General features: G+C 42.2%; 2 protein-coding genes across 2 annotated transcripts; one reads left to right on the top strand and one right to left on the bottom strand.

Annotated features, from left to right (window-relative positions):
- Window positions 1-7,093: 7,093 nt before the first annotated feature.
- On the bottom strand, window positions 7,094-11,457 carry nr4a2a (nuclear receptor subfamily 4, group A, member 2a; the record flags this gene model as incomplete). Its single annotated transcript, XM_080536061.1, has 7 exons — window positions 7,094-7,350; window positions 7,718-7,896; window positions 8,059-8,261; window positions 8,626-8,789; window positions 8,952-9,081; window positions 9,640-10,523; window positions 11,412-11,457. The coding sequence occupies 7 exons, from the start codon at window positions 11,455-11,457 to the stop codon at window positions 7,094-7,096; spliced, it is 1,863 nt and encodes a 620-aa protein (XP_080392187.1).
- A 5,281-nt stretch (window positions 11,458-16,738) lies between these two features.
- Window positions 16,739-39,293, top strand: LOC308162035 (glycerol-3-phosphate dehydrogenase, mitochondrial-like; the record flags this gene model as incomplete). Its single annotated transcript, XM_080536119.1, has 16 exons — window positions 16,739-16,837; window positions 18,091-18,262; window positions 20,065-20,189; window positions 21,207-21,304; window positions 22,075-22,238; window positions 25,660-25,824; window positions 26,978-27,122; window positions 28,005-28,198; window positions 31,617-31,751; window positions 31,978-32,153; window positions 33,329-33,460; window positions 33,906-34,064; window positions 35,427-35,539; window positions 35,879-35,957; window positions 37,216-37,314; window positions 39,168-39,293. 16 exons carry the CDS (start codon window positions 16,739-16,741, stop codon window positions 39,291-39,293), a joined length of 2,181 nt encoding a protein of 726 aa, XP_080392245.1.
- Window positions 39,294-62,378: the final 23,085 nt, after the last annotated feature.

Raw genomic sequence — 62,378 nt, 5'->3', positions numbered from 1 at the left:
CTATTTATATATTGCATTTGCAACACATTTATAGCACATATTTCAGCTGGGATTTTTTAAAATATGTGTTTGTTGTTTTTTAATTTGGATTTTTTTTTTTGGGGGGGGGGGATTTGGATTTCACTTTAATTTCAAGCCTAAAATCTAAAATACTTTCTTTTTTTTGCTTTTTTGTTTTGCTTATATTTTGCAGCCAGATTGAGGCATTTTTCACCACTTAGAAATAAATACATACTCCACATCCCATCCTTACCTCCTCCTTCGCATGTCCTCTTTTACCATCAGGCGTTTATGGCTGTTGTTTCTACTTCAGTCACCAGTGAGCATTGGATTCATTAAAAATAATTGAATTGGAAACATGTCTTGCCCCTAGGAAACATTAACTCTTTCCATGAAGGACATTTCCTATTGGATTTAGTCAATGAGGTCAGAGGACAGAGTTCATGTGTTCAATACTGCAGAATGTTGTGTGTGATAACTTTAAAATAGGGCTATTTTAAATGCAAATTCTGTCTATGATAGCTGTATGATATGTTCATTTGTTCAGTTTGGATGATACTCATATTCATAGCCACCTACAAAAGTACATGCGGAAATCACTTTCAGACAAAAGATTATATCAAATCTCATTACATGAAAATGTTCTTATGGCCAGCTCAATTGAACCCTATTCAAGTATCGCATCAATGCATTGTTTCTGTGCTGACCACACTTGAAATAACAATTTCACAGCAACATCCATCAGAAATCAATGTGCAATAACAGACTACCCCACAGCTGTTTAATACCAAGTAAATATTTATGAGTGATCTGACTGGGCATCAAGTCCAGTCAATCTTCTTTAAAAGGATCTTTGCAAATGATTAACCTCATTTCACTGGTCCTGTCCCCCGGTTGGTAATGACCATTAGAGCTGAGGAGGAGTGAGGGACTTTGATTTTTGGCTCCTCATCATTCACAGCTTGACGCTTCCCTTCATCCGCCATACATGGCTGCTGAATTGATTGTCTGTTTAGCCCTATGAATGATAAAGCTGGTGTGTGTCAGGAAGAATGAGGCCTTCCATTTGTTTCTGGGTAAGGTCTGTGTTGTCATGCCTCTCTCTGTTCTTTCCTTCCTGTTGAAGGGCGGGGGTATGTTTTTACATATCTTCCACATTATCTTTGATACAAACTTAAGTCCCTCACAAAAATGGATATTTAATCGCATACTATATAACTTCAGGTCCGAGATGACGGCACCATGCACATACGGTCTAACAACGAGGGTCTGCAGCTGAGCAGGGGCTTGTTTATCCTTCCAGCCCTGACAGCAGTGAGATGTTTATTCCATGGGGGGTCCTATCTGTGAGAAGTGGCTGGGACGAGTACCATCCACACTTGCTACATGGCATGCTTGCTAGAAAATAGATGTTTTTTGTTATCATTTTCAGGGAGTCTTTAGTTCCAAGGATCTATTATCTTGTCTGATCATCGCTTGCAGGTAGTAGGAGAGAGTTGTGTCCCTCACTGCCCTGTAAGCAAGCATCAATGCCTTGAATGTGTACCTGGAGCACGATATGTGGAGACTCGTGTAGAGAGGTGAAGGAGAAGGTGACATGAGAAATCATTAGAAGGCCAAACACCAGTAAAAACATTGTTGGAATATGACTAAATCGATGCCCTTGAAAATAGCAAGATGGTGATAAAAGGAGAACGATTTCAGCATGTATACCACACTGGCTTTTAATACAAAGCATGTTTACATGATTTATCTTTGGAATTATCTGGAAAAACCAACATAACACTTTATTAATTTACCCCAAAACCCACTATACTGCCAGATATTTTTTTACGGATGAGATGTTTTACGGAAGAAACAAAAAAACAATGCTTTGGTCAGTTTGTGCTCACATATTACTTTTCTCCATCTCACAAAGAAACGAGCAGACTGATTTTGTTTTTTTCTGTAACACAAGAGCTCTACAACTACTACTGAAGGAGAATATTAGGTAACACTTCAAATTACGTGTTACCTAAATCGTTAAACAATCTTCATGTATCTTCATCAATCTTTTATGCAATACATTTGGATTGAATATGACCTTTGTGGTCTTCTTTGCCATGGTTTAGAAATACAGTAGGTGCCCAAATTATACCAGTATCACAATATCTAAATCACCTAAAACATGGACATGTTCCAGTCAGGGACATTGTCTTTCCTTACTTGTATTGGAGATAACTAGTGGGCAGATTCCCTCTCAGAGTACACCAGTCTCCATTACAGTGTAAAGTGAGGCGTCATGTGTCCTTTCTCACCAGAGGGGGTCAGATGATGGGAAAGGACCCACCTGGTCTTGTTCTCCCAGCACAAGTCACTCCCAGTGAAATACAGACCTCCTGACCGACCAACTTCTTATAGGGTCAGTAAAGGTCAAGGGTCAACATGAGTCATGACAAGGGCTCTTTGGAATACAAGTGGAATTAAAATGTTGCCCAATTCAAATCACTTTCCTTTCGAGTGTTACAGCCTCCTCACGAAAAAAGAAGAAAAGTACACTAATCAATAATGCCTGATCCTAATCCACATTTAGTTGATATGGTTGTTCCTGTGCAGGAAGGATCTGTGTGACTAAACTGATTCTAAATACCAGAGGTCCATAAGCCAAGCAGAACATCATAACAACAAATGGCATCTATTCTACCAACCTCTAATGTTGACTCTTGGCAGTGAAGGCCTAATGCATCCTGGGAAGAAGAGATTATGTTTGATGATTTCATATTCAAAGTGAAGGCAAATGGAACGAGCCTGTCAATGTCTGTTCCAAATCTTATATCACAAAAATGTTAAACTTTCAAATATTAGGCTACAAAACATGGTAATATTCCATCAGTTGCATTACTGATCGTATAGCCATGGGGACTTTGTTCTGGAGTGATGGGATACAATAGTGGAAGAAAAAGACAGTATTTGACTTGAACTACCTCCCAGGTCTTCAAATTAATAGTAGCTCTGAACGAGCACTCTCCGTGGATGAGACCTTAGCCTTATAATTTGGAGGCTTTCTCGGTACCCGTGCAAGCACTTAGCAGCAGACTTCTGGGCTCTGTTCCATGTCTCTTAGAGACAGAAAGAGTGCTATTTCTACTTCTATGCTTCTTTATTTAGAAAAACCTGAGAGAGAACAAGAACAAAAAAGTATATTTTCTTTAGGCCCCCCAAAAAGTCGCTGTATCATTTCTAAGTAAATATAAAAATAAGTATTTTAGAAATGTAAAGCTATCCATTGATGTCAAGTATAGGGTAATTAAGATATTACATATAAATGACTCTTGACTCCAAATCCCCTAACATGCATACTCATGTACAAGCACTGTCAGAAGTATTTGCCACATATGTCGTCTTTCATTGTGCAGAGATAGACATATCCAAACAAAACTAGCTGTATTCGGAGTCAACAGAAATGAACTTGTGACACTGCAAGGCACCCTTTCAACAGATCTGCTAAATGTCAGCAAACCGGTTCTGAATGTAATCCTAATTTGTCTTGGAATTAGCACTTTGCAGTAAAGATCTAATTATTTAGACAATTTATAGCCTTTTGCAAAGAACTTTCAAGAGGAGAGCTGCCCTGCCAAGTCGATCATGTGATAGATATTGTATCATTGTAGAGAAGTCCCAGACATTGCCTCGGAGGCTCGCATCATTTCTCTTTTGGGAGAGAGTGACGTGAACAGCAAATGACAGTACTTAAAAAAACATAATGCATCCAACGCTTTTGCATGACAACTGTATGTCCTTGTGTCCATTCTTAACTGCATTGTAATGTATCGCCACGATAGAGTGGTGAACAGCTCTCTTCACAAAATATGAATATTGGCCGAACTACAGTGCTGTTGCTTATAGACCAATGTGAGTTTTTGAATATATACAGTACGTGTATTCATAGAGGTCCAGCATGAACATGTACGGCGAAACGTATGCAATTACAACACTAAATAAAAGAAGTCCTACATTATACAGTGGATCCTGTTGTCTAGGCGGCTATGAAGCACACTGAAGAGAACCATAGAAATTGCTGAACTAACAGTTGAATTCCCAGGGGGAATATAATTACATACAAAGAGAAATATTTCCTTGATGACAAACGCATTTTGTTCAGATATCTACCATCTGACATCATAAGATTTGCCATGGAAAATTGGAATATCCTCATTAAATGCATTAAACGTTAGACGACTACAATGACCATGTCCCTTTGCTTTGAGGAATTAAGTCTGCTGGCCTTTTCTGATATGGACATGTTTGTATGTTTGCATTATTGTAAGATAATCATAGTAAAATATGGTGGTGTTATATAAATAGGCTTACACCAAAAGCTATTCCTAAAATCTGTTTAAATCTTCCCTGTAGCGTACCACTTGAGCCACACAGCAAGACAGCCCAAACCAGCAGATAGACATTGTCTATGTATTTCTTCATAATAATGGCTGGTGTCAGACCGTGTCTGGTCCATGGTCTTAAAAAGTATTCACCTCAGCAGGTAATCTATTGTATTAACTTATTTTTAATTGCACCATGCACTTTCTCCAAAGTGTTTTTGTTTGTCCTGTAGTGCACGAAGTTATTTAGACTTCAAGATCAACTTTGATATTCTGCCAAGTATTCCGCGCTGTCATTTGACAAATAGCATCTATACATAGGCTACTGTATTTCAATAGAATACAAATCAGATAACCTACGCAATATTGCATCCAGTTGCTTACCATTTTAATGTCATATTACCCTGTATTCTTTAGGTATGAAGTGTTGTTTTATTTTAAATCTATTCAAAGCAATTAGACTGGTTACATTGAAATAATAGATTCCTTTTCATAATTCAAATACGCTGTTGTTACCCTAATATTAAAAACGTGTTTTAGTGTTCTTTGAATAACTCGTTTGTCAATTTCGTTTCAAAATGACGAAATGTGAATTATTGGTGATGTTGCTCAATTAGCTACATTTTGTCCATCAACAAAGACGAACAGACAAAGTCTGTGGAAAATGTGTGTTAAATGTTACAGAATGTGCTGGGCTTATTCAACGCGGGTTGGACCTTTTTCGATTGACACATTAGGCTATCTAATAATAATCGACAGCAATTTGACCACACGACTTAAGAGGAGGAACGCAAGTTAATGTATTCGAAGTCCTTCCTTATTTCAAATATTTGATCTACCTCAAAAGCATGTGTCACTTGTAACAAAACCATCGGCATGATAATTGACTTCCCCCAAATTAACCTGTTGCAGTTTAGGCCTATTGTTATAGAACAGTATAGATAGGCTACTGCAACTCACCATCAGCCTAGTGTGTAGATATGCAGTCACATGTACTCTTGTGTGAGAAACTTCCATGAAACTGTAGGCTTAAATCAAATACATCACGTGATCTTAGAATTATAAGGTTCTATCTCCGTTTAGGGTAGTTCAGAGATATTGAGCGTCAAAGTTTTGACATTCCATTATGTTTTGTGAGATGGAACCTTTGTATTTTATGAATTACTAACTCAAAAATGTCAACATTTTTAAAATAACACCACACAGGCATTAATAAACACCTAATGGATCAGATTATGTAAAAAACTCAATTTTGACAAAAATGGAGATAGAACCTTATAATTCTAACGTCACGATCACCTACTACGTATCTCAACGAAACACTACACAGTAGTTTTGTGCAATTTGATAATTATTTGGAAGAAGGCATTTTTGATTAACGAATCAGGACTAATTGTTGCTGTTTAGTCTAACAATAGAAGCAATGGGGGAGAAAAAACAATACTTAACATGTTTTGCGGATGCATTTCGCCAAAATGTCAAACTTTACAGAACACTATAGGCTAATATTTCGCACAGTTAATTTGGAATTAAATAATTCATAGATGAATCTGGTATATTTGCAAAAAAATAATAATCACTTAACAGAAGTTGTTTCGCAAGAAAAATGATTTATACGTTTTATTTGTAAACATTAAATATCTCTTTCTCTCTAAACTTTTAGAATTCGGCACCAAATGCATTCAATAGCCTATTCAAATACACCATAGAGGCAAATGATGTACCGTTGATGAATCTTTTATATAGGACGAAATTGTCATTTTCAAATGTGTTAAATGATAGAAGTGTAACTACCCAGACGTCTATAAGACATACAACATAGACAACGTGCTCAGCATGAATTAGGATGGTTGGAAATCATTTAAATTGCACCATGCTTAATGTAGCTTTTGGCAATAGAAATAATAAATATAGAAACGTTTATATTCAACAGCAACAATACTTACAACACATACAAACAAGGAATGTCTGACAGTTTTACAAACACCATGGGTCCCTCATAATCTATACAAGATGGAGATACTTTTTCACATAATATGCGTCATACATAAAAGGTGTGCCAGTACTACGAATATTTATAAAATCTAGCAGACTACATAGTGTCCGGAATATAATGCATAATATAGACAGCATCACCTCGACAGCAAGTGCCTATAAAAACCTACAACATGCGTTGTCTTTTCGGCTTTCAAACCTCTGGGATCCTGACAGGAACACATAATAGGCACAAGTCATAAAAGAAAAATGAAATCATTATTTGTCAATAACGAACTTTTTACACGTGTTATAAATTGACGCATTGGACGCATCACATAATCTATCATATATATATAAATGGAATATATTACATCTGAGTATGCCTTATTTAATGGAGCAGATGTTTAGTCAACAATAAGGAATATGAGTTGCAACAAAGTTTTAACTGTGTCGAGAATTGTCCATATCAAGTCAAGTAAAGCCTGCAGAGTTTCCCCGCAGAAGAGTCGTTCATTTAGGCTACAAATTATGTCAGGGGGATTACATGAAAAATTAGACAAGGGGCTAAAATCAAATGCCTCTCTTTCGCTCCTCTTCGTATCTATTTCATGGATCCATAATCAGAATGTTGACATTAGATCTAATACAGAGCTTGCAAATATTCAGAGATCATAAAATCTTAAAAATCTGTCAGGCTGACTCAAACAGAGTCTGTGGAAGTTCTTTGAGGTCTCGTCAAAAAGTCACGTGTCAATTTAAAAAGGTAGCGTATCGAGGAAAAGTTTGTCAATGATTGCCGGCGGGGGGACCAGGTCTTCCAGTTTTAAGTAGAAAATGCGCTGCAGACCTTGGGTACACAGCGTGCGGAGCTCAGGGAGCTTCCCCAAAAGTTTTGACAGGTAGTTCGGACGATTCAAGCCTCCGCCATTGAATGTCACTTGGTCTTTTAGGCAATTCACTATCTTGTTTTGAAGTTCTTCCACTCTCTTCGGTTCTTTCAGCCCATGCCTCTCTGTAATGTGAACGGAGTCAAAATATAAATACCAAAATGTAAGTAACAAATACATTAAAACAAAAATAACTGTGGAGTGATATAACCTATCGTGAGCTTATACGGTTAGGTTAGGATAAGATTCTATCTCCGTTTAGGGTTGTTCAGAGATATTGAGCGTCAAAGTTTTTACATTCCATTATGTTCTGTGAGATGGAACCTTTGTATTTTATGAATTACTAACTCAAAAATGTCAACATTTTAAAAATAACACCACACCGGCATTAATACACACCTAATGGATCAGATTATGTTATGTAAAAAAAACAATTTTGACAAAAATGGAGATAGAACCTTATAATTCTAACGTCACCCTGTGTTTACGCACCTGTTACCATGGCCAGAGCGGCGATGCAGGAGAACGCAGAGATGTCTATGTTCATGCTCTGCAGGTTGGAGGAGAACTCTGCGATCGAGTCGATCCATTCCCCAAACCCGCGGACGCACTGCAGCCTGTGCAAGACCACCCCGTTGCAGAAAATGAGTTTGCCTTCTACTGGGTTGGACCTGCAATTAATAACAAAGTGTCATTAATTACCTTGAGCAATAAATGGGGGATTTAAGAGGTTCCTAATTATTGGGTAGCTAATAAAACTCAAAGCAGTGGAGCTTGAAGGGGGGCTGATCTTTATTATAGTCGAGGTTTATTTCATAATTAACGCAGCTTACCTGTACGCGAGCCGCAGAACAAAAAGTTCCAGGAAGGCTGACTCGAAGAGGAGGTCTTGGTCCTGCTTCGGGAGGTCACAGAACCCAGGGATCTTCTCCGCCCAGCCTCGGATGATCTCCATGGAGCCCGTCAGGAGGTCATAGAACTGCTGGATGTGCTGAGTGTCGTCTCCAGTCATTTGGTAGTCAGGGTTAGCCTGAAACTGGAATTTAATTTAAACAGGGGCTTAATGAGGTCCTTTAAAATATATAACCCGTGAAATTGCAAAGCCTATTTCTAGGAGGGGGGAGTCCTTTTGTACTATTAAATTCATGTCTTCCTTTTTATTGAGTTCTCCATTTCAAAGCAATTTATTTAGTAAAATATGCCACTTTATAAGACTGAAAAAGTTAAGAATGCATGCAGCGATGTCTCGCACAAAACTTTTGCGCATGCATGCATGATTTGTGCGCAAAACGCATGCACATTCAGACCCCGCACACTTGCACTGGTTTAGTATAAGAGTTGTGTTTGTACAATGATATCATATATTAGTTGACACGTGTTCGTAAATTATAATGACTCACTCTTGAATAGTCCAGGCCAGACATTGAGGGGTTGGAGTCAACATGGGTCCTGACAAGCGCGCTTATGAGACTGACAGGCGGTGACGGTGGTGATGGATCTTGGGGACTTTTAGGTTTGGAAGGGAGACGTCCTCTGCGGCCCTTGAGACTATTAGTCCGGACAACTGTATTGAGGGAAAGGAAAATGTAAACCACATTAAACTTTGGTTGTTGTGCGTAAAAGGTTAAATGGCATCTTACAATTGACAGACTGGACAACTGACACATGCATGCAGGGTAATTACGCACAAGTTAATAAACAATTGACTGACCACAAATGACCTTACCTTCTTTGACCATTCCAACAACCATGCACTTCTGGAAACGGCAGTATTGGCAACGGTTTCTTCGGCGTTTATCAACAGGACAGTTTTTGTTCGCTAAACACACGTATTTAGCATTTTTCTGAACAGTGCGCTGAAAATAAGAAGACAACAGCCTTTTAGCATGGACATCGGGGCATGTGGAACAAAGTCGGTACACATTCAATCGGGGATTTAGAAGATGATTGATGTTGTAACAGCACAGCCATGCGAGGAACCGGAGGGGTAGACATTCAGTCAACACAATTCCGTGGGCATTAATATTTTTACCCCCCTCTGAGACCATCTCTATTTAAAGAGGTAAGATAGGCTTTTCGATCGGGGTTTTGAAATAAGGTGACCGTTTTAATTCATCCTCACCACTTAGGCCTAACCAAAGCACTTTGTCATTTCACTTTTTAAAAATATCTCAGAACACTGACCATTTTAAAATGACATGACGTGGATACATCGATAGTTAGGCCTGTCAATATGTTATTACAGAGGTTATATTAGCCTACTATTACCACTACCACCATTATTTAGCTTACTAATAACGAAAATATTGAAACGGTAGTAATAGGCCTGCTGTCATTAGCCCCTAAATTAAACAAAATAATTAACAAATGAGTTGACAACAATAACAAAAATGCATTGTTAACGAAAAGCCCACCTTAAAAAACCCTTTGCAGCCCTCGCAAGTGCGCACTCCATAATGCTGGCAAGCGGCGTTGTCCCCGCATACCGCGCACAGACCCTCGTTGGACGGCGACCCTCGGGACTGAGGCGAGGGAACCTGGCTGTCCATCAACTGGTGTCCGTGGCCGAGTTGAAGGGAGTGAGGGAAGGCTAAGCCACCCTGTTTCCTTAGGGCACTGGGCACGGCGAAGCTCTGGCTCTCTAAAGAACGGTGCGCCCCGGGGTTGTCGTGGTTCATGGACACGTGGAGTGGGCCATCGAAGCGCATCTGGCAACTCGACACGGGGGTACCAGGGGGGGACTGCTTAAAGGAGAACAAGGACAGCCGTGACACCGGGTTCTTACGCTGGTCCATCATATGGGTGGTCGCCGCCACATAGTTCTGATGGAAACTGTGGAGGGACCCGGGGTCCTCCCACATGTGGTTGGGCTGAACCTGGAAGTTTGGAGTGGTCGGGGCGTGAGGCGAGGAGGGCTTGAAGTACATGGACCCGGAGTGGGCTATCATCTCTTCCGATTGAGGAGGTGGCAAATGACTCTGTGTGTGCTGATGGTAACTGTGCATCTGAACGTCCTCCACCTTGATGGAGGATTGCTCGCCACCAGAGTGTGGCATTTGATACAGACAGGGCGGTTTGACGTCGTAACCGGTGTTATAGTTGTCCATGAACGTGCTGAAGCTAGGGAGAGAGGTGGTGGCTGTGATCTCAGTGTTGGTCAGGTCCATGCTAAACTTGACAAACTCAGGTGTTAGGAAGTCGCAGCTGTACTCTCCGGCGGGGTGGTAGCTGTAGCTCTGGGAAGCGGGGCTGGCTCCTTGAGGCGATGACCCATACTGAGCCTGGACGCAGGGCATGGCTGCAAACAAAAGTGGCGAAATGCAAAAATGCTCATATGTTCATAAAACCGATCCTCCAACAATCCACACAATATAGCCATGCATGCCAATATGCAAGTACAGAATATATGATCATCGGTTATTTAGTAAGTATTAACCATACTGGAACAGATGTTAAAATGACTTATATTCATTTGGGCTATATAGCCCACATCTGTACATTTAGAGCGTCTGAAGTGATTACAATTATTTATGATAGACAGTTAGAATAATGTCTCACCTTTATTCGTGTGACTGTTTTTTCGGTGACACTTGAAATGGATTATGTTGTCAGGAGGAGTTCTATGGGGGGGGTCAGGATTCAAGAAAGCACCTCTTTTCTGGACTCTTCCCCTAATGAAATAAATAGCTTTGACTTACATTCATTTCGAAAATGCAATGCCATCAGAAAAAAAATAATGTAAGCTCCAAGTAGTATCCAGTATCAATTACGCACAATATCCCGATGTTTACAACGCTCAGTATACCTAATTGACGAAAGGAGAATTCTAAAACTACAAGGTTGAGTACTGCAATTATTCACTGCTTAGTTGTCCGTATATAAAATTAGATTTTAGTTAGGTTTGTCTTCATAAATGTGGAGTTGCCATGTTGCTGAACGATGCACCCTGCACTGGATTGACAGCACGGGACTCTCGCAACTTCTCCCGTTACAATTCTCAGAATGTAACATTTCTCCACCAATAAGTAGCGGTCCCAATGTACGATGTAACAATTCACACACAAGGAACAGGCTAAAAACTCTTGTAGAAAAACTGTGACGATTACATCCCAATCAAGCTGGCATTGCACAACAACAACAAAATCATACATTACGCATATTAAAAAGTAAATCAAGTCAATCTTACCTTCTTTCACATCAGAAACGTGGTTGTCAATCCATGCGTAAAGCATGTAGATAGTGTTAATCAATTGTTGTGTAAGCTCCAGAGCATGAGCGAGGAAAGCCTACGATCATACCAAGCAATCGGTCTGACTTAGAGCACTGTGCGCGATACAAGCATCGACTACCCAGTCTGCCCAATGTGCCTTTGTTTATGTGAGCTCTCTCTGGGCACCACGACCCACGTGTTTCACATCTGAACGTCATCTGCGTCGACAGTGACAAGCACCAATCCGTTTTGGAACATGCATGGTCCAGCCTGAGATGCTGGTGGGTTCCTAGTATGTGCACCACCTGATACATGGCTCTCCACATGGATGGTATACATCATAAACATATATCAAAATCTATATAAACATTGTCATTGTAAGGAAATTTTGCCCTTGCAAAAAACAAATATAGGCCTGGCTATTTACATGTTTATAAATAACATGTTTTATTATACCTTTCACTTATTTATTTTACACATGATTCTGCATCCTTGGTCCGAAGCAGGTGTGCAATTTTGGTTGCATTAGAGCAGGAGCCCAGCAGAGCCCAAAGGTGCTTCTATAACACTAAATGTAGTACTTTGTTCCAATGTTTCAGTGTTATATGGAATAAACTATAGTGACAGACCAATCTATTCAGGTTTTGGTCAGCTAATAGGTCTATCTAATTTCTCCACCTTGAATAGTCTATTTGTTCAATATGAGATAACCTGTGAATATGTTTTATTTATCTATGCATGTCATAATCAACCTAGAGTAGTCTCGACAGCCGTAGGCCTACCCCCGCTTGGAAGGTGGGTTAATATTATTCACTGTTATCTTCAATCAGACCTATTAATTTCAATAGGACTCCAAATATAGACCTCACAATCATGTGGGTGTGTGGTCTACCTTTTTAGTCTTCTGTCACTTGCCTAAGCTGAGCCAGGAACAGAGAAGGGGGTGGGCTCATTAACTGGGGGGTAGAGCCAGTTGTTATGGGTGAGCCAATTTGGTCCCTAGAAGGGGAAACGCGATAGTAAACGGCAGAATGGAGAGTGACGCAGAAAACGCTGGCTTTGACGCAGTCAACCTCCAGAAATAGCCTAGTCCTGCCCCTATTGTTCTTGTTGCCTACTGTAACAGTATTTGGATTCTAATCTCAAAATCCTTGAATAACTTGAATAATCTACACACCAGCATGCAAATCTATCCAGTTAATAAAACAAACTGTTTGTTTATAGCTAAGCCAAGAAAGCTGAAGTGATCAAGTTGTAGGGACAAACAAGGAAACAGTCATGGTGTCCACAGGAAACTTTCTTTTATAAGCTTCTTACTTGCACAAACATGTATCTGATTAACATGGCTTATATTTCCATTCAACTATGGCATCAATGTCCATGCTGACTGAAATGTTTTGTGTTTGGACTAGGCCTGTGCCCCATCTCATAACTAAAACACATTGCCAATCAGTCATGGAACTGTGGCAGGCCTAGAAAAAACCTCACAACATACTTCATGGTTGCACTCACCTCTAGAGGACACTATTGTTCATCGCCCATAGATCAACTAACCCTTGAATTACCTCTGACTTGAATGAGCAAGTGTAATATTATAAGTGTTATCTTTAGCATATAAACCAATTATAAACCACATAAGAAACTAAGAAAAAAAAGTAACTAAAGAAGATCAGAGACACTTTGTGAATGTAACCTTTAATCTCAACCAAATGTGATAGTATCACTTTTAGCTTTTCTACTACCCCCACTTGGCTATTATTAGGGTTAGGGTTAAGGTTAGCAACTCAGGAGGCACCTTGCACCAACTCGGGAGACACCTTGCAATTCCAGAAGTTGGTGTATTGCATAGACTCATTGTCTGTGACAAGGTAAATCCAGCTAAATAGTCCAGCTAAAGTGTCTGGATATGCTTATTCCTGATGTGGGTTGGTTTCCTATAAGTCTCTAGGACATCTAAGTCTAGACTTTTACAACCTAAATCCTGGTCATCATTTGGGGTTCAGTATATGTCACGAGTCCCCTTTTACCATGCTTTATTGTTGCCTAAGAAATGTTAAAGTGAGCAACACATTTATCCTGCAAGTGTCAGTTATTAAATAGGCTAGTCTTATGATATCCTTAATCTACTGTTATTCATTTACCAATTAAAGTTTAGAATGAAAATACAATTAGCAGTTTAATTGCCCATTTTACTGTAGAATAACTAAGTATCTAATTTATATGCACAATTAATTGACAATCATTTGAAAGTGGGGAGCTAATCATATATAATCAAATCAGAGCAGTTATTTCCTAAAAATGATATATTTAACTGTGGGGGATGGAATTTATACTGACAATCACTCTGTGTGTGTGTGTGTGTGTGTGTGTGTGTGTGTGTGTGTGTGTGTGTGTGTGTGTGTGTGTGGCACACACGTGCGTGTGCATTTTAAATGAATGTAGCTTCTCTTTTAGGCCATACAAATGCTGTCCTGAGCTATGTAGGCCTACTCAGTATCATCTCTCTCCATGATACACTGACAATTACATTTCAATAAATTAAAGAACCCAAGAGACCCAGAGAGACAAGTTGCGTGCGCAATGTACATCTTCTAACCAAGAACGTCCTGCACGAACTCTCTATTTATGGGCAGGGGCACGTTGGTCCTGTCAAGGTCAAGGTCAGCATCTGTGCTTAAAGCCCTTTACAAATAGACTCCGGGGGTTATGACATTGGGTTTGCTTTCTTACTTGAGGGTCGGCCTGAGGCTCGCAGCTTGGCCAATAGAATCGCTTCTAGGAAGGTAAATAGCGAACAGTCCGTCGATGATTGGATAAGACACTCTCATCTCTCTGTCTGATTCGTTAACTGTGATGTCCATCACGTGAATCCTACTTCCTGGTTCGGCTGCCAAGAGGGTTGTTGGTAGCAACCGGACGCCTCCCGGATGACTCCCAGCTGTCAGATGTTCATGTGACCGTGTTCCCCCTCTGCAGATCTGTGATCCTTTTATTATTATATATTATTTGGTTTAAGCTGGTTGATAGCGGTCCGAGGCGTCGGGAGAATAGTAAGTTAACAGGTTTCACAGCATGGGATTGCAGAGAATACAGCTAGCTAGCTAGCTATCTTACACACAGATACAGTAACTGTCAGTGTCAGTACGTGACGTTAGAATTATTTAAGGTTCTATCTCCATTTTTGTCAAAATTGAGTTTTCTACATAATCTGATCCATTAGGTGTTTATTAATGCCTGTGTGGTGTTATTTTTAAAATGTTGACATTTTTGAGTTAGTAATTCATAAAATACAAAGGTTCCATCTCACAAAACATAATGGAATGTACAAACTTTGACGCTCAATATCTCTGAACTGCCCTAAACGGAGATAGAACCTTATCATTCTAAACTCACGAGTAGTAGAATAACATAACAAGGCAACCAGAGATTCTGAGCCAGCTCTAGTAAGTAAGTCTGCGTGTAATGCAATGGGACCTGTGGTTTTCTTTCCACTATCTAGATGGCTAACCAGCTGATAACAGCAGAGATCTCGTTAATAATGTCGTTCAATATTTCATTACATGCACAATTATGAATTAGAGCTAGCTAGATGCAATATATGTACTAGACATGATATCCAGGTAGCCCACATCATGGGCTGTCATGAACATGCTCTCCCATCACGGTAGCACTGCCAGGTCAGTAGATAGCTGTGTGCTGTAGCTGGAAACAAAGATCAAGTTGGTTACATTGAAATAGGAGGTTTTGATAGCGAATTTATGTAAATTATGATGAAAATCCATGCATGTTAAACCTTGGGGAATTCCTACTGTGATGCAGTCATCATGGTCCATTCAGCCTTCTCAAATAGTTCACATTCCCCTCTACCTGGCCAACATCCAACCCTCTCTGTCTTGGTTTGATTTGATTTTAGACCTTATTATTTTTGCATCTGGGTGAATTATTTGTTCTTTATTATTATTTGCATTCTATTGTGCCTGTATAAGTCACGTTGAGTTTGTTCTAGATATTTTATAGATTATTTGTTGATGGAACTGACAAACTTCATGACAACAAATCAGAATGGAATCTAACTTTCAGAGTATTAACACCTATCTCACCTTAAGGCATTCCTTTGCCCTATGTCTTATTTCCATTTCTAGATTCCCACTTTACAAGCTTAAATGTCTACTTAATATGCTTTAATGCCTGCTCTTTAGAGCCAGGGAGCACTTCATCACTTTAATACACCTTTATATAACATACTGTTAACTAGCGATGCCTTATGGAACAGCTTGTCTTCCAGCTGGAATGCGCCTCTCATGATATGATGGAGGTACCTGTTCACCATTCACAATGAGACAGTAAAATGGGGATAGAGGCCTCTGTATGGCTCTGCCTCCGTCTCAGTCAGTGATGAATATTCATGAATCACGGTGTCATGACATGCTCTGTAATTGGCAGCAACATTAGTAATGACACTGCTGGTATCAAGTCCCTGCATATTCATGGCGCGGGGCAATATTTCCAAGTTGGGCTGTTTTTTTCTTCTTCTCTCTCCTGGAAATGTATTCTGAAGCTGCAGGTGGCCTTGATGCCACAATCAATTGCCTGTTGGATTGTGTTCTTGTGAAAATCAGGCAAAACGATAGTTTCTTTGTCAATCTCTTTGAAGATCTTCTAGCCTAACCATCAACGCTGGGGGATCAAAATAGGCTAAACTAGGCTACATCTCACTGTTTTGCTTTGTACAGATGATTGAGACCTAGGCTATATCTAAGCCTATATCAGAAAACTGTTTAATCACAAAGAAACATAATTCACGCTTTGTGTCTGATCCTCTGCTTTCGCTGTTATTCACACCAGAATTTGCTGGGATTCCATTTCGGTCCCAGTAAAGAGTCCTGAATGGATGAGGGAAAGGCTCAAGCTTTGCATAAGCTGCATGGGCTTTCTCCTTAAGCAGCTGGATGGGAGGATTTTCCTGCACTGTGCCTGCAGTGTGCATACTCAACGTTGTGGTGCTGATGAAGCAATCCTGGCAACAGTTGAATAGCCTTACTGTGATTGAGATGGTGTCAGAAAACAAAGTAGTCACCCAACAGGTGCTGCCCTTGAGAGAAAACTAACTCTCAGCAAACTATAAACAAAGGCGCCACTACTGCATTCATGATGCATTTGTTTCTAACCATTTACTGCAGTTGAGTTGCACTCTTATTGTTTGCGGTTGTAACGTCAAACAGGTTACAAATGGACACGCCCTCGTAGAGGGATAGTGCACTGTTGTTTGAGTGATGTGTATTTTTGTAACTGTTCCAGGAAGCATGGCGTTCCGAAAGGTAGTGAAGGGAACAGCTGTCGTGAGTGGAGGCTTGGTTGCTTTTTATGGCCTTACGCAGCTGACAGAATACAGAAGAAAACAGGTGAGTTTCTAGCTTGAGGGCCTCCACATAATTTAAATGCTACAGTGGGAGATCTTGTTTTCTAATGTGTCTGTTTTCAGAGTATGTTTATGAGTACCTATACATTTTATTACAAAGCCAGTTGCTTTGTAATTTCATATTAATGGAGTAACATGTTCTGATATTAGCTTACACCAGGGGGAAAAACCTGTTATTCCAACTGTGTAATAACAAAAATCCTCAACTCCAATGCTATGCAATGATGGTCCTCCTTGGCTCAATTGGTAGAGCACGGCGCTAAAAATGCTTATGTTGTGGGTTCGATTCCGGCTGGGACCACATATATGAAAAATGTATGCACTCACTGCAATGTAAGTCGTTTTGGATAAAAGTGTTAGCTAAATGGCATATATTATTATTATATTATGAAACAATTAGTCTATTCAATGACTAGGCCTTTCCAGGTTAATACTATGATGTTACCAGAGTACTTACATAGAGGCTCTACAGAGTTATACAGAAAAAGTAAGCCTTTTAGGCCTATCTCATTTAAGTACAAACACTATGCTTATTTTTTGTTGCATGGCATCTTTATTCCACATCATCATCTCAAAGCATGAATGGGTAAGATACAACTTTGAGAATGCAGTTTCACTATGCATGCTGCACAGGCTAGCACCTCAAATAACATTGCTAGCTCCTAGTATGTGTGTGATTTGTGTCTTGCCATCATTCCAATTAATATAAGTATGGTGACCTGTTTTGTTTTTTTATCTTGATGTATTATCCTAGCCTAGATAATATAATCTTTAGTGCATGTCATATATATACATACTTTTTGTATATTGTATTGACACTTTTTTCAGTTTATTTGTTTGTTTTTGTTTTGTTTAGCTGCTCTATTATTGGATGTAGGCCCACTGTACTAGATTCTTCAGTGCTTCAGTCAATATCTTTTTGGTACAACAATAATATATATGCAGGTAGCATGCAGATTTTGTGATTAATCTAGATGGACAATATTTTGAAATGGGGTGGGGTGGGGAGGGAGCTGTTATGAATTTGCATGTGATTTATTGTTTTTTCTTTATTCCTTGGTGGTGTCTGACATTTTTTTTTCACAGAAAATGCATGGTTTCTTTTTTCCTAAATCCATCATCAAGAATGTTTGAAGACATATGCATAATAATGAAACACATTTATTAATGTGTACTGTCCCCTGGAGTCATATGACAATGAAATGGATGACTGGTTTGTTTGCGCGGATGATCTAGGCCCGGCTCTCGCGCGTGGAGGCGCTTGAACAGGTGAACATGCCCTTCCAGGATGGGCTCCCGTCCAGGCCAGCTCAGCTAAGGGCCTTACGCAGCACTGAGGAGTTTGATGTGCTCGTGGTGGGGGGAGGAGCCACGGGCTCAGGTTGTGCCTTAGATGCAGTCACACGGAGTAAGTTGCCTCTATCATTAGCAGTCTAGCGGTTGCTCCTAGTGCCCTTTCCCATATCCCATATCTTCTGGGGTAGCCTATTCGTTTACACCACACAGGGTAGGTTACGGTACTTAGTTTGGTAGCTTTAGTTTGGCGTTCTTGATTCTACTATAGTCCACCATTAAAGCTCTAACCCTAAAGCCCTAAAGCCCTAGCCCACCATTAACCCCAACCCTAACCCAATCTGGGATTGGTACATACATTTTTGGACTTGACTTAATGATATATTTTGGACTTAATGATATAGCCATTGATTCTTGAAGACTAAATCAACTATAAATGCCTCATGAGCTTAGATCAACTGTCTTACCCCATTAAAACCCCAAATATAAGCTTGTTTTACCCCATTGTTTGTAAACAATGTAATTGTAAACTAACACAGTATAGCTTAAAAGCATGGTAAAACTATAATTTTGATCTCATGGTTGGGCAACTGATGGTTAGTCCTTGCATCCATAGCTCTGTCTATGAATTTGAGAGTGGTTCATTTTCTATAGCCCCATCCCTCCCTCAGCTGTTTACTCCAAAAAGTGTCAGGGAGACCGCTTTGTTGTTCGAATCCCAGATTGCCCCTTTAAGTCCTTGCACTTGATCAATCTTGAAATATTCTACAATACCTTCACTATGCATAGTGAAAATGTCAGATTTCTCCACTTGCACATAACATAAGTTATTGTGTATCGAACAAACTCTTAGTGACAACTGTTGTCGTATTTAGTCGCCTTGAAGTGTACTGTAGGCCTATTTTGATTAAGCACTCTCATTTCCATAAGTGAAATAATTCTGATGAATCCCATTTATTCTACTGGCACAACAACGACAGCAGTGGTTTGGAGCAGCATTTTGCAAGGATTTTGAACGGCGGCATGCTTTTGTTCCAGTCGCCCCCCTCACAGCAGCCGATGGATATTCTCCATCCTGATGTTGCATAACCTCCTAGTCATTGTGCTGAAGCTGCTTCCAAGCCCTGCCCCTAGGGCTCAGCCTGTAAGGCGCTTCACAGGGCAGCTCTGGAGGGTGGAACTCCACAATCCTTGGACTTGGAGGATTTCTCCCCCCTTGAAAAGACTAAGGGGCAAAGTCCAACCACCACAGCTTGAAGGATGACTATTTGTTTTCCCCCTAGATGAACGGGTGCGTCCTCTCACGGTTACACGGTTACATCCTAAATCAATTATCTATGCTGCTCGTTAGAGGTTTCTTTAATCTGTTTTGCTCCTTTATCCAGTTTGACTGTCTAATGGTGGAATAGTGGGGGTTTGGAAACCCCTTCATCCCCCTCTTCCTAATCCACATTAGTTTTTTTTTCTCTCTTTCTTCTTTTCAAAATTGGGATTTACAGTTTCTATCCGACTGGGATGGTACACAGGCCTCTATGGTGGGAGAGAGGAGCAGTTTCAATGTTAAAGAATGTGATGGAAGTCAGAGGATTTCTCCACAAATATACTCCGTTTTAGTACAGATATGCAGACCCACATTTTTTTTTATAGAGCAAGTGTATGTATAATATATTTTCTTTCCTCGAATTCAAAACATTTGGACTGCCTTTTACGGTTCACACAGTCATTCTTATGAAAATGATTGCCGTTTTTCACCCAATGGAATATGTATGCCCTGCACAATATTTTTCCCATCATGCATATTACAGCAGAGAGGACATGCATATGTGAATAATATGTGATGTATTCTAAACATTTGTGGACATTAAGTGGCCAAATATCCACTTGGTGTTGATCTGTTGCCTTGGTTCCCGTCGTCAGATCTTAAAACTGCCCTGGTAGAGAGAGACGATTTCTCATCCGGCACCAGCAGCCGGAGCACCAAGCTCATTCATGGAGGAGTCCGATATCTACAGAAAGCCATCATGAAATTAGATTATGAACAGGTAAATGCTTCATTTTTTCTCAGCAGCTGACACTTATCAGTGAAATTCCTGGTCCGTCTGGTCCTATTGCTTTATTTACCCTCCTCGTTCATTTATCAAACGCCAGAGGTCTTGACATGCTCTTCTTGAATAACTGCCTGTGATTTTTTAAGTTATTTCGAAGAATTCCTAAAACTTGGCAAGAGAGAGAGAGAGAGGGAGGAGGAGGAGGAGGACTAGTACCCCCCTGTCATTATCAAGACGGGAATTAGGCTAATATAGGAAATTATTTCAAAGTAATAAGAGGAATAAAGCATTTGGGTCTTCTTCTGTCTGTGTATTGTTAAGAAGAGTCACCCAGGTTCAAACTCAAATGTCACCATTTTCTGTTACATTTCAGAGTACTTGAGGAATCTCATTATTTTAGGCCGGTGTTTTCTTGGGGAGTCTTATTTTCCTATCTGTATGAACATGCTGGGGTCTTGGAGGTGAGCGCTAGAAAGGGCCAATTAGTGTGATTGTAGGAAACACAAGTGCACAGTCAGCAGCCCTGCAGTAAAGTATAGGCTACTCTACATGCTACGGGAAAAAAAGAAAGGAAGAGCAAATGAAGGCGATGCCAGTAGGTATTGTCTTCGGGCTGGTGACTTTGGTCATCTATGACAACAACAACATTTTAATCCCATAAAGTCTTACATCGTATCATTTATAAAGACCATGTCCATTTTGTTCTGATGTGTTGTTCTAATTTAACACAATTAACCTGATGCTGTTCCACCGCCAGGCATTAGATCACTGTGTCAAATGATTACACTGTCAAATATACTTTAACTTAAATATACACCGTAGCCGTTCTCTTACGTCTCTTGCATGTATGTTATTCTGTTTTCCGTGTGACCTCAGTTCTAACTGTACTACTCATTCAGAGAAATGAATAATGTGACCAAACTTCAGAGAGGGCAATGTGGATAAGAATGAGCTTGAGTTATGTTTTATTCTCGTGACACTTATTCTCTTTCACCTTCTTTCCTCTGCTAGTATATGATGGTGAAGGAAGCCCTCCATGAGCGCTCCAACCTCCTGGATATCGCACCCCATTTGTCTGCACCCTTACCCATAATGCTCCCCGTATACAAGTAAGAATGTCCTCAGTCCTCTCATCCTCCTCTCCTGTCATTTCTCACCCCATATACCACAGAAAGGCAGTAAACCTTTAATAAAGACATGAAGTTTGGAAGATGAAGAAGTTCGGCTGAATGGCAGTAAACTTTAAGAGAATCACCCCAGGCTGAGAAGACCATTGAGGGTGAGGGTGTAGAGAATGAGTGGTCTGTACTGTAGGTTTCCTGATCACCATCCGAACACCCCACCTCAGCCCCTCTCATTCTTGGGTGAACTCAGAGGTCTTGATTTGATTGGTGCTGCCTGCTATCATGTTCTTTAATTGCACCTGACATTTCAGCTCGTCTCTGGTATTTAAAGCAGTGTACAGGTGTGTCTAATTACCGAAGGGTGTGGAGAGAGGGAATGCCAGAATGGCTCACGATTCTTGGTCATGCCACTGCCTAGACGCATCATGCCATCACACGCCACATCCCTCACAGTCACAAGTGTAGATTCCACACACAGTCATGTTTAAATATGAATAAACCACCACAGAATTGAATGTATATGCAATATGAATCAAATATATGATGTATTCTTCTTAGCAATGACAGCAAATTTATGGCAACTGTTTTGTTCAGAAGCTGACACACACACACACACACACATCCATGAAATGATCACAAGTGCAGGGTTCAAGTTGAACGAGAAAGAGACTAATACCAGAACACTTCAATGGTCCTGTGAAACATTTCAGTACCATTTTGACCACAGTATGTATGTTTTTGTTTGTATTTGTAAGGTGGTGGCAGCTTCCTTACTACTGGGCAGGGATCAAGATGTATGACCTGGTGGCTGGGTCGCAGTGCTTGAAGAGTAGCTACGTCCTCAGTAAGACCAAGGCTCTGGAGCACTTTCCCATGCTGAAGAAAGATAAGCTGGTGGGAGCCATTGTCTATTATGATGGTAAGCATCCAAACACTTAAAAGCACTTCTTTTAAGTTAATTCTTATTGACTGACTCCTGTTTTTGAAAAGACAGGATGAGACCTAACAGTATAATATCGTAGCATCTGAAAAGGTTTGATTTGTAATCTAATAATTTGGCTATGAAACGAAGAAGGGTGTTTGAGCCACGCTGCTCTCCATCGGCAGAAATAACAGGATTATTAGAACATTAAATGTACCTCTAAATGATGGCCTTTTTAAATACCTTCCCTTACCTAATCCTTAAGTCTTTTATGTTTCTTAAAGACATTTCCAGTGTCTTACACTGCAGTGTCTTTCAAAGTAATTGCTGGCTATGTGAGCGTAAACAAATTAGAAACACCATTTTTTTTAAACAGCAAATAGCTGGTGGGCTTTTGGTTGCCAACCAGTCCCAGGATCCATCTTTCTCCAGGCTATATGTGCCTTGTGTTGGCATCAGAAAAACAAAGCATATGTTGATTGTTAGTCAGGGTGTACATAGCATGTCCTGTTCACTCAAGGTCTCCCTTGTAGCCGCAAACTCCCAACTTTGTTTCTCTAGGCTATCTGTCAGACTTCATTTAGCATTTGCGGATATGTGGATTCCCATGTACTGCAAAAAGGCAACATATTTCGGAGGGAATGTGGCTGCGATCTGAGCAGTGATCTGTCAACCTTACTCATTTAGCAGAAGTAAGTGGGAGAGGGGGCATTATGCTGCAGCAGCTATTTATATGAGCTTTTTTATATACCCCCCCCCCCTCAAATATCAGATTGTTTTGACAAAGGATGAAGATTTTTTTCAAATGTACACCAAAAAAAAGTCTTGAATGAAAATATTATATTTTTTCTTCAAGCTGTAATTTTCTTCAGCAGTATTCAATTGGGAACAATTATGGCTATGACATTTCCCTGTCTGACCTTCATTATTGGGGACTGGCTTTGACGACTTGAGTTCATCTCCTCAATTTTCAACATGTTGACATGCCTTAGCCTTCGAATATGTACTCATGATAGATGATTTAGATGTTTTAGTCAGAAATTATTGTGGAACAACTTAAAACATGAGCTACAGATCCAAATAACAGAACAATAATTTGAACAATTTAGAATGAGATGACAGTGAAATCTCTTCTTTACCTCATGCAGTGGTACTTTACAATGTAGTGATAATATATGACTTGTATACCCACTAATATTCTTCATCATTTTCATATGCATTTTTTGGTGAGTTTTTGGTCTCTTTGTTTGTATTTGTCTCCTCCCTCTTTACCCTCCTCCTTTTTTGCCAGAGGAGTAATTGACAGAAGTGTCTTGGATAATAACTGCGTCTCCCGCTGTACCTGCAACAATTTAATTGGACAAGTCAGCCTAGCCAAGCATCTCTGGCTCATGACTGGGAGACATGAAATTCATTGTCATTATTGTCCCTGTCATTTTGCAGCATTTTGTCCAGCCGTGGAGTTCCTCTCACTCCAGTGAGTTTTGTACCTCCAGGAGGCGTGGGCTTAGCGGAGGTAGGGGCAGGACGCCCCACTGAACTGCCTTCTCCTCGAGGGACTTTTGAGGCTCATTTAACCTTGCTCAATCTTTTCAGTTTGTGGTTTATCTCTCAGATTATGATTATGATTATTATTATGATTATTATTATTGAGATTATAATGTTACTATCACTATCGTACCATTCATTCCCCTGTCATCCAGTTTATCTGACTGATTCAGAGAATTGATGGACACACGGTGGTCAATTTTGCTGTGCTGTGCCCAGTGCCAGTCTCTGACAGGCTGGTAACAGAACTGTCAATCATGGTGTCAAAGGTCAGCAGAGGTCTCAACCACCATCCAGGATCAGACACTGGCACTGGTCTACTAGCCCCTCAGTATCCTGCTTACCATGCCCGCAACGCCTGTTTACCAGCCATCCACTCCGATGGGCATATTCAGCTCTTACATAGATGAATAAGTGGGACTCTATGGTCTCCTTAATACATCATGGCAGGGTGCATATTCTTGTATGTAATTCATTCTAAAATGTGGCCTTTAAAATCTGTTGTTTTCTTGTTTTTTTACTTTTTGCTTCCAATTTATTTATTTAATTTCCTTAGTGGTGGAATGGCTTGAAGCATGTGGTAACATTAACCAGACCCCAGCAGCCTCTAGCCTACCTAGCCTCTAGTCGTTCAAACATAAAATAAATCAGGGCACAAAAGGAGCTGCTCATTCCTGCAAAGCAGCAACATTCTCCCCTCCAGCCCAACAATGAGGACTTGAACTTCCCTGGCAATAACAAATAGAAAGAAAGTCACCCAGGACACCCAACATTAAAAGTGATTAATCATCTCTATTCTCTCTTTACTTTCAACCAAGAGAGCCTTTTTTTTTTCTTCCAGCGATAAATCTTAAAAAGATGTACATAAGAAGCACTTCCTAATGAAACCCGGCTTTGTTCATTTGTCACCTTTTAGACCCTTTCATTTAAATTACAAAACTTCTGACCTTGTGACTCTGAATATAGATCTCTGGTATTTTAGAGCCAGTGAGGGATTAATTCATAAATCTTGATACCAGATTCCTCTGCTCATTAAAAAGGATTCTGCGGGGGGGATCCTCAGCTTTTGGAAGTAGAACAGAATTGTAGTCAGAATTGTTTCCCTTCATGTTGATGTATTGGAAAAACATGGCAACCAAGGACAGTGCAAATGATTATTTTTCCAATGATCACCGCCATTATTTATTTATTTTTGCATACATTTATTCAATTATTATTATTATTATTGATGAATCTTTAGTTGACTTTATCCTCATTGAACCTTGTTCCCCTGTGTATAGGGGCTGAACTATATATAACTGAGCTATCTATTGAATGTTAACAATTTCCATGAAGTGTCCACTTCCAAATGCGTGTCGCTTATGTTCTGCTCAAGCGTTTGTGTGTGCATGTGTGTGCATGCGTGTGCATGTGTGTGCATGTGTGCATGCGTGCGTGTTCAGAAATAGGCCTGTGTGTTGTGTTCATGTGTACACGAATAGGCATGGGCTATCAAAGAACAGGTTTTTAAATTCCTACTTGGTGGATTTAACACTTTGTACAACCGCCCACCCTCCCTCCCTCCCTCCCTCCTTCCCGCGCCCGCTGCTCTTTTTGCAGAGCCACCCCCCTCTCCCTTTCCCCCCCCAGTGCAGGGAGAGGGGTGCGGTAGGGGAAGGGATGGGGGGGGGCGGGGGCAGCCCGTGCACAGGCCAAAGGGCCACTGTGGCTTTAAGTGTGTTGCTCCTTGTGTGGCCAGAGCAGCCATCGCACTGATGCAAAGTGACAGGGACAGATGTGACATATCGGTTCCGACACACTTCCATACCACCAGTCACCAGGACTGGGGGTGACTCACGTCCCCTCCTCTGGTCCTGTCCCCCCGCTGCAGGACAACACAACGATGCTCGAATGAACCTCGCCATCGCCCTCACTGCTGCCAGGTATGGGGCTGCCATAGCCAATTACACTGAAGTGGTGCACCTACTGAAGAGGGCAGACCCTCAGACGGGCAAGGAGAGGGTCTGCGGAGCGCGCTGCAGGGACGTGATCACAGGTAACACACACACACACACACACACACAAATGTCTGCTTCCTTCCTTCTTGGCTGTTCTCTAGCGTTCACAACGGGAACGGGCGCCTCTGAGGGACTGCTGCTAATCAGTGCTATTTTGCACATAGTCATCGCACATCTAATGTGAGGGGCTTTAATATTTGATAAGCGTTTTATGGTGTACAGAGGCTGCTTCAGATCTGGTAGCGGTGTAAGGCGGAATTAGCGTACTCCAAATGGCCTTACTTACCTTTTAAATGTCATGCATAGGTGTGGCTCAGGAGGAATAAAGCAGTAAGGAGAAAATGATGAGATTCTGGAACATTTCATGAATAACCAAGATCTGAGGATCTCAATACATGACTGCCCCCTTATGTTTTTTAAGATGGCTGTGTGCTCTCTGAGATGTCTCACTTTTCATTGTGAGAGAGTGAGGCTCCATAAGGGAAGTGTTTATTAGAATAAATGAAATCACCGTTTTTTCTGCACAGAGTGAAGGTGTCAAGTGCTAGAAAAACAAAAAACAAAAACCCATTATTTTATGTCATTCAAATCCTCTCCTCTCTGCTTTAGTTTTAGACACGGTGTCACAAGTCAAATTAGGAAGGCTATTCCATTATTCAGCTCGTTGTCAAAACAGATCATTTAGTATCATCCGGCTACCTTTGATATGCGCCCCGTTATTAAGCTCGTCAACATCGAGCATCACATTATAACAAACATTTCCCTCTGCACAATCAAAAGACTCCCTCAACACACGCACACACACACACACAGACACACACACACACACACACACACACACCAGACAAACACACCACACACACACACACCACACACACACCAGACAAACACACACACACAGACACACAGACACACACACACCAGACAAACACACCACACACACACACACACACACACACACACACACACACTGTGTGTGCCTCCTGGGCCGCACTTTGACACAAAGAGGCGAGAGGGAAATTAGGTATGTCTGTTCCCTATTAATTACAATCCTGGGAAGTCTCCCATGGACACATGCGAGGAGCCACTCTATTACAGGAGGAGGTGTTGGGGCTGATAAATTAATAATCTGCCTTGTCACCAGGTCCAGATGAATGGCCCCTGGTGATTGATGCTGTTTTCCTTTCATAGGGCAGGAATTTGATGTCAGAGCCAAATGTGTTATCAATGCCACGGGACCTTTCACGGACGCGCTGCGCAAAATGGATGATCAGAAGAACCCCAACATCTGTCAGCCCAGTGCTGGGGTGCACATCGTCATCCCAGGCTATTACAGGTATAACAAACGACCGCCCCTTCCGTCTCTGTCACTGTCCCCCCACCCCCCACCCCCGCCACCCCCTCCTCAACATCACCTCTGCATCAGCGGGTCATTAGCTCTGCCTGATCAATTCATTAGCACCTTCGTCTGTTGAGGCGCCGCTCCAGAGCTAGGCAACAGCTACTAGGGCCTAAACATTATGCACTGTGTAAGATTCCAGGGGCGCTCCTCTCTCTTTTTTCCTGCATGGTTAGTTCAGAACAGGTGCTCGCTGCTGAGAAGCACTGTTGAAGAGTGTGTCAGGTTCCTTTGTCTCTACTCACAGTTTCTTGTTAGGTCCAAGAGCCGATTTAGACGAGTGAAATCAACCAGACGCTCAGCATTGTATACCATTTATCTACGGATAGGTTCCGTTTTTGGGGGGGGGAATAGAGTCCCAGCCTACTCAACCAGACTTTCGCGTGATGGCGGTGCAAATGGACTTTTTGATTGGATTCCTTTCTGCGTTACCATATCTGGTGGTTTCTCTGGTTTTCTTGTTGATGCATGTTATTTGTGTTTCGCAGGGGTGAGAAAGCTACTTCCCCTTACCCCCCCAGCCCCCCCCAACTCCCCCAGCTCCCCAACTCACCCCCCCCCCCCCCACCCCTCTTCCTGTGTTAAATTGAGTCAGTACCATGTGCATGTGTTTTAAACAGGGACAATATGTGCACTCTGAGCCGGGGCTATGGGAGCAGCTCTGGAATTGAAACCCAGCAGAATTAATCTCCTGGAAAGGAGCGCTGACAGGAGGCTGATTATGGGGTGTCCCCCCCACCACCCCCAGTCGGTCCGCTCACGCCTCCCAGCAGACCAAAGGTTAATGCAGTCTTCTTGTTTGCTTCCCCCCCTCTATAGTCCAGACAACATGGGGCTCCTGGACCCAGCCACCAGCGACGGACGCGTCATCTTCTTCCTGCCCTGGGAGAAGATGACCATCGCCGGGACGACGGACACGCCCACCGAGATCACGCCACACCCTATCCCCGTAGAGGAGGACATCAACTTCATCCTGACGGAGATCCGCAACTACCTGAGCGCCGACGTGGAAGGTGACTACGGCACAAACACCTGGTTCTGGTCTCCCCGAGGGACTGAAAGGATAGGAAGAGAACATATGTGGTATTACAAAAGAAGACACTTTACCTGCAGTATAGGGGAATTTGTTTATAAAACTCTTTTCAATAATGAAAAAAATAAATTATGATAATGTATTATTACTATCAGAAAACAGGTCTGATTAACTTGATTAACCAATAATATCAAGTCTTACATTTCTATTCATTTCATATTTGTGATATGGCCATACTCCATCCATACACGCCAAGACAATGTTGCATGTGATAACGTGATGAAAGACCATGATGCGAAAGGTACAGCCGTGGCCACGTCGACACACATCCTTCTCAGCAGGAAATGAATCATCGGTGTACATTTACACTTACGGCACTATAGCACGGACGTTAGAATCTCCACCTAATTCATAATGGCCATTTATAATAATAAATACACGTCCAAACAATCTCAACATTTCCTTTCCTCCCAGTCGTCTGATTTACAAATAGCTGATGGAGCAAGCGGCGGACAGAAATGAATGGCCTAATCTGATGGCTGTGTAGGACTTCCACTAGATATTAATTCATCAAGGGGCCACAGAGTGCAGACAGATACAAATTCCTGCTTTAATTATGTATGAGACCCCGCACTAGAAACACAGGAGACATCAACACCATACCAACCACCTCTTTCTTATGGTAACTTTATCAACCTCTTTGATTCTATGTCATCAGTTTAGTTTTTCCCTGAGTCTAGATCATAATGCACGCCGGTTGTTTCCCCCGAACGCTTAAGAGGAAATAGATTTTCTGTGTTTGTCGTTCACCGCAGAGTCGTGTGGGACGCCACTTGGGAGGTTTGTTAATGAGTGAAGTGAAAAATAACCCATAACGCATTAAAATATATTGTATTCGATTTGCGATTTTTATGAGACCTTCCTGGAGCCCTTTTTATATGTCTTTTGTTCCCTGTTTGGAGCCTCAAATGGCTTGGCAGACCGACGACTGGTTTATCAAAACCCCATGGAGACTGTATTAAACGAATGACTGGTGGGTATCTACACGGAATGCACCGGTTCTATTGATCTCGGTGGAAGTGGTCTAATTGTTTCCAGTAGACACGAGGTTGTCAAGATTATTTGATTGATTAGCTTGATACCGGTCTGGCTGCCTCCACAACCTCTCTGGCCTCATAATGACACAGTAATCCCAAAGCACTACATTATTGTCCTCCATGATTTTTAATCTATCATCATTATCCTGGTTGTACTCAGCATAAGATTAGTCTGTGGGTGTTTTGGAACGTTTCTCATGGATCTGCGGCTCTGCCTTTCCTAATGTTTATTAGAGGAGGTGGAATGGCTCATGCGTACAGTACAAGGTGGTTTCCAGGACCACTGATTAAGCATGTCTTGGGTTTAATCATGCTATCAATGGTGAATCTCCATTGAAGATGCTTTTCAGCCCGAGAAGTAAGCTCTCCCCAACCTGTGCGGGGAAAGCGGCCGTTAATGTGTGGTAGGTTTGTATGGAGCGTGTGGATGTGTCATGGCGGGTCTGCAGTGCGGCCCTCAGACCAGCATCCAGCTCCAGGCGGCGTGCCCCGGACGGCCGGGGTGACATGTGGCGTATGTCTGGGCGAGACCCTGGTAAAAATCCTGGAGGGGTCACAGGACAGCAGAACTCTGCCCCCCAGCCTGAGAAAAAAAAAGAAGAAGTGCGATGAAGCGAGAGGGGGGCCAGGAGGACTGGCGGACTCCTCTGTCTCCGTCCTTGCCTGTGGACGTGCTACTACGACTCAGAGTCTCCAGTCAACCATTGTGTGGTGTCTGGTGTGTGTGTGTGTGTGGGGGGGGGGGGGGGGGGAGATGATCGTTCCAGGGGGGGATTTGTCACATTGGTGAGCGGTGACACCTCGGAACACACACACACAACTAGCCTGGAGTGGGCAGGCAGACAGACAGACAGGCAGGGAGGCACTCACTCTCCAGTCCTTTCCGTAAGGGCCAGTGGGGGTCTCCATGGCTTCTCACAGTCACACCAACCTCTGAGTGACACACAGCAGGCTAGGTTAGCTCCAGTAGATGCCTTCACTGTATGGCTGTACTCTGCCACTGACTGGTCTGGCCCCTTTAGTGTACTGCTCTGACTGCCGCTAGCCTGTCCTTGCTCAAGGACTGGGCTCTTTTTGTTCTCTCGCCCTGCAGTATGGAGTGGATGGGCTCTCTCTCTCTCTCTCTCTTTCTCTCTCTCTCTCTCTCTCTCTCTCTCTCTCTCTCTCTCTCTCTCTCTCTCTCTCTCTCTCTCTCTAGGGTGGAATGTTTCCACAGCACCCCACCACGGTTCCATTCCCAACCGATGAGTCACCTCAACAAAGAAACCATCAGTTCCACTCATATTGTCTCTGGATTCTAAAAAATTAGGGGGAAAAAAAAGCTTTTGTTCGATGAGCCTCTATTACATATTATATTATATTGTAACCCTCACGTCGTAGAGAAAGCCCACTTTCTTTCGGAAAAGGAAAAAAGAAAATCAGGTCGTCAATCTCGTCATCGTTTTTCAAAGAATGCATGTGTGTGTTTTCGATACGAGCGATGTGTATGCAGGATTTTGAGGATGCCACTGTAAAAGTTGAACTCCGTGTAGCACTACGCCCGCAAAGTTTCAGGCAATCAAACTGAGCCGTGAACTCTTGAATCCGTCGCTCCAGGTCCCCTAAGGTTAATGCAGCCAGAGGGACGTTGTTTATCATGCGTAGCTTTCACTGCTCCGCTACAAAATGGGCATTGTCTTCATCTGCACGCCTTTTATTGCCCATGCGAGGCCTGCTGCTTCCAAAGCTACTCAGCTGTCATAAATGTTTAAAAAATGCCCTTTGATAACGAGTTTGTCATTGTTTTATTCAGAAATATCAACGAGCCCATTATGGCGGCAGCTATTTTCCCAATCGATACACAACAGCGTATTAATATTTAATTCTTTATATGTCACCGCAATATAAAAAGAGTGGAGTGTTGTGGGGCAGTATAGCTCATTCATTTTCCAGCCGTTGGTGGAGTATTGTGTTATTTAAGCTTTAGTTGGAGCCCGGTTGGATGTGGGATAGAGATAGAGGCATTTCACTTCAATGATTCTACTAGCTGTCCATCACCCTCATATATACAGCAGTGTGGCTGTCCCGCTGTGTAACCGTGTGTGTGTGTGTGTGTGTGTGTGTGTGTGTGTGTGTGTGTGTGTGTGTGTGTGTGTGTGTGTGTGTGTGTGTGTGTGTGTGTGCGTGTTTATGTGTGTGTGTGCGTGTGCGTGTGCGTGTGTGTGTGTGTGTGCGTGCGCGCGCGTGCATGCTTGTGTGCTTGCATGTGTGTGTGTGTGTGTGTGTGCGTGTGTGTGTGTGTGTTCCTTTTGTCTCGTGCAGTGAGGAGAGGAGATGTCTTGGCTGCCTGGAGCGGTATCCGTCCGCTGGTCACAGACCCTAACTCCAAGGACACTCAGTCTATTTGCAGGAACCACATAGTCCATGTCAGTGACACTGGACTGGTCACCATCGCTGGTTCGTCTGTCAATTCACATGTAGTATACATACTTTTTTTTTTCTTCTCCAATATACAGTACAGTTTCAATACATATTAATACAATACGTATTTCATAACCATTATGTTTATGATACATTTAGCGATGTTTAGTAAAATGTGATCAAAATGTGCCTGTATGTACCACAATATATAACATCAGAAGTCAATCTAAGCAAGTGTATTAATAACTGTGTTATTGTTCAGGTGGGAAATGGACGACGTATCGCTCCATGGCTGAGGAGACGTTGGATGCTGCAGCCAAGGCCCATAGCCTGAACGTTGGCCCCAGCAGAACAGTGGGCCTGAGGCTAGAAGGAGCTAAAGACTGGACTCCTACCATGTACATCCGCCTGGTGCAGGACTACGGCTTGGAGGTTGAGGTGGGGGAAACAAATATGTACAGTATATATGCAAATATATATATCCCACGGTAAAACCGTAAACCACGGTTACATTTGGGGACGGAACCGCCCAATCCTAATGTGTATATATATATATATATATATATACGTCCCCAAATATATAGATTCAATATATAATATAATCTAAAATATTATAGATTCAAAATCACAATAGAGCCACCAATTTCAAATGATGAATTTGAGCATCTTCAACCACAGTCGAATGTGGTGCTGGACAAGTACTATTTATTTATTTAATATTTAATATAAAATAGCAAATGTATAGCAATTTAAGACTGTTTTATGATGGTATTGATGAGTTCCTCAACTAAATGACCTTCATTAATTGTATGAAATCAATGTGTAGCATGATACTAATGAATAGTAGTCACCCATTTGTAAAAGAAAAAAAAATCATAGATATACTGTATATATATATATTATTTTTTAAAAATAATCGTGCTTCCCGTAGTCCTCGAAGCGGCTGTCCAGAGTATGACATCAGTACCCTGTCATTCCAGTGATGAGCCACATCTGACCAATGAGTGAAACATCAGTCTGAGAGCAGAGTGCATCAGAAGCGCTAACAGTGTTCTGCTCTCTCTCTCCTGGTCACCCGGACCCTCCTGACAATACACTCAAATCACCAGGACAGTCCGAGCCATGTTACACTTCAAATGAACTGTACAGTGACCTGCAAATGACAAGCAAAGAGAGTTGCAGCCCCCCACTGCGACTTGGGTGTGAATGAGTTTTAACCCTTCGTTAGCGAGGAAGAAGAGGGAAGAAAAGGATAATCTATGATCCTGATGTTGCCAGAATGTTTAAAAAGGTCAATATGCTGATATTTTTGACAGCGGTTGACCTTTTTTGTGAGAGGGGAAAGAAAAAAGGGAAAAAAAGTAACAAAACCATTTGAATTGAAATAACTTCTTTGTTTAGTTCTGGCACATAATGGATCACAGTCAAAGCCTGCTGTCTCCCCTCAGCATCTCCCCATGAGTGACTTGACTGTTAATACATTGTATTGATCTCATATCAAAAGGTGCTATTTAAATGCAGTGGTACTTCCCAGGGACCGCTAGACCATTCTGTTTTGGAGTTGCTCGATTGAATACTGAATGGCTAATAAGGCCTGTCCTGATGTTCTCCAGGTGGCCCAACACTTGGCGTCAACCTACGGTGGAAAGGCCTACGAGGTGGCCAAGATGGCCCAGGTGACTGGGAAGAGGTGGCCTATCGTGGGCAAGCGCCTAGTGTCGGAATTCCCCTATATCGAGAGCGAGGTTGGTTATATTTATATGACGTTTGACAACAGACAACATCATCACAATATTCTACACAGTGACTTGGGCTGCAATTCGACCAATTGCGGATAAAGACAAACGCCACTGCTGGTTCGTGCTTATTGCTTCCACTGTGTCAGGGGTGTGAATTGCACTAAAACCGACACCGGCAGAGGTAGAAATTGAAGGGCGGGCTCATTGTAAAGCATGGAATGGAATGAGGAATGGTATCAAACCCCCATTCCCATTCCTCTTTCCATCCCATGCATTACAATGAGCCTGTCCTCCTTGAACAGACACACCCCTGCAAGCTGTTCCTCTCATTGACATTGTCATTGGATATACTGATGTGAATTGCCTTTAATCTGCAAGTGGTTGAATTGAGACCTGAATGAACTGAGGAGCATAAAGATAAGGGATGTTAGAAGTGTGATGTTGTTTCCAGGTCCACTACGCCATTAAGGAGTATGCATGCACAGCCATCGACGTCATCGCTAGGCGCACGCGACTGGGCTTCCTTAACGTGCAGGCTGCCGAGGAGGCCCTTCCCCGCATCGTAGAGATCATGGCAGTACGGCTGGAATGGAGCGAGGAGAAGAAGAAGGTAAACAGCAACAATCTCCCACAGACAACGTAACAACTTTATCTACTTTAGTCTTTCCTTAGACCATGTTGTTGAAAAACATGTTCCCAATGACAGAATTCCTATTCTCAACAACACTCCCATCCCGTCGCTGATATTCCCGCTCCAATATTCCCGCTCATGGATTTGATTGACCTCACATTAACCCGGATACGTTTGATCTTTAAGAGCCATAAATTGGCTTTTGTCATTACCATAGGTTAATTACTGAGATTTGCTCTGTACTGTTGCTACGTTGAAGCTGTAATAATAATATGCCGCTTTCAAAAGCCATTCTATCTGCCTGCCTGGCCGCTAAATAGGTATTGTTTTGATCTTGCTATTACAGTCACACATTGTGTTTGTGTTTCGGTATAAATAGAGCAATACCTAGCAGTGCTTCCTTTGATACTGGTTGATCCTGGTGAATTCAGATTGAGGCCTCACCCTTCCTGACATTGTCCTCACCGATGAACTCATGCCCAGTTATGGATAAGATGTTGTTCATTCCTTAGAGCAATAAAACACTGAACAAAAATATAAACACATATAAACACTTTTGTATTGCTTACATTTTTCACAAGTTGAAATCAAAGACCTTAGACTTTTTCTATGTACACAAAAGGCCTATTTCTCTCAAATTGTGTTCACAAATTTGTTTAAATTAGGCTGGTCACAATAAAAGGCCACTCTAAAATGTGCAGCACAATGACACGAGATGTCGCAAGTTTTGAGGGAGCGTTGGCAGCATGACTCCAGGAATGTCCACGTTGCCTGTGAATTTAATGTTCATTTCTCTACCATAAGACACATCTCTACAATAATTATGCAGCTGTCTAATCAGCATCTGGATATGCCACACCTGTCAGGTGGATTATCTCGGCAAAGGACAAGTGCTCACTAACACAGATTTAAACAAAATATACATCATTAAATAGGCCTTTTGTGTACATCTTAGGTCTTTGATTTCAACAATCAATTCAAATTCAAAATTGGAGCAAAAACAAAAGTGTTGCATTTATATTTTTGTACAGTGTATTAGACCAAATTAAAAGCAAAATAGTTACCCTCAATGTGAATTAGAAAACGAAGACAGCATTCTTTTGTAAGACAAGTATCAGTCCTCTCTAAAGAGACCTGATCCCTGTCTTTAATGATAGGTCGGGCTGGTTGGTACAGTATTAGTACAGTACATAGGGCTGCAGTGTCCTTGATAGATGTGGTACCTGGTTGTGTGTGAGCGGCATGCTGTGATGAATGGGGGCTAATGTGTGTCAGCGCTGGAGTAATGGATGTCCTGATGCTAATGCTAATGGTCCTCCACCTACCCGTGTTTCCCTGCAGGAGGAGCTGGCCGCAGCCCAGCAGTTCCTCTACTATGAGATGGGCTCCAAGGCCCGCTCGGAGCAGCTGACCGACACCTCTGAGATCACCCTGACTCCTCCAGAGGCGGACAGGTAAGACAGAGAAGGGACAGTAGATGGAATGAGTTGAACGTCCTCGTGTTTAATGGAGTTTATCCGTTTTCCGTTGCACGTGGAAATAGAAACAGTCCCTATTCCATTTGTGTACATTACTATACAATTGCAATGCAAATGCTGAATTACGTAATGTAACCCGCATGTTAGTACCTAATGGATAGATATTACCAATGTAGTAGCAAGATTATTACACAGGCATTAAAGCCAGTGACCGTGTGACAAAGTGTGACTGGGTCCCTTCTCCTCCTCTGTCTCTGGTGGTCCATGTCTCCTGTCTCCAATACAACAGCCATATCTAACTCCCTCTGTCAACAGGTATATGAAAAGGTTCCACAAATTTGACAAACAAAATAAGGGCTTCATCACGACGGTGGATGTCCAGACAGTATTGGAGGTAAACATCCTCTGTTCTTCGTCTGTGTGTCTCCCTTTGTTCTGCGTGTGTGTGCGTGCGTGTGTGTGCGCGTGTGTGCATGTGTGCGTGTGTGTGCATACGTGTGCGTGTGCGGTGTGTGAGTGTGTGTGTGTGTGATTATTAGCAGTAAGCATTCTACCGTAATCAGATCCGAGTGGCATCAGGTTGCTAGAACCACAACTCCCAACCTCTTTTAGTTCAGTAACCATGACACTTAGTCTCACAGTTAGATGATAGCTACCTCCGTACCCAAATGCTCAGATTGGGTAATCAGGAGCTAGAGGTTTTACAAAAGCACCATCAAATGATGTTTTAGGCAACAGTCAGGCCCCTTGTTGTTTTGTTATGGGATCAAATGTTTTTTTCTTATCATCATAGACAAGATACATGTGCAGAATGAGTTTATCAACAAACTTCCCAAGCTATTCTATCAAACTATTCAAATTATCTACAACTACAAATTAACTACAAATGCAAATTCTTACAATGCTCGTGATTTAAAAAGAAAAAGAACGGAACATTTTCATTTAGCAGATGTGTGAGTGTCGCACTATTGTTGAGTGGTGTGTAGTAGTTGAACTAGTGTTGAAGGGCAGTGTTCAGGCTCCTATCCACTGGTGTATAGCGGAGTATATAATGTGGGCCTGTCGTTAATCCCTACCCATTCACACCAATTTGATTGGAAGTGTATGGATTACCTGTACACAAAGATTCAGCTGGTGACAGGGCTCTGTAAAAGAGCCCTCTCTCAGTACTAATTGAGCTGTGAGTTTGCTGTGGGGGTTGTGTGGGAGTTTCTGTCAACACAATATCTAAATTAAAGTCATTTCATTGCAAGGAAGCAAATACTGGGGTTACATATTCATAAGGAAACTCATCTCTGATATGAAATACCTATACTGTATTTGCGTCGCTTATGACTGCAGTAGAAGTGACTCAAGTGCTGAGTGGGGGTATATTTCCACACTCCTAGCTTAGAGGTAGACTATATATATATATATATATTCATGACCAAGCCATAAAATAAAGGGGTGACTTCCGGCACAGGTAACGAGCCCAATTTAAGATAATTCTCTTCTTTGTCACACGTGCTTCAACAGAATCGCCACGAGTGAAATGTCTTGTTTGGTTGAAGCTGAAACATTTCAACATACATACTTCCTGTGATGAGGTCATATTGCTGAGTCTACCTCGAAGTCGTTAGTGTGTCTGCTCTAAACTATTTTCTTTTTTTCAGAGTATCGGTGTCCAAATTGCTGCGAACACACTCCATGAAATACTAAATGAAGTTGACCTGAACAGGAATGGACAAGTGGAACTGAATGAATTCTTACAGGTAGAGTGTGTCCGTTTTGCTAGATGCAAACATCTATCATTTGTCTGTGTGTTAAAAAAAAAAAAGGAGAAGCCCGGATATTTTTTTTGTAACTCATATTACCAAAATATTTAAATACCAAGCCCACCTTCCAAGTGTCCTGCTCTTAAGTTGAAAAATTACTCCAAAATGTGAGTCTTCAACTTAGTTATGTCATAAAAGCGACATATTCTGCTATCAGTCTAATTTAAGTGCTTTAGCCAACCTAGCTTGCAGCTTAATTAGTGTTTATTTTGGCAGAGCACTCCAAATCTTGAATGACTTGAATAGATTTTCCTGTGTGTGTGTGTGTGTGTGTGTGTGTGTGTGTGTGTGTGTGTGTGTGTGTGTGTGTGTGTGTGCGTGTGTGCGCGTGTGTGTGTGTGTGTGTGTGTGTGTGTGTGTGTGTGTGCGTGCGCGTGCGCGTGCGTGTGCGTGTGCGTGTGTCTATGTGCAAGCATGTGTGTGCTCGTAGAGACAGAGAAAGCACACACACACACACACACACACATAGACGAGCTCCCTCCCTCTTGACACTGGCAGCTTTCTCCAGCTGGATGACAATGATGAATGCAGAACATGAGACACATTAATGCAGGGGATCTTGGTCAATGTCAGCCCTTTCTTCACTGTGTCAAGTTAAACAAACAAGATCAAGGCAAAGGGAATGGTAATTGTCCCTCAAGAGATAAGACCTCAGGGCTGTGAAGGGTTGGCCATGACCGGGGGGGGGGAGGGGATCCTCACACCAGTCCTCAACCTGGTCTGGTTGTCTGCTGCTGTCCTGGAAGTGGTTCAGGACCAGACGTGCACGCAGCACCACCACCCACCATCTCTCCAAATCAAACCTAACCCAAGTTCATATTGGGTTAGGGTTGCACTCATTAAGTTAGCCAGTTAGCTATTGGTGTTAGAAATGTTCTGTTCTAAGCACAGAACCCTGTGGATTTTGTCTCCGGGATCTCAGCATGACTTGTGATGTATGAGGCCCGGGTGGCATAATGTGAGACGTGTGAAAGTTCCCTGAAGTCTGGAGAGTGTACTCTGCTCTGTAAAATCAAGCTAATGACGACATTGAGTCAACACCTTTACTTTGGGCTTTCGTATTAAGTTTGAAGCTCTTCCATGTCTACGGACATTAAATGTTCTATGTTCTATGTTCTATGTTCTATGTTCTATGTTCATGGAATAGAACAAAATAAATAAGAAAAAGGGGGGTTGATGTACCCAGTTCCGTTCCAGGTAGTCATCTTTTTTCTTTGAGAGGTAGATCGACTAATTTCCTGCCCCAATGTCGGACCCCCAGCAGTGTTCTTCTTCAAGTAGGATAGGGTGTACTGAGGAGGGTAAGCTGGATGTGATGCTGGTATTATGGGTGGGCATGGTCTTCCTCACTTAGGGCATGAGCTGACTTACAACCAGTGTGGCCACAGAGCTGAACATGCTCTGGCATGATAATGACTCTCTCTCTTTGCTCTCTCTCTCTCTCTCTCTCTCTCACACACACACACACACACACACACACACACACACACACACACACACACACACACACTCACGTTAGAGTGATTGGGATGAGGTGGCTGGACATGTTGGAAGAAGATAAAAGTATTGGGACCTTATTTGATACTAATAATTTATTACAAATCTGTTACCGATCTGTAGTTATTCATTGATCACGAATCCACTCACCATCATTAGAAAATATGATGCACACAGAGCGTCTTATATAACGTCTGTAAAACCGAGGGGAATTCTGATTCCATGAGCAGAGCTAGACTGTCCTCATTTATAGAGAGTGATGTTCTAATTGGTCGTATGTCTTATGTCCCCAGCTGATGAGTGCTGTGAAGAAGGGCCAGGTGTCAGACAACCGTCTGGCCATGCTGATGAAGACGGCCGAGGAGAGTCTAGACCGGAGGGGGCCTGTGTCAGTGGACCGTAGCGGGGGAGGAGTGTGAGCCTGGACCCCCTGGCCCAACACCATGATGGGCCGGGCAGGGCTGGGTGACCTCCTCCACACCCCTCAGCCCTGCCCTGGATCGTCCTACTATTCAGTAGGCCCACATCTGACTGTAGTACCGGTGCACACTGTTGGCCACTGTTACGATAGGTCCCAAAATCCCACAGCCGGTCACATATGGGGCTACTAGGTCCTCAATTCAAAGTTACTGAACTCACAGTGTTACACGGAGGAGTCTCTGCTGCAACACGCACATGTCATATTACACAACTGTGTTTTACTCATCTCTGCATGAGTACTAATGTGATGGCTGACGCCTTGCCTTTAAAACTCTTGCTACGGTCACATTTGATATTTATTTTTGAGTATATTTTAAAATTATTTATTTCTATGAACACTGCTATTTATTTCAGTTTTTATTTATTTGTGCATAGTATTTATTTGAGTGCTGTCTGTGAATGTTTTATAATGTCACGTATGCTGTTACTTTTGTTTTTAAATGTTGTCAAAATCACATCATCAGGAATGTTCTGTGTAGATGCAGTGCAAAGTGATGTTGCACTCTTTGTGGTCTGTTTAAAAAAAGAGTTCTGTTGTGTACCGTTCTACTGTGCCATTTTATACATTTTTAGATACAGTAAATATGAAGGGAGGTATTTTACAGGACTATCTTTTGCTGAATATTGTGATATTCATTATGTGTGCATTTTCAGCAAAGTTCTATGGTTTACATTATGTAATGCAATGCAACTGTGGTATTCAATGCAAGACTTAATTGGAAAATGATTGCATTTTTCACTCACTGCCATTAACATCTGTATTTTATCCCTTTCAAATGGACTCTAAATGCTCGATATTTATTATATTAATTTAGCCGATGTCAAATGAGATACAAATCAACAGTAAGCATGTTTAAATATTCTGCAGTAGGTGCACGTGATTGGTTCTAGGAAATGTTATTGTCTTGCATGGTTTTATTATGCTGAATGGGATTAAGTGTTGTATTTGATGCTGGCTTTTAATTTCTGTATCTGTCTGTCCACTTGGTGTTTTTATTACTATTAATTTATTACTTGTGGTTTGTCCAGTTAGCCACTTGCATTTATAGAGTAATAAGGGAATGTATTTAATGTGCCTTGCTTTCAGATCCAGTGCAAATTGAGAGCATGAATCAACAGGGTTGATTAAACCATACTCTCCCTGGCTTTTAAGCGTGCTTAATTTCACAGTATCTATAAATAAAGCAATTATTTTCTCATGCGCACTGTTAAAATAAAAATTTCATGTGTTTGCCCCTGGTATGACAGTTGTGTAAGAGAGCCGTTTCAAAGAGATACAACTCCACACTCCCCTCTTAATTAATCCAGTTTGAAAGTTGACTCGAGTGCATTTGTTGAAGAAATGGTCGTTGTTGTCGTTTTTGTTGTTGTTTTGTTTCAACTAAGCTCAAATTATGAGGGAATTGTTTTACGAGTGCATGCACTGGTGATAGTTTAAGGGGTTAAATAAAGGGAGTTATAATGCAGATTTCTGTTGGGGCTAATCTACAGATTGTTTCTGTCCAGCCGTGTGGGTATTATGCAATGCTAACTCCTCAAAAGAAGAATAATCACTGATATTCTCAAGGCAAAGTATGTGGGAGGGCTTATCCATGTGTTGTCCGCCAGCTAGGGCACATGAGGATACTCAATGGTGAATTGGATTTACTCTTTTATTTTGTCATTGTTCTTCTTACGCAGTTGGATAAAGTTTTGTCTTCATCCTGACAAAAGCAATGGAATGTAAATTAAGCTACTGTTTTCATGTTTTCAGCCAAAAGTACTGTACTGAATAAATGTTACTGGTATGTTAACCAGTGGCTAAACTGCAACATTGTGCAATTACCTCTTCATTTCTAACTCTCATTTCTCACTTGCAATACCTGCTTCTAATTATGATATATCCCTATGTCAAGTTGTATATGACTGCCCTCTGTGTGTAATACACAATCTTTTTATTAAGTGTATGATTTTCTAGTAAACAATTCTTACATTGGGCAGAGTATGGTAATAGCTTTAGACAAGGCTACACCTACCCCACCATATTTACAGTATTCCAATGACTGAAATACCCATAGGCATACTGAACATAACCCAAGAACGTCAAAGCCATTCACACAATGCAATCAACTCCTCACGTGCGACTGCTATCTTCCAGAACACCACCATTGTGTACACATGCAAACACTGTGTATAACCAAGCATGTCCATTTGAATGTACCATAATTAGAAAATAATGGACTCGCAGCGGTCATGGATGGTAGGATCCTACTTAACATTTTCTCACACAGCAAATGGGCGAAAGTCAAAATTAACCTGGATAGGCCTGTAAGAGACCCTGATATAAAAGTTGATATTGCCTGTTAAAGAAGGAAGCTTTCCACACAGGGGTGTAATGGCCATGGAGGCTCTATTAGAGCTAACAGCTCCCATCTTCTAAAAGGTGGTCATTTAGTAGTGCTGCTCATTCAGCCTAATCAATGGTTTAAGCAGCAGTGAACCATTAAATAAAAAAAGTACCCCAGATGAGGTGCTTCTGATTGGGGTTAATTGGATGTAATTGGAATTTATACTATACAGTGGACGACTCATTAAGAACACATCGAAAACTAATGTCGTTTGGGCTCAGGTCATTTAACCATTTGTTACAGGGGAAAAAAATAGAACGGCGGACTTTCTTGTAAGAGAAAAGAAAATGCAAAACAATGATCAGTGCATCTACAGTAGGAGTCTATACTGAAAAAGATCATTTCTATTGTAGAATTGCCTCCCAATAGAAAGTCACTGCTACTGCTTGTAAAGCTAGGTTGGAGATGCTCACAAACATGTCCATTGATGGAAAAGGGGTACTAATCCCTTGGGTTGGTCTTGTCTCCAATTGAAGCATTGGCTAGATTTGATGTGTCATTTAATCTGATTATATCTGAAAAGCGACAACAATACTGTGTAACCTAGGCCTATGCTTGGCAAATTGAAATGAAGAATGATTTAATTGTACATTTTTTAACTGTACTTATTGTTTTGCCCAGCTAGCACCCTCTATTGGACATTGCTATCGTGCTGGTCAGGGGGAATCTGTCATGAGACAAGCGCTCAGAAGAAGACTGGGTGGATTTCAACACTAATCCGTTTGATGCAAGTGAATTTAAGTTTTCATCCATATGAGTGAACGCTGTGTAGCAAGCCAGAATCACTACAGTTCATAAATTCACAGACAAACAGAGAGGGAGAGAGAGAAGGGGGGGGGGGGGGGGTTGGCTGTGGGAGGGGAGGAGAGTGAAAGGGGGTAGACGAATATGGCGTTTAACTGGAAGGCTGTATGTTTTATCAGTCACTGGCACCGTTTAGCTGACAAAAAGGCGCGCAGCCTCTGCTCTGGGAATAGGGCCTAGGCACCGGGTGTTCACCAAATCCTGACAAGAAGAATATCAGCACTTCTCACATGCTGCCGCCTGATATCCACATGCTGTAGCCCCGAAAACTATCTCCATTGTCCAGTTTGATTGCCTGAATCAAACTGATTTACTGCAAATCCATCTGAGCTTTGATAAATCTATTACAGTTTCATTTCGCTGATTTCATTAACGTGAATAAAACCAGCCATGCTTTCTGCATAACTGCCTTTTAATGGCTTGGCCCTGTCACCTGCCTCAGTATTAATCCCTCTGACTTATTGCTCCACAGAGGGAATGAGTAATGGCTATTTGAATGTGATCAGCACAGTACAATGCAATTAAGGAACCAGTACTGTTCTGTGCCTTTAATCCTGAACTAATTTGAATTGCAGTTTGATAGCACTGTGAATCCTGCATAATTATGTAGGGTGCATATTAAACTCTGTGACAAACCAGAGAGGCCTTTAACTATCCACCAACCGCCATGGGGAGAGGGGGCCAGGCAAGGCTCCTAGTCAGGTAGCCAACCGCAGGACACTGGAAGGCTCAATTACCGGGAGCTCTGCTGACAGGTGCAAGCTGGCAGGGAGGAGAGGAAAAACCCTTCATTCTTAAAATGGTTGACACCGACATCTCTTTTTTAGCCCCAACCCCAACAGTCATGTACAAGTGTCATTTTACCCTCAGAGAACAGATACATCAAGTGTGAATTAGAGAGGTGCTCGGGCCGTTTGGTTAGGCTTAAGAGATTGTTACTTTTCCTCCAGGTGTACATTTTACATGTGGACCTGCCAGTCTCTTGGAAAATAAATATGATATAGATAGGGCTTAATTGGGAGTACCTTGCACCTCAATGTTGATCCACTGAATTTGCTTCAAACCAGGACACGTATGTGTATGTCAGAATATGGTACAATATATCAGGGTATATTCTATGAGACATACCCCCGAATGTCTCAAAGAATGAGGGCCTAGATATTATTTCTGTTTCTGAATCTGCATAACAAGATAAATGGAAATCTGTGCACATTAGACTTGATCAATGGCCTACCAGATTGATAGGATGATTAATGTTAGTCGTCCTATCAATCTGGTAGGGCCATTGATACATTGATACGGTAGCTGGGCTTGAACATGTGTAGTCATATTGCGTATTGCCATAGATCTCAGTGAACAGTGAAATACTGATTCATACAGTGTTGACTGAGAGAGAGAATAGGGGGCATAAGTGTGAGGGGGAGACAGAGAGACACAGAGGGAGAGAGAGGATAAGAGGGGGAAGAAAGAGAGGGAGAGACAGAGAGAAGGAGAGAGAGAGAGGGAGAGAGAGAGAGGGGGGATGCTGGCTAAATTAAGCTATTGTGACTCAAAATCCTCCTTTAATAAGGTTCATGCTGTCTACAACTTCATCATTTTCTCCTGAATGATAATTACTTTATTCAATCATGTTCAAGGTTTTAGTGAAAGCTAGCATTGATTGATTAACTTCAATTACCATGCTCGCATTTGCATAGATAAAAACTGCTTTTCAATTTGTAAGTGGCACGCGGGTGGAAACCCTGCCTTGATATTTGCATTTCAATGTGAACGGTGAAGGATAAAGGTGGGAGCGGGTCTGATCGCTGCTAAGCCCTTTCTGCTCGGCTGCACCAGCATAGCTTTTTTTTCTCTTCTTCCCATAAACACCCTTTGTTATGATGTTGGTTTGCTCCCGCCCCGCGTAGAGAAGCCCCACGATGAGCTCTGTTTGCAGGCTGGCTTGACGGCTCTGTTGGGGGGATTAGGACTGGTTGTCGTTGCACGACAACTCAGTGAAGAGCATGGCTGCGTGTGTGCTGGTGGTGGTGGTGGTGTCGGTGGTGGTGATGCATAGGGCTTACACAGAGGATAGCTGACCTCTGGATGTCATGGGAGCAATAATGGTTGCTGTCTGCTTACACCTACAGGAGTTCTCTATAGATATTTGACACCGTATTTGTTTCAAACTACTAAGGAAGATGTGGATTTGGACATACTTTACTGTAGTGAAAGACAAAGACAGATAATTAGGAGGGTCATACGTGTCCATATCCAGTCATCATTGGCTGTTCAAAAGCCAAAATTCTCATTAATATCAACGTTCAGTGATATAGGCCTATAAGACAGCAATAGAGAACCAAAGGATTCTATCTCATCATTCTATGATTGCAATTGGAGGGTGCCAGGCCCTATTATATAAGTGTGAAAGCGAGTCCAATTTGCCTTAACGAGTCATACAGAAGTCATTTGACAAGGGAGCTAAAATTAAAGGTGTTAGCTATCTACTACTTTTGATAGAGAAGCAGACATGCTAAGTATGGGTGGATTTTTACATTTGTATTGCAGCTCATGCATACAGTACAAGAGTAGGATGAGCAGATCACAGCTGTGCCATTTATGTAGAGTATTGGGATTACTGTCACCTTTGTCTGCATATTTTTCTTTGATTAATGTCACCCAAATGCTGTGTCTTCCAATTGAGAACCCAGTTCATTTGCATGATTTTTTATACTCGTTGCAAATCTGGGGATAAATTAGTCCGTCTCCCATCTTTGTCGGTGTTTTATACAAGGAAGGGAGTCTCAGTGCAATACTCCTGGAGAATTACACCTGTGAGATATGGAAATGAATAACAAACGGTAATGACCTTATTTACCTTCATCTCCAAAAGTTGAAATTAGCATTACGCCACCCCTAAATGAACTGGAAGTTAATCATAAAGGGGTGCAAAGCTTAACAAGATGTTGCCGCCCCCCCTCCCCCCTATTCGTTAGCAAGACTAAATGGTATAGCTTTGACTTGGTGAGTTGTAGCCTACTGTAGCATCAGATGGATGCTCTTAAAACATGTAATGGCATCATCTCAGGCTTCCTGTCTGGGAGGGGGAATCCCCAGATGGTGGGCTATGATTAGGTAGTTCACTTAGCTGTTTAGAAAATGAGCATCTGGAAACACAGGTTGCATTTAACACCACTGAGTCTCTCATTTTCACTAAATTAGCGTCATTCAATTAATCTAATTATTAGGCGTGCAAAAACTGAACGGCTAATAGAATCCTATTATGCCTTCATTATCACCGCAGACGTACAAGTGCTTACATTTCAGCACAAGCACACACGTGGCTCTCCCATGGAAGGGAAGAAGCTCTTCCCATCTCTTGCGCTTTGGGTGAACAAAGTCAGAAGTTTGGAGATGAAGGAGGAAAAAATGGTGATACACCAAAGTGTCAAGATTAAGCTCCTGACACCAAAAAAACATCCATTAAAATCATTGATATTAGAAGTCAGAACATTAGGCTTTGAAATGATGTTCAATTATGTTTCAATTATCCCGAATGGTCATATTTCTGATTCAACAATTCAAATGAAATGTACTCTCCCAAAGCGTTTGATGGGGGGGGGGGGGAAAAGGAACCCTGAGCCATCATTTCATCTGAGCAGAGCTATTTCACAACACCGTCGTGGCTGTATCCCCAAGATCTCCTGTGGCTACTTCTGCTACATTTGTTGCAAACAAAAAGCAGATCATCTATTTGATTTTAAAGACATCTTCGCTTCTGCCTATTTCACACTGCCTGACATAATGGACAGGCTGGATGGAGGATCAGCGATCAGTGTCACCTCCTCATCACCAGCCTCTTTTCACTTATCTAATGTGAGCCTAAAGTGGCCCGTGTGTCATCTCTCTCTCTCTCTCTCTCTCTCTCTCTCTCTCTCTCTCTCTCTCTCTCTCTCTCTCTCTCTCTCTCTCTCTCTCTCTCTCTCTCTCTCTCTCTCTCTCTTTCTCTCTCTGTTTCTCCACCCCTCCCACTCACCCCACACTCTCTCTGGGTCTCCTGCTGGCCGGAAGGATCCTCTCTCTTCCAGGCTGGAGTGGCCCCTGCTGGGACACCGGGGGGGAGAGTGGGGGCGGGGGGGGGGGGGGGCACACACTGTCAACCTCCCCTTCTCCTTCTCCTTCTACTCCGCTCCTCCACCCCTCCCCCATAAGGACAGACGCTCTATTCAACTTGATCTGTGTGTGTGTGCGTGTAAGTGTGTGTGTGTGTGTGTGTGTGTGTGTGTGTGTGTGTGTGTGCGCATCTATTTGTGAGTGTGCTGTATATGAGAATGCGTGTGGAGATACATAAGGATCAACCAAGTATTGTGTCATATAGTATAGCCTTACGTGGGGCAGCACCTATAAGGTTGAACTTTCAAACTTGTCAAATGTATTACAGTCAGACAGCAACTATACATAGCACTCTACATCATTTACAACAACTGATTTTAAACGGGAGATCTGAAAGCAACTGTAAGCTGTTCCATCCCATTCTGTCTCATAAGGATTCTTTCAGGATTTGAGTGTGCTTTTCATCTGTTCACCATCCCTCTGAATACCCTCCAACAGGCCCCTCTTTCTCTCTCTCTCTCTCTCTCTCTCTCTCTCTCTCTCTCTCTCTCTCTCTCTCTCTCTCTCTCTCTCTCTCTCTCTCTCTCTCTCTCCTCTCTCTCTCTATCAGGGGCTCTTCAGTCCAGACAGGGGTGTAATACAAACACACTGGGAACTTAATTCACAAGGAAGAGAGATACCAATTTCTTCTCAGCAAGAGATATATCAAGGACGTTAAACAAAGCAAACAGCTGCATGAATTCTGGTGGCAAAGAGCTAAGCCTTCAATTTGAGCCTTCCCTCGCTTCTGAAGAAAGCAGAATTTCGCTTTTTAAATATATTCCTTGGGTGAAAAAGGAAGCATATTGTGTTATCACAAGAGTCTGTTTACTTTGTGAATCTACATATGGCTATCTAATATCTTTGTGCCAGTGAGGAGGGTTTGGAGCAGGGGAGTCCCTGGGGTTTCAAGGCTGGGATTATGCTTGGCGGGGGTTGAACTATTGCCCCTGTGTGATTGAAAGGCCTCCACCAGCTTAGGCCCCTGTTTATTGTACATTTGCATTGCTCAGTTCCACCAAGACTGCAGGGGTCTATCAGTGGCCAGGCCCTGCTCATATCTGCTGCTTCCCTCCATAATTTGGTTTTCCTCTGGATACCCTCATGCCTCGGAGCCATCAGGAGAGGTATAGGGGGCTTATAGGCAATCATTTAGTCTGATTGACCAGGATATGGTTGGATCAATATCTCATAGCCCGGGCCCTTACTGTGGGACAAAACAAATCAAGTCATTGTGTATCACTCAGTATTTACATTGGCATTTACGATTAACCAACCACGACTTTTGTCGTTCATTTTGAGAAATTAGCAATTATTAGTTTGGATATTTTCCAAAATGAACCAAAAATTACCATCACCTGAAACTCAAAAATGTTATTCATTGTGTCGACCCATGAGCCCAATGTGTCAATTGGATCTATTCCATGTCATTGTCTTCCGTTGTAATACAGATCTATTAACTAAGTTAATTGCATTTGGATCGGAGCCCTGAAGTGGTCAACTATGCAATTTCACTAATTCATCCTGGTGAGAGGTTGACCTTAAGAAATGTAATTACACACACCTAAGTTACACAAGAGCCCAAGAGGCCCGCTAAACGTTTACTGGTGAATAAGGTATCATTAGCAGAAAACAATTAGCCTATTGTGGTGCCAGTTGGCAGGAGAATGCACACAGCTACTAGTTAAGCAAACAACTGATTATGATTATTTGCCAAAATAGCACAGTACGGTCAATATACTCTCTTCACGTAAACAGATTAATATTTCTAATTCATGGTCATTTAGAGATGAATATATATTACAGCACATGTAATAGTCCAATGCACTGTTGGAACAGACGGTTGCTTTCGTGTTTTCTTTGGGGGTATACATTAGTTATGCATGGCTACCAGTCATGGAGTAAAGTGGTCTATGGTCGCTAACTTCGCATAAACACAAATTATTTGTGAATTTTAATAAGCCCACCCATGCCTCATAACTATGCATGACTTCATACTTTCATAATTGACAGAAAATATGAAGTAGGTCAAGGATCACCTATTAGAATGACTTTTCATTTAATTTTTTGACAGCCCAATACACAAATGCAGGTGGGGTTGGTTGAGGATATACATGTAGCACATGGGAACCTTTCTGGTGAAATCTAGCAGCAATCCCCTGAGGCTCCCCCCACCATCTCTCCTATAATTACACAATACCACTCCATACACACAGCACTACAACTACTGTAGCACGCAAGTTCATACAGTCAACAAAGGACAATAAAGGTTTTATATTCCAATAGATATTTTTGACAGTGTCAGAGTATTATTTTACACTTCAATTGCCAAGATACTTTATGCATGCAATGGTCATCTCACCACACAACAGTAAAAAAAAAAAGAATACATAACTAAGTTGTTTCTAATTCATGTGCAGTGCACTATATAAACACCCTGACCCTCAGCGAAGCAATGTATATACACTCTACTCTTACCAGCACACAGACACTGGACAAACACAGAGCCCCGGAGTGTTGCCCTGTGCCCAAGTTCAGCTGTAGGTCAGCAGGCCCTGCCCCCCCCACACCTACTAGGACTACCCAGTACCAGAGAGGTGATCATAAACAATAGAACAATGTAACGTAGGAGGTCAGGGAATGTAGTACCCTGTCACCCCTCCTTTTGAAAAGCTTAAACCCCCATTGTGTCTCTAAGATGTAAATCTACACCTCTGGGCTATTAAAGTGGCTACAAAGAAGGTATTTCACTGTGTAAATTAACATGCGGCCCACTTTCGTAATTAAGCACACAGACTGACATTGTCGCCTACGTCCAGGCAACACTGGGTGCTTTGTCTGCGTGGCGTCTGGACGAGAGGAAAATATTTTCTACTGAGTCATCGGCTGCACATCGTTATCTGGACACTGGAGTTTTGGTAACAAAACAAAATGGTTTGACGTCTGGTATTTCTGCTTATTGTTCTCCTAAGGGACAAGTTCAAACCAATTTGGGGATCGTTTCTAGACCAGTGTGGGAAGTGAACACCGGTTCATTGTCATTGATTGACTATTGGTTGACTAGTTACAGTTAGTTATGTGTGCTTTAAAACTGTCCTGTTATGTCATCCTGAAACACAGGTTCCAGTTTTTTTAGACACCTTTTTGTCATTGGACACAGAGTACAACGACATTTTTTTCTTTCTCTAGGCACATGGTCAGCCATAGTCAGCGCAACTGGAGCAATTAGGGGTTAAAGTGCCTTGCTCTTAAGGGCACAACAGAGGTGGTAGGCACCTTAGATATGATGCCAGCAACCCTCCAGTCAACAGCTCACATGCAGCTCCCTCCTGAGGCGGGGATCGAACCAGCAACCTTCCAATTGCTAGCTGGCCTCTCTAAGCACTCATACATGTACCCACAGCTGCATTTTCTATCAAACTGTATAGATGGTCTGTTTTTACAGTGGCTGGTCATGCTGTAGCTTTTCCCCCTCACTGTCCTGAACAAGTCCTCAAACACAACAGCACCGGGCACAGTAAAAGTATCCTCAGGCGGGTTGCTCACATGCTATGTTTTAGTAGGATGATATACAAGACCAGACATAGAGTGGCTGCATTAGAAATGACAATCACCATAATAATTATTCTTACCAAATCTTCTGGATACAGACTTGTTTTCCCACAAAAAAAAAAAAACACAGCAGAAAGCAAAACAAGTTATCACAGATTAAATAATATCACTTCATAAAACCACTCAGACATGCGCTGCTTTTAATCCCCATATTACAGTAGCGATGTCTTTTGGTAAAAGGATATCATTAATCATGAGAATAATCAGATGACATCAGGTCATGGCCCACTAAGTGTGTTTTCCTCATTATGGTAATATGCCGGAGAGGGGTGTGTTTCCGCTCTCTGTTTTACTTTGACACTTCTTTTCATGACAACCTTCTCCCGAATGTGAGGGAAGAAAACAGAGGTTGGACCACAGGGATACTGTAGACACACTTCTGTTCTACATGCATCTCTATGTATCCTATTTTTATTTTTTACTTTTTAATTGTTATTTTATTGCACTTTTTTATGTTTTTAATGTAAAGCACTATGTGTTCGCATTCGGTTGTATGAATATGTGTTATGTAAATTGCATTGCCTTGCCTTGCCATGCCTATATATGGATCGGACACCAAGAGGATAGTATCTCTTTCATTGTGACCAAACACAGTTCTTATTTCAGACTTTGGAGGAGTGTGATCATTAACGATATAAAACAAGAGCATTATCCACCATGCTCTGAAAGATAGTAGATGGAGATGGAAAGAAAGTCAATCTTCCAAAATCAATGGAGTCTCTTTTTCTTCACACTTGCATACATATTCATTTGCACCACCACGGTCAAGCAGCACGAAGTTAACATGTAATCTAATATCAGTTCTTAATTCATGTCAGCCCCCCGCCTCACCCTCACATTACAAATAGACTGGAAGCATTTCTCGGGCACTGGGAAATAAACCCTCAAGCTATTTACTGTCTCCTTGATATATGAAGTTTGTGGTTTTGATTGTGTGTGATTATGCTCGGAGAGAGTGACCTTTAGTAGCAACCGTATTGTAGTATAATGAGGATGTGTCGGTGGACGGTCGTACAGTGACGAGCCGAAGCCGAGGCATCCACGTCTAAAGCATCGATCCGCCGGTCGGTGCCGTGCGTATAGGGGAGAATCTGAAATATTTCAACTCCACCCTCCTCCCCCAATACACAGGTGGATATGAGCTCTCGTCGAACACAATACACAGGTGGATATGAGCTCTCGTCTAACACAATACACAGGTGGATATGAGCTCTCGTCGAACACAATACACAGGTGGATATGAGCTCTCGTCTAACACAATACACAGGTGGATATGAGCCTCTCGTCTAACACGATACACAGGTGGATATGAGTTCTCGTCTAACAGCTCCAAAGCACTCAAGGTTGAGCCGGGTGTAGTACATTAAGCATCAGAGGCAGGGATGCTACTTTGTAGCGGTGACATGCAGAGCAGGTCTATGTGGAATTATGACTATTTCTTTCTTGAGTCCCACTCATATTTTTCATTTTAATGACAGACACAGTAGAGATTACGACAGGAAGTATGGGTGAGAGAGAGAGAGAGAATCGAACCGGGATCTCTGCGGTACATGGCCAGCGCTTAATCCACTACGGCACCTAAGCGCCTCTAATTATGACTATTTCTTGTGGTTTGAATACAGTACCTCAATCTGTCAACTTTCTCTTGACAGCCTATAAAAGCTGTTTCTATTCACACTTCTGTTGTTACAAAACAGGTTCAACTCTATTACTAATCCAAACCACATCCTGCAATAACTAAACTTGCTAAGATAACTCTCTGGGGCTTGAAGAGTAGAACTGTGTATGAGAAGCAGCATCATCAAAATACTTTACTATTGCACTTATGTACGATGCATCTGAATTAAAAACATTCTTATTCAAATAGCCATACCGCTAGGATTATCCACCACGTTCTGCTCAGAGAGCAGACCACAACTGTATGACAGCATCAGCTTGATAATAACCCTTGTGAATTAGACCTGGCGGTTAAACCAGCAAGTGAATGAACGAGAAGGTGGTGCAGCAGTCCAGAGATTGATATTGTGATGGATTCTTGTACCTCCACCTTCTCATTAAACTCTAAAGCTTGGTAATATGACCAGTGAGAGATTTCCACCAGGCACTTCAACTCTCACTCTGGGTCTCTCCCATCTCCCTGGATAAGCCCCATGTCTCATAAACCACAATTAAATGGGCCAATCAGAGCAGCTTAAAATCACTCCTCTAGTGCCTCAACTACATAATTAACCAAAATATTTCATCAGCAATGAATCAGGCAGATGGATTGTCATGTCAATCATAACGTCGCAATTTGCCCGTGACTTTCTTTTGGAGGACTACTGAGTGTGATTGAGGCAATCTGATATCAAAGGGATTTTTTTATATAGCGATATTAAGCGAACCCCACAACCTCGGCTCAATAGACAAAGTATTAGTCTACTGCTTTTGTCTTATTGCTCTGGTGTAAATGAGTAGAGCTGGTGGGAGTAGGTTGTGAATAGTTTATCTCTCTGGTCTGAGCCCTAACTAGGGGAGCAGAGCACCAGTGAAACATTAATCACCAAAGTATTATGGCTCATATTCTTAGACAGCACATTAATTCAGGTTGCTATTAGGCTGCCTCGCGACCGGTCCTCTAAAAGGTCCCACAGTGAAATTCACTTGACAGTGTACAGTATAGTGTACAGCATAACAGGGGATCGAGAATGCAGAGTATTCGTTCACAATGACAGAAGTGAATAATCACAATTAAGACTGATACGTTTGATATTGCCGATACTAATATTGCAACAAAGAGGATACTGATTAGATCTGCTTCGACTGCTGGTTGGCATACGATCACGGTGGTCGTCCGTCCGACCACCCTGTCTCCATTGTCAGAACTGACAGACAGTCTACCTGTAGTTTGAAAATACAAAAAGGCAGAGGAAACACCAATTAGAAAGCCTCTCACTGCCTGCTCCCTCTGAGAACCCTGGCTCTGCTAAAGGTCAGCCTGAAATTTGAATGACAGGGCTAAAGTCTTTTACTCATAATTTTGGTGTTTGCAATAGATTTCGGAGCAATTCACAGCCTTAAAGGCCTTAAGTGAGAACAGCAATTAATTGTAATGAATAATCTGACAAATCTGGTTGACATATGGCCGCTAATACTCTTCCTTTCTAGTGGGAGCAGTGGGGGGATTAGATTACCTCAAATGAAATCTGGGAGCGCCGTGCCATCTGCATGTACAGGGTAGGGGCCTCGTCGCGTTAACCAGGCCGGGTGGATCTCTGCCACGCTCCCTACTGTCGTTCCCTCAACCTCAACCTCAGCACCAGCCAGCAACAGATTTGGGAATAGCGCTTTACTCTCTCTCTCTCTCTCTCTCTCTCTCTCTCTCTCTCTCTCTCTCTCTCTCTCTCTCTCTCTCTCTCTCTCTCTCTCTTATTATTGAACCAGCTGCCTCTCAAGAAGTGGAAAAAAAGCAATATAGCTGAGGCGTCACCAAAATCGAAGAGGACGGGGAGTGTAAACAAACACGACAGAAGTGATAAGTGTTGAGCAAACACGTGAACAACATCACTGTGTCTCGCCACCTGAGCACTAGTAATAACTTTATTAAAGCATTATAAAGTATACGAGGCAAATCCCCAGCTGTTTACTTCTTCATCAGATTGATACGACTGTTGTCGTGTTGATAGTGTCTGTTTCAAAGTTCCCCATTAGACCAGAGTGTTATAGCTCATTTAGCTGGGCGACAGAGCTTTAAACACTCAGCTTGAACATTGTAGACATGGGAGGTATATCTGGAGATTGTTTTAAGGGTAGGAAGTAGTATGACGTCTAAAATTGAATAACTAGGGAAGGGAACCCCATTTTAGAGACACAATTAGAACATGTAATGGGCCGCCAATTTCTACAAAGTGAATTGTTCAGCAACTATTGGTATAGTGAAAGTTAAGTGCAATTCATATCTATCAACAATACCTCCCAATACTAGCTCCAGACCCTAGCTCTTGCGTGAATAGTATTGCCTGGTCCACTTTGGAACAATGCAATGTGAAGGGAGTGTGCTGTATCAACAGAGAAAGCGAGGTGTAATGGCGTCATAAACGTCTGCTAAAAGCCTGATAAAGAACTGCTTTCTGCTGGATGTCTATTAACAGCCGGCTGACATAAGTAACAGATCAGCACATTAATACAAGGAGGGAAAACCTGGCCCAGTAATACATCAACATTCACTATTTCTCAGCATGTTCCTGATGGCTAGGAGGGCTACAGCAGGTCTAATCTATCTGAAGCTAAATATATGGGCACAATCTTATTTTAAAAAATTAAAGAATAATCAATAGAAATCAATATAAATAATTAATATAATTTTTCCAACAGAGATACTATTTTCTGTCACAACCTTTCTTATTTACATTGTACTAAAAAGGGTTTTGGTGAATATCCCAGTGATGATTATGATAACAATGTAATTACAATGTAATAATCACCATGATCCCAACCAGTGTAAGAGTTTTTTTTTCATACGGTATGATTCAGGTAGTGATATAAGCAGAGGTGGAGGAGATGTGAGAGAGTAGTACAGTCAGGTCACATCTGCCACATAGGCGTTAACGGGATGAAAACCAACCTAGAAAAACATGGACTAATCACCTCAACCAAAGACAGCAGGTGTCAGGTTGTGTATCAGTCACTGCACCCAGCTTATGATCCGTCTTTAACCTCGGTGCAACTCTGGTAAAGAGCTCACAGCCAGCTCCGTTTACAATACCTGACAGAACAGGGAAAACCAGGGAGAAAACAAGCCATAATCCTCCTTTTCTTTTAAAAGAAATGCATTTTGAATGGACAGTTCATAAGGAGGTCTCATACTTAATTGCAGGAATTGAATAAAGACTGTTTTCCACGAGGTGCTCGTGTGTGGCTGGCATAATTGCCAAGGAACAGGTCTTAATTTAAACTGCGGGGTAATTATCATGCAGAGCATACCCACCCAGAATGTTTGCATAACTATCACAAGCGTTTTCATAAATGATGCTTTAATTAGTCTTAATTAGAATTTGTTTAAGTCAGCAGGGAATGCAGGGCCCGTGAAATGATGTATGTAATAAGCATCAGGCCCGCTCTGTTTTTTCCCCCTTACTTGGGGAATAGAGCTGACAAAATCACATCACATTAAATTGATTCAGTCAGAATTAAAATTCTTATGGTATTAATTAAATGGGGAAGATCTCATTAGCAGGCTGTGTGGTGAGGGAGAGACTCTCTCTGCCAGCAGATGTGACGGTGTCAGAGCTGCCGTACACGCTCACCATTAGGGCCCTGAGACATGGGGAGCGGAAAGGAGGGAGGGAAGAGAGGGAGAGAGAGAGGGAGAAGGGGAGAGAGAGAGAGAGAGAGAGAGAGAGAGAGAGAGAGAGAGAGAGAGGGGGGGGGGAGAGAAAGGGGGGGGGGCAGATATAGAGAGGGGTGAGGAAGAGAGGGGGCAGAGAAGGAGAGAAGGTGGGGAGCGGGGGGGAGAGCGAGAGAGATAGAGATGGGGGCCTGTCGGTGGTTGGTGGCTCTGGTGGGAGGACTAGAGTGAGGTGGCAGCATAGTAATAGGTTGTATTAGGCTCCTCACCATCTACAGCTTTATTTAGCTTCATTTGGTCTATTTGGCTGGAGGAATTCAATAAGAGGAGAGCTAATGACCTGACCAGATACCCTGTTATCTGTACTGATGAGACACCCTCTGCTTGACTCCATACAGTAGACACCCCTAATAGGCCACAGGAAGAGACAGTGAAACCTACCTACTACCCTACAGTATAATAGACTTATGCAGTGGAATTGGGCTGATCGTGCCTCTGGGTACCAGTAGCTCTATTGGCTTATAAAGGGTTCACATGATCATCTTGTGGAGAAACGAATAACTATTCACACAATTCTTTATCGTATGAACAACGGGGGTAGGATATTCCACTCAACGCCATACACTGGTTACCTCGTTTTTTTTCTTCAGATTGTGTCTCCTGCTTTGCTTTTCATCCCCTTGGTAGTATCTGACATCTTCAGGTCAGAAAATACTTTGTGATGTCGAGCAATGGACATGTTGGACTTGGACCCCCACAGCAGCTGTCACTTTGAGTCAACAAGGACAAGAAAAGAATAGAAAGAAAAGCAAAAGACTATTTGCGAAGGCACCTTTTTACACATGTATAGAACCTGGTGATCTCATCTCTCTGTGCTAGGGTACTTTCATAGAGATGCATGCACTATAACACAATAGACATATGGCGGTCTTTGGGAAGGTCATATTATTAGACAATATAAACAATATACATACAATCAGGAGAGTCCCTGGGGGAGGGAGAAGACAATGTACTGTATATATAACGTTTCCTTAATCACAAATACCTGTTCAGATTGGAATTGTTTATTGACAAATATAAATTCATATATTGCAAACTAAGCTTTGACTGTTATTCCTTGAAAATGTCTCTGTAAAGCTTCGACGGGACACGCCGTGCAGCGTTGTAAACTCCAGAAATGCTGTACTGTATTGAATCCAATGAAAATGATAATGTCGGAAACAATGGCCCCGGGCAATGTGGCTGCAACCTAGCATCGCCGAAGTTACAAGCCAATGTTGTCCTTTTTATTAGGAGCAAGCATGACTGTTAGTAGGTCCTGCATAAATATTTAGGGTAAATACACAGTATATCATTTTTCTTCACACTTGAATTGCATTATGATTTCCATGCAGACTCAGGTGAGCCGGGGTCAGGAGACTAAATTAAGTGGGGCCTGGCAGCAGCTGCATTGGGGGCTCTCTTTAACCATGCTTGGGTGGTTTAGCTATCAAAAGCCGCTTGTACATGCGCCATAAAAAAAACATTGGGTATGTGTGTAAAATGGTATTAAAATGCTGTTGACCCTTAAAATTAGAAAGGCAAACGTGCAACTCCTTGCATGGCAATTATTCCGTGTCCATGTTAAGCGCGGGAGAAAAATAGAAACGTATGGCGAAGGGCCCCCTTCTATATTTATTGACACGCGTGTAGAAATGTGAGGTGGGTTCATTTATGACGATGGAGCGTGATGACATCACTCCATAAAAGCCCGCCATCGGGTCAGCTGGCATAAGCAGCGCGGATTCGAGCTTTTGTCTTTGTTATTCATGAATATAGAAGAGTCACAAACGATATTGATGGTTGACCATTGTTTTCTATGATATATTGTAATATCTAGATAAACGTTTTATAAGGGTGAAACATCAAGACGATATTCTGTCGTTGCAGATCACAAACTACAGTATATTGGCACTATGTTTTACTGTTCGATCTTATGGCATATTACTGAAGTGAATCTTCTCCGAAACAAAGACAATTACCTTTCATAAACTAAGTAGGCTACTCTGTTAATAGACAAAGCAGCTGGTCTGTATCACTGAACATGGTGTTTTCCAAAGCTCTTATATGAAGTACTGTTATGAAATCAGACCTCTGTCAACGGGCTCCTCACTCAAATCCACAATACAAGACAAGCACCACATTGGCTCTGATCTGGTTGAACATGCCCAACTGCATATCCAATGGATCAGCAAACTTCATCTTTATCACAGGAGCCTAAATAGCATACTCTAAGTGTTCCTTGTAAGTATATTGTAGACATTCTGACAGCTGATTTTAGGTGAAATGGAGTATTAGTAGTAACCCTGCCAGTGGTTATGCCTGTTAATGTCTCACAATAAGCTGTATATTCATTAGTCTTCTAATTGGTAGACTCTTGGGACTCTTGGTGATTCTAGTCACTCAAACACACCCATACATGGAGCAAAACAAGAACACAGACATAGGCAACGATAGGCTGCAGAAAAAAGAGACTGCCTACTTACTACCTTAACTTCTCCAGGCGACTACTATGCCATCGTACAAGCTTTCGGTGTCGCTGTTTTGCTGTTTTGGGACAAAAGTGTGGCAAATTCGCCCAGAATGATCAGCTTTCTCTCTAACAAGGGGGGCAGTACCTGTGACATCTGCGCTGACATGCTTGAGATAATCCTCCATATGATTGTCAGACAAATTGGGGGTCACTGGCGCAGCAGACACGAGGGAGCAACAAGGGACAGGAGATGTTCAATCACGGGGGCTGGCCCATGTGGAGCCTCCCTTTGCAGCTCTTCCAGCACCGCAGACCCTCTCTCTCTCTCTCTCTCTCTCTCTCTCTCCTCTCTCTCTGCCCACAGCTGCCGGGCCTCCACTGGGAGGGAGTTGTATTATGGCTGGGTTAATTTACTGATTAATATCCAGCCACTAGATCCAGCTTCCCCCAGATGGCCAATTAAAAACTACAACTGGCAGAGCGTTGCCCTGGCAGCAGGTTGCCGTGGGCCCAGGGCTAGAGGCTGTGACAGAAGGTGTGGGCCCCTGTTTGGCCAAGGAGCAACTGACTAGACTGACTTCTTATCAGGAGGAAGGACAAAGTAGGGTAGAGTGGCGATACAGAGGAGAAACTAGGGCTGACGGAAGAGAAACTTAGTGCTGCATTGGTCTCCGTTAGAGTCCAGACAAACTTCTGTTTTATCTCAGACACCTCGTGGGCTAGAAAGTTAACTGATAACTGAGGTTGATGAGGCTTCTCTATCTCTCTTTTAGGATAAAGGATCCCTTCAAGAATGATGTTAGAATTTTGTTAAGGTTGAATGCATCTATACATCCAGTATGTGCACGCCTAAGATGTACAAACTTAATCAATATGGGCTGATTTCACAGACACAGATTAAGCCTAATCTTAGATGAATTAACATTTTCAGGGGACAATTGCTATCGAACATGCTTTTTAGTCTAGCATTAGGCTTGAACTGTGACTAAACGTCTTGGTAACAATGATATTATTGGGACCAATGATACATTATTTTACTTTGGAGATGAGAGAGGAGACACATTTATTCTGCACCACAAGCTTAGAAGTCGGGGCATATTCATTAATATGAATATCTTTTACAATTCTCTCTTGTCTTTTGAGGAGCTATGTTATTTTCAATAAAAGGCCACGTGTTATGAGACAGTGCTATATTTAGAGAGACCCTATTTGAATACAGGCCTTAATACTGACACAAACCATATAAATGGGCTGTGGTCTCCATGGAAACCGTGTAAATACAATGGCCACTGCTGCAGCTCTGAGAGCAAAGGTAATTAATAACTGAATTATGGGATGGCAGTAGACAGCCAGACCCATGCAGCGTCTGAGCCAGGTCACTTGATAAAGGGGAGTTGCAATACAAACTGTTTTACTTTCACAGGGTCATCCAAACCAGGGACATCTGTACCATCACTGCTCTAAGAGGAAAAAGGCTAAGAACAAAATTGATGGCCCATTTCATTATGTAATTGCCTCTTTAGCTTCCTTGTTCAGAGCAATCGCTCTTTAAACTCAAGCTAATATATGCCAAGATATGAATGGAAGTCTCAAAGATAAGAAGATAATTCAGTAAATAGCTGTAATAGTTGGATCACCTTTACCCGCCCGTGTGTTGAGGTGGTGATATGTCTTCATCAAATAATGGAGTTAAGGAGTTTGATAAGGGGTGGAAGGGGTGAAACCGTTTTGCTTCTGAGGAATACTCCTTTTTCAAAAATGCAACCGAGCTGGATCATCGGAAGACAAGTGTGGGAGGATCTGGGTTGTGTGTTTTCAAAAGGAGGTCTTGGTGTACCGTAGTATAGTGGTGAAACAAGCCTCCAGCAAGCCACCTTGAGTGTAGGGGATACACAGGGCACAAAGCTGTGGATGTGATTACCTACAAGAGAGTGACGACCTCCCACCCTTGAACTTGTTTGTGCCCTACGTGGAATCAAAGCAAACACGGATCCGCTATTCACTGTCTGCGCCTCTGAAGTGGTGGAGACGCGACGTCGCCGGAGTAGGGCGACCCTCTCCCTTTCATTTAATTCTTCATAAAGATCCCCCCAAATGAAAAATGTGATGCAACACACAAAGCAGTCAGAGGAGAGGCTGAACTCTTGTTGAAGGGTCAGTGGTAGGATCACTGGGGAGAAGGTCACCAAAAGAGCCCAAATTCACACCCCGTAATTGAGTAACAGGGGTCGCTGATTGCAAAAAGCAAGAGCATAGCTCCACGACACGGCTCAAGTTCTAGAAAGCTCTGACGATTTAGAAAAAAGTCGGGGGGGGGGGGGGGCAGACAAAGCATTTGAAGTAGCGTTCTCTTGAAAGACAAGATGTTCGTCCGGTTCCTAGGTCTACAACTGTGATTGAAATGGAGACTTAATTAAATGCACAGCAGAATTCTGACTGCGAACTCAGACACAGAGAGCGTGCGAGAGAGAGAGAGTGAGAGAGAGAGAGAGAGAGAATTCTCTCAATGTAATTAGACCAATTGGGCATGAAGTGAAGTGGTTTCATTCAGGAGAAGTGTGGCGCTCTGAAGTGGGATCAGCGACTAGGGTTTGATTAGAATTTGATTGTTAATGCAGAACCGGATGGACCACGCTGTAGAAAATCCCTTATTTTCTAATTAGGGTCCACAGAATTGTTTGTGTTTATTTTTGAAATGACTGATGTCTGTGTGAATATCTGCATTAAGAAAAGCTTGACCTTAATGTGTGTCATAAATAGCTTTTATAGCAAACGTGGTTGTCATGATCAAACCATTAAAGGTAATTAATGACTTCTCTGATAATTCACCTGAGTGCTTTATGTTCCCTCACTGTACGAATCAATTACTTTAAGCAGGGCTATGTTCTGTTATAATTCCAACAGTGGAATACTCATCAGGGACTCAAATGGGACGTATTTCCAGCATTTTTATGTTTTTGGAATATACCACAAACTCGGTTTCTTTGATTTGCATCATCTCTTAAAGTTTATTTGTATTTGTTTCGTTTTTTTTATTTGACGTTGACCCAGCGATACATTTCAAAACAATGTAACAATGTTGTAGGATTTTGATCAAGTGAATCTATGTAAATGTAAAAAAAATGACCCAAAGACTAATTCTCCCCCCAAGTATGATCTAGTCTGGAGTGTCCCTGGGGGGGGAGGATGTAGTTGTGTGGCCCACTGGAGCAATGAAGTGACTCTCAGGCTTGAACAGTAGTCAGAGAGAGAAAGAGAGAGAGAGAGAGGACGTGTGGGCGTCGTCAGGGGCCAGGGGAAGTGGCTTGTGTCCATCCGCCCACGCCTCCTCTGTGTGAAATTGGCTGAGAGGATGTAGACATATTCCAAGCACTGATCCATGGCTGGAGTATAAACAGGAGAGGATAGCACTTTCTCTCCTATAAGGTCATGCAGCCTCTCTTGTGAAACAGTAAGTGACACTGCCTCAGCCCCAGACGCTAAAACACTGACTGGCGGAGGTTGACCCCACCAGCGTCCAGCCTCAACCCCCCCTGTCTGTGTGTCACTGTCCTGTGGTGGTGTACGTCGTCGCCACTCAGTGGGGTGCACTGATATTTGGTGGCAGAGTATAGCAGCTTTATCAACACGGAGATAACAGACACTGAAATTCACATTTGCAGACGCAAGACCCAGACCAAGCTGTGAGAAGAATCTAGTGTTTGATAGAAGATTGTAAAACCATTGTGACACTCCTTCCACAAGCAGAGGAATGTGTCCCAGTGATGGAGTGCCACTGCTCCACCACACCATGCTACTGTATGTGTGGATAATATCCACTGAACAATATTGTTCAACATTCCCTCAGTAGAGTTTCTCAGTGAGACAGGTTGGAATTATAAAGCCGTCGCAAAGACTCAGATCAAATTGGCTTGGGATTTTCATTTGACACCACCAAGGGGGTTTCCAAAACATACAGTATCTTGAAAACAAATAGTCCAAAGCAAATTCCAAAAAATGAGGGCAGGAAACCAAAAAACAGAACCAAAAAGGCTAACCTGTAAACGTACTGGCATGCTCACGCCACCACACCAACCTAAACGGCTAAGATAGGATGGGGAGTTGAGCTGTGCATGAAATGTGATTGCGGATGCAGTAAAATGGACTGAGGAAGGCATGAATGTAATTAAAGTGGCTGACACTTTTATACTGGGTAATGGGAGTCCAGGGCCTGACTATTCCCAGACGTGCTCCCCTCACAGTATGGAGTGCA

This window comes from Nansenia antarctica (assembly GCF_963989245.1).
Source record: "Nansenia antarctica genome assembly, chromosome: 7".
NCBI classification, from domain to species: Eukaryota; Metazoa; Chordata; class Actinopteri; order Argentiniformes; family Microstomatidae; genus Nansenia; species Nansenia antarctica.
The sequence above is the reverse complement of the archived record's forward strand: the minus strand, read 5'-3'. Positions and strand labels throughout refer to the sequence as shown.